Source organism: Arachis hypogaea, chromosome 7 (genome assembly GCF_003086295.3).
Source record: "Arachis hypogaea cultivar Tifrunner chromosome 7, arahy.Tifrunner.gnm2.J5K5, whole genome shotgun sequence".
In the NCBI taxonomy this organism is placed as follows: Eukaryota; Viridiplantae; Streptophyta; class Magnoliopsida; order Fabales; family Fabaceae; genus Arachis; species Arachis hypogaea.
Window position 1 is genome coordinate 3,580,347 of NC_092042.1, and position 72,089 is coordinate 3,652,435.

General features: G+C 29.6%; 7 protein-coding genes and 1 long non-coding RNA gene across 14 annotated transcripts; 4 read left to right on the top strand and 4 right to left on the bottom strand.

The window, feature by feature from the left end:
* Positions 1-12,874: 12,874 nt before the first annotated feature.
* Positions 12,875-16,507, bottom strand: LOC112702041 (glucan endo-1,3-beta-glucosidase 12). Of its 5 annotated transcripts, none has more exons than XM_025752901.3 (5): positions 16,224-16,423; positions 15,890-16,019; positions 14,632-15,129; positions 13,306-13,336; positions 12,875-13,213 (listed from the first exon to the last, which is right to left on the bottom strand). In XM_025752901.3, the coding sequence occupies exons 2-5, from the start codon at positions 15,948-15,950 to the stop codon at positions 13,051-13,053; spliced, it is 753 nt and encodes a 250-aa protein (XP_025608686.1). In that variant the 5' UTR covers positions 15,951-16,019; positions 16,224-16,423; the 3' UTR covers positions 12,875-13,050. The 5 variants fall into 5 exon arrangements, with proteins under 5 accessions (XP_025608686.1, XP_025608687.1, XP_025608688.1 ...); XM_025752902.3 differs by having other exon boundaries at positions 14,632-15,134; positions 16,224-16,406; XM_025752903.3 differs by adding an exon at positions 15,253-15,382 and having other exon boundaries at positions 15,890-16,403.
* A 5,638-nt stretch (positions 16,508-22,145) lies between these two features.
* On the top strand, positions 22,146-24,176 carry LOC112702042 (pentatricopeptide repeat-containing protein At2g42920, chloroplastic-like). Its single transcript, XM_025752904.2, has one exon. The coding sequence runs from the start codon at positions 22,314-22,316 to the stop codon at positions 23,919-23,921; it is 1,608 nt and encodes a 535-aa protein (XP_025608689.1). The 5' UTR covers positions 22,146-22,313; the 3' UTR covers positions 23,922-24,176.
* On the bottom strand, positions 22,886-25,257 carry LOC112702043 (AT-hook motif nuclear-localized protein 16-like). Its single transcript, XM_025752905.3, has one exon. It carries the CDS (start codon positions 25,255-25,257, stop codon positions 24,466-24,468), a length of 792 nt encoding a protein of 263 aa, XP_025608690.2. The 3' UTR covers positions 22,886-24,465.
* Positions 25,258-32,084: 6,827 nt separating this feature from the next.
* LOC112702046 (uncharacterized) lies at positions 32,085-36,460 on the top strand. Of its 2 annotated transcripts, none has more exons than XM_025752906.3 (9): positions 32,085-32,410; positions 32,719-33,543; positions 33,684-33,872; positions 34,018-34,109; positions 34,327-34,386; positions 34,490-34,559; positions 35,076-35,279; positions 35,445-35,836; positions 36,319-36,460. In XM_025752906.3, exons 2-9 carry the CDS (start codon positions 32,863-32,865, stop codon positions 36,374-36,376), a joined length of 1,746 nt encoding a protein of 581 aa, XP_025608691.1. In that variant the 5' UTR covers positions 32,085-32,410; positions 32,719-32,862; the 3' UTR covers positions 36,377-36,460. The 2 variants fall into 2 exon arrangements, with proteins under 2 accessions (XP_025608691.1, XP_025608692.1); XM_025752907.3 differs by having other exon boundaries at positions 32,088-32,410; positions 32,801-33,543.
* On the bottom strand, positions 36,152-37,139 carry LOC140174439 (uncharacterized). The gene is made up of 2 exons (XR_011863595.1): positions 37,000-37,139; positions 36,152-36,926 (listed from the first exon to the last, which is right to left on the bottom strand). It is a non-coding gene; the product is annotated as an uncharacterized lncRNA (long non-coding RNA).
* LOC112702047 (two-pore potassium channel 3-like) lies at positions 36,565-38,223 on the top strand. Its single transcript, XM_072198997.1, has 2 exons — positions 36,565-37,379; positions 37,773-38,223. Exons 1-2 carry the CDS (start codon positions 36,565-36,567, stop codon positions 37,915-37,917), a joined length of 960 nt encoding a protein of 319 aa, XP_072055098.1. The 3' UTR covers positions 37,918-38,223.
* A 182-nt stretch (positions 38,224-38,405) lies between these two features.
* On the bottom strand, positions 38,406-41,369 carry LOC112702048 (uncharacterized). Of its 2 annotated transcripts, none has more exons than XM_025752912.2 (6): positions 41,047-41,369; positions 39,868-40,067; positions 39,225-39,667; positions 38,983-39,064; positions 38,704-38,803; positions 38,406-38,601 (listed from the first exon to the last, which is right to left on the bottom strand). In XM_025752912.2, exons 1-4 carry the CDS (start codon positions 41,246-41,248, stop codon positions 39,028-39,030), a joined length of 882 nt encoding a protein of 293 aa, XP_025608697.1. In that variant the 5' UTR covers positions 41,249-41,369; the 3' UTR covers positions 38,406-38,601; positions 38,704-38,803; positions 38,983-39,027. The 2 variants fall into 2 exon arrangements, with proteins under 2 accessions (XP_025608697.1, XP_072055100.1); XM_072198999.1 differs by having other exon boundaries at positions 38,704-38,912; positions 41,047-41,359.
* Positions 41,370-67,294: 25,925 nt separating this feature from the next.
* Positions 67,295-70,240, top strand: LOC112702049 (uncharacterized). The gene is made up of 3 exons (XM_025752913.3): positions 67,295-67,977; positions 68,528-68,677; positions 69,569-70,240. Exons 1-3 carry the CDS (start codon positions 67,511-67,513, stop codon positions 70,023-70,025), a joined length of 1,074 nt encoding a protein of 357 aa, XP_025608698.1. The 5' UTR covers positions 67,295-67,510; the 3' UTR covers positions 70,026-70,240.
* The last annotated feature ends 1,849 nt before the right edge of the window (positions 70,241-72,089 follow it).

The window sequence follows — 72,089 nt, forward strand, 5'->3', positions numbered from 1 at the left end:
CTCTTGTCAAAGTTGGCCAGCACAAAACCGGGAGAAGGCAACCGGTCTCTAATCCAAGGAAAGTTGAAAGAGCCGGCAGTCACATTACACCTCTCAAAGCTAAGCCCCTCCTGGTTGGATCCCATTATCAACTTCTTAGAAAGCAGCAAGCTCCCTGACGACCAAAAAGATGCCAAAAAGCTAAGAAGGGAAGCCGCCAGATATGCCATCATCCAGGGTCAACTTTTCAGGGATTCAATCATCCCCTACTGAAGTGTTTGCACCCCGACCAGACGGACTACGTCCTCAGGGAAGTCCATGAAGGGTGCTGCGGCCACCATATAGGAGGCAAAGCCCTAGCAAGGAAGTTAATCCGAGCTGGATATTACTGGCCATCGATGATGGCTGACTCCAAGGAGTTCGTTAAGAAATGTGTCAAGTGCCAAGAAAACGCCAACTTCCATCGAGCACCCACCTCTGAGCTCAACTTGCTAACGGCCTCTCGACCATTCTCGCAGTGGGGAGTCGACCTCTTAGGACCTTTTCCCATCGGCCCGGGACAAGTTAAGTACCTCATAGTCGCTATCGACTATTACACAAAATGGATAGAGGCTGAACCGCTGGCCAGCATATCCTCGTCCAATTGCAGGAAATTCATGTGGAGACAAGTAATAACACGGTTCGGTATCCCGGAGGTCGTCATCTCGGACAACGGGACACAATTCACCGACAAAAAGTTCACAGAATTCCTCACCGGCCTGGGCATAAAGCAGTAGAGCACCCACAGACAAACGGGCAGGTCGAGTCCGCAAATAAGGTCATCCTGCAAGGGCTCAAGAAGAGGTTGGATAGCAAGAAAGGCTCTTGGGCCGACGAGTTAGCCTCAGTCCTATGGTCCTACCGAACAACCGAACAATCCTCTACCAAAGAGACACCCTTCCGACTAACCTACGGGTCAGATGCAGTGATACCCGTAGAGATCGGAGAGCCGAGTCCACGATTACTCCTGAAGGGAGTAGACGAAGCCGTCGAGAAAGACCTGATAGAAGAAACCAGGGAAATGGCCCATCTGGCAGAAGCAGCGCTAAAACAAAGAATGGCCTTACGCTACAACGCCAAAGCACTCAAAAGGAAGTTCGAAGAAAACGACCTCGTCCTGAGGCGTAACGACATCGGCCCGTCCACCCCGGGAGAAGGCAAACTAGCGGCGAACTGGGAAGGACCATATCGAATCAAAAAGGTAATCGGAAGAGGAGCATACAAGCTAGAAAGACTCAATGGCAAGGAGGTCCCGAGAACATGGAATGCCGATAACTTAAGGAGGTTTTATTCATAAGCCATCTACTTCGTAATAGCACTTCAGTATCTTTGATATAATGATTGGACCCTCCTAACTTTCTACATTCTATATTTGCCTATGTTATTTTTGCCTATGTTATTCTCTATATTTGCCAATGTTATTTTCCAAATTTTAACTCTCTGAGCGACCACTATAAGAACGATGATACGAGGCCTCAGGACTGATCACCCCGGGAGCCCCTCAGTTCAAAAAATACGGTGAACGACCACAAGAACACACGCCATAAACGGCCAACACGAGTAAACGGAAACGCAAAGTAATTCGACGACGAATAAAACAAGGAGTCAAATTTACGGGCAAACAAGCCCACAAACCCACTAACGGGCACCAAAGTTGTAATAACAAAAGTTCAACAAAAAGTTCAAATAATACAAACATCACTTTTTCGGCATATCGACAACTTTGCCATCCTTGATGGTCTTGAAAACTCCGATCGCCGACACATCGAAATCCGGGGAAACGATCTTCACCTGAGCTTTGAGGGCCTCTTCAGTCATGAAAATCGCATTCTTGCCCTGCTCCTTGACTTCCTTGTGCTTTCGTTTGAACGACTCAGCCTCCTCCCGGGCAGCCTTGGCAGCTGCCTCCGCCTCGTCCCGCTCTTTCTCCAGAGCGGACAGCCGACCCTGCGCAGCGCTTAGCTGGCTTTTCAAGGTAAGCTCCTGCTCCGTCAAACGGGACACGGAGGCGTCGGCAATCTTCAATTTCTCCTCGGCTAAAGCAACCTTTTTCTGGGAGGCGTCAAGCTTGTTCCCCGCTTCAACTAACTGATCTTGAAGCATTTTCACTTGGGTTTTGTATTTATTATTGGCATCAACCGCAGACTCAAGCTTCCGACGAAGCGAGGCCATACCAGAAAGCTCAAACTCAGCCTTTCGGGCAATGGCCGCGCCACGAAGAAGAGTACGGTACATTCACCGAGCCTGCCCCGAGAGGTCGGTGCCATGGAAATGATCCTCCGTGCCCGGAAGCAGCTGGGCATCTATGAAGGTCCCGGCATCAAAGTTCCTTTCCATGACAGTCAAAACCCCCTCGGGACTAGACTGCGACCTTTGTCTCTTGGGGGTGGGGATGACAGACAATTCTTCTTCTTCCTCCCGACGAGAAGAGGATGAGTGCCCGGGAATTGGAACCTCGGCAGGAATTGGGGTTTCGGAAGTAGGAGTAACAACTTTGGCAGATGTGTCGACTTCAGGAGGAGGCACTTCCGGAGGGACCGTCTCCTGTTGTCCTCCGGTCTCCTCGCCTTCGTCATCCTGAAGAAAAGTTTGGTACAAGTTATCCATGCCGGTCACTTCGGCAGAAAGCCCCACTACAGAACAAATTGAAAAATAAACAAGTTAATGGAAGTAGCAAAGAAATAAACAAGTAATGGAAGCAGCAAAGAAAAGTTCAAACAAGCGACTACACGACAAGAGTACTCACAGATATAATCTCGGGCGGCCTCCCGGTTACCCATGAGGAGATGAGGGTTCACATTATTCCTCCCAAGGACCGCCCACAAAATGTCGGCTATTCGCCGATCCACAGTCGACATCCCTTTGTAAGTAACTTTGATAAAAGGATTAGACCCCGCCCCGAAACTCCAATACGTCGGGATGAGGCGCTCCTTTTCCAAAGATAACCAAAAAGGGTGACGACCCTTAACCGGGCGGACCTTAAAGTACTTGTCCTTGAACCCATGGTAGGAGTCCTCGAACAAGCCAAAGATTCTCCGACCCTGGGCAGACCGGAAGGACATAAACCCTTTTTTGTTCCCCTCCTTTGAAGGGTTAGTTAGATTAAAGAAAAATAGGAAGACGTCAACAGAGATCGGTAGCTCTAAGTACTCGCACACCATCTCAAAGCAGCGAATGGACGCCCAGCTGTTCGGGTGCAATTGAGACGGTGCCACGGAAATCCGATTTAGGAGGCTCATTTGAAAGGGGGAAAAGGGGATGCGAACCCCGACCTGAGTGAACATGGCCTTGTAAAACCAGATCCAATCGGCAACCCGGGGGGCATTAAAATTAATTTCATAAAGCCGATCGTGAGGGGCGGGGACATAAACATCATAGTTCGCCTCCTCGTCGGTGCCCCCACAGAGATATTCGGCCTGGCGAAATTCCGTTAGCTCCTCCTCACCCATCTGATTGGGAGAGTTCCTGAGGTCGGAAACCACCCACGCATACGGGTCATAACCCGCGGCGGAGCTTGAAGCTCGGCTAACGACACGAGGCATACCTATAGTGGGGGCACCGCGCGGTTAGTCCGAGAGGCCGGAATCCGGGAAAAACCCAAAGAAACCCCTCGTGCCGTGACCACAAGGGGGACCAAACAAGCCAAGACCAAAACAAAAACATATACCCCCCATAACACACCACAGTCAACAAAAGAAGAAGAAAGTGTATCCATAAAATGCGCCCATAAACAACAAGAAAATGAGCAAGCATAGAAAAAAAAATGATCATGGCAGACACGCAGACAGTCATTGGAGTAAAAGGAAAAAGAGTAGTTACCTGGATGAATTGGGAAAATTCGAATGAGGACGAAGCACACTAAGAGCTATAGAAACAGCCTTTGTGTGATGAGAGCGCAGGAAGGACGAATGGGCAGTATGATCAGGAAATCAAAGTAAATGGAAGAATAACAGAAGCATAAAACTGTTCAAAACTGCTCTAGTGGAAGCGCGAAAGACTTGGGGGCAGAATTGTCTTTGCACACACGGGATTTCTCAACCTTTTATGGGCATTTAATGCCCCGCGCGAAAAACGAGGCGACAAAGGAATGCCCCGAACCACGAACGGGCACGCATGCGGGCAGCGCGTCACCCACACGAACGGCCGACCAAACGACAACGATGACAGAAGACTCGCCGCCAACAGCCTATACGGCTGATTATCGGCGCGTGGGAGCACTGTTACGATCTGGCCCAAGCCACGTACGGGTCGGCCCGACCCATTGAGGACCCGACCCGAGCGGTCGAGCTCTCAGCGTTCGCCACGACACCTGGACACGCGTCCTCGCCATTCCCCTAACACAGCTGGAGGGAATCTTCGTGGAAAGTGGGCTCGTCCCCTCTGGGTCCACCTCTGACACAGTATAAATAGGGAAGGACCTGTCCTTCCCCGAGGTACGTCATTCCCTTCCATTTAACCACCTTCCCGCCTGCACATTGCTGACAAGAGCGTCGGAGTGTCTTTTGCAGGTGGCACCCCCCATTCACCTTCTACAACGAGTACCCGGCTACTCGGCAAGACCAGCTTCAGCGCGATCGTAGAGGCCTTCCCACCATCTCACCTAATTACCCGACCTGTCCGGAAACCGACTACCGAACAGATATGTTTGGTTGGAAAGTAAAATTAATGCAAAACTTTTCATGAATGAGTTCGATATGTAATTTTACACATGAGAAAGTCTAAGGGGTTAGCAATTTTTGTGTTTTGTGGTTAGTACTTAATCATTAAAAAAATCTTTTATTATTGAATGTAATCTCACACTATTAAAAATATTATTAATAACGAATTAATAATTACAAAATATAAAAATTGTTGACTCCTAACACTCCTCGTTACACATTAAAATCATCCATTAAAGTCTCCATTTTATCCCCCAAACACCCTTAACATGTATAATAATCAATAGGAGAAGTCTCAAAGTGAGAATAGAGATATCCTTGAAAGATATCCTGCCATTATAGCATTGTACATGGCAGTAGATCCGCTGTATGATGGAATAGATCCGGTAAAGAAATAATTTTTATACTTAATTTCATAAATTATGATAATTTTATTGATATAGTATGTTAATTATTTTTCTCAAATTACATATTAGAAATTAAAATGTAAATTTAATCAGGCTATTTTGATTTATATATGGATACTATCCTAATAAATCTAAACAGTCTATTTAGATTAACTAGGATGGTATGCATGCATGCATAAATTGAAATAGACTGATTATGATTAGATTTACTTTGACAATATACAAATATATATAAAATTATAAATCGAATCAGACTGTTTTAATTTGTATAAAAAGCTAAATCTAATCATCTGTTTCGATTTATATAAAAATATGATTGAGGTGATTCACGTTACATTTTTCATTTAGGTGATATGTATAATATTAGATAAATATTGATTTATTTATGTGAATTATCCTAATATTTATCTTAAAATATAACTTTAATACTAAATTAAAAAACACCAAAAGAATTTGTAGAGAAAGGAATGTAAATATATAAATAGAATGCAAACAAATAAAAAAATAGCATCACAAAAACTCCAAGCTGATGAAGGCAACACATATGAAATCATTAGCACTTAGCAAAATGCAAAAGCATGATATTTTTTCCCCACTGAATGCAGAATAGGAAGATAAATGCCTTCTAATCAAAATTTTATTATCTTGCCATCCATGATGTAATGTTCTAAAATCAGAGTGACTACAAGCAGAATAATGTGCTAGATTCTTAATTAACTAATCTAACAATCCACATTAAGCATAATGAAATCTCAATATCTGAGCTTCTCTCTAGTAATTTGTTAGCTTTCGAGCAATGCCATTGTATCAGTCAATCCTATCTTTTTCTTGGATTTTCTTATGATGTAGATTTGCTGATTAAGAAAGGAATAATTGAGAATTGCTTAGGCTACCATGTTCTTCGATCCTTAATAGCTTGATGTTAACACATATTCCACTTAATTTAATTCATGATGGATTATTATTTAATTAGTTGTCAACCAAAGAGAAATATACATTACTATTTTTAATTAGGTCTCAACTCTTAAGCGAATTTGTTTCATTCATCGGATACACACTTTCAATTTAATGGAATATTTTTCTACAATATATACATTGAATGACGAAATAAGGTGGAAAGTGTGTGTAATCCAATACATCAAAATATTCATGGATTAAAATGTTATAAAATAAAATTATGTTCATACTGAATGGTAAAAAAGCAAACCAAACAAAAATTGACTCCAATAAATGAAACAAAACATAAAACATAGAGCAGGAACATTATCATGAATAAATATTCTGCACCAAAACATTATCTCCCATGATAATATCCTTCAATCGAATGAGAGACGGAACATGGTGAACTATTTGAAAATGGTCATCATACCAAGGAGTAGTCAACAAAATCCTAAACTCTTGATTTTCAGGATCATGGTAGGCAATGCAACCATGTAATTGAGATGTAGAACTTGCAGAATGCTGGAAAATAGGAGTCCAAGATTCTCCAACTCCATATCTTTCCATCCTCCACATTGTGCCAAGCAGCTCATTAGAATATAACAAGCAAAGAGAATCCCTGAATTCAAATAAGATGACTTTTGTATCTGGATCCATGGGCGCCACAGAAAAGGTTTGAAACTTCTCCGTGTCAAAATTGAAGCCCCATATCAAGACATTTCCATCAACATCTACACCAATCCAATGAAGTGCCCCATTTAAATAAGTACCAGTCTCATACAATTATCAAATTCTTGGGATAATCTATCTCAATATTTATTCATGCCGATGTTCCAACTGTGTGCATTTCAACAATGATCGTGTTTCTGTATTCTCACTAGCTTGTATTGGTTTGTTTTTGGGTGGAAACCAAAACCCCAATGTATTTGCTTGCAGTGTTTCAGGAGTGGAGGGATTTTTGGAAGTCTGATGAACTCACCTGTTATTGGGTTGCAAACAAGTGAAATGTTTCTATATTCTGGACCACTCAAGTAAAAAAGACCATTACAAGGAAGTACTTCAATATAAAGTTCTCTACCCTTTAATGATTTAGGACCAGGTAAAGGAATCTCAAATTTAGGATCAAGTTTTATGCTGCTACTACTATGATTCAGGACGTCAAACACCCTGCAGCAGCATGGATTGTTTCTCCGTTCATGCCATTCAATTGGATCATATTCAACAAGGCGAAAGATTCTGGAACGAAAGGGTCGGATCATGGTAGCAGGAAGTGTACGAGTAAAGAGTAATTTGGCAAAATTTAGATCAGAAAATAATATGTTCCAATCCTTACAAACACATCTACAAATCAGAACAGATTTCATGGGAAGTCTAACAAAAATATGGATAATTATATCGACCGTAAGGCTGGCAAAAAGACATGGTTGAAGCAAGTGAAGTTGATGCTTCTAATGGTGAAGTTTGCTGATATTTACAGGCATGCTACCGGATGTGAAATCAGTTACCAAAAGAATAAAATTGTATTTGGTGTGAATCTTTATCTTTATCTTTATTGAATTTAGGAATTATTTGTTTAGGTATCTTTATTAGAAATTTTTAAAATTTTATTTATAAATTATAAATTAAATTATTTATTTAGCTGGTTGTTTTTTAAATTTTTTAATTTAAGTTGTTAGACATTTAGTTTCTAAAATTGTTGAATTAATTTTAAAAAATCATTTTATTTGGTTGCTGCTAGTGTTAGTCAGTTTTAAAAGGGAGCACACTGTTTAAAGGGTTGGTTTCACTTTTTATATTTGGCACAATCCCTCTTCTGCATGTGCTACATCAGTTCTTCTTTTACTTGCTGAAATTCACAAGGTAATGTGATCATATTATTTGACACACTTTTGGTTTGTGTATTCTCTGTAAGTTTTGTATGGAGCAAAATATTCTAAGCCAGTAGAATTGGGGAGAAAAGAAAAGTCAAGTAAGGAAATGCTTGTCTGTGTTTGTATATAGGCAAAAATTTGTCATGAGTCGTGATTATTGATGCATATCTTTTATGGCTTTTTTATTTAAATGCGCATAGAAAATTCTTTAATTTCCAAAATGTACATGTGAAAATGTTTCTTAAAATGCGCAGGGCCATTTTTAGAATAGCAGATACGAAATGAATTTTCACACCATTCCTGACATGATGACCACGAAATGAGAGGACCATTTTACTTAGTGCAGGCACGAAATGGAAAACCCATTTCAAGCGTGGCAGAAGCGAAATAGATAGACCAAATCAGGGACAACAAACACGAATTGGAGGTACGGCAGTGGTGATGCATCTCATCAATGTCAATGAATAAACAAAAATACACAACAAAGCACACAATGTAAGCAGCCTACCTGTTCCTGCAACTCAATAAGCTGCCTGTCTTTTTCTTGAATATGTTCTTGAAGATCATGTATTTGTTTCATATGCTGAACACTTAGTGTGTGTTTGGATTTCAGTTTGCAAACTAGAGTTTGCATAGAAGTGATTTTGCAAACTTACTTTTGATGAAAAGTAAGTTTGTGTTAACGTAATTTATATTTGGCAATCTTTATATCAAAATTGATTATAGTAAAATAAATGTTGTTTGGGTTATACTATTCAAAATCACTTTTAGATGAAAAATTACTAAAAGAGACATCAATTAAAATAATTTTTTATATTATTCTATTATTTTACTTTAAATATTTGAATAGATCTTATTAATTCATTTTATAATAAAACTAATATTTACTTATTAAATTAAAGTAACATATAAAAATTGACAAAATATATTTTAATACATAAAAACACTAATAAATATTAAATTAAAAGATAAAAAATTAATGAAAATACATAAAAATAATATCATATACAAAATTAGTACATAAGAACACTATTATTTCTACTGCATGTAATTAATAATTTGATCTCTAATCGAGTCTCGAACACGATCCATTTCTGCAGAAGAGCTAATGGTTAAAGTTTGATCTGAGCTTTCACCAACATAACTATTATCTTCTCCATCAAGAATGTTTGCATGTTCATATTGATTAAACTCAGTATCTGTTTCAGAATGTCTTCTAATAAAATTATGAATAGCCATTGTTGCACACACTATCTGCACTTGAGTTTCAATTTTGAACTTGGGCATGTGTCGCAAGATAGCAAATCTATTTTTTCACACTCCAAAAGTTCTTTCTATTGTGTATCTTAAGCTTGAGTGATAATAATTAAACACTTCATTATGATTTGTAAATCCAGAAGAACGCCTAAAATCTGCAAGATGATAGCGTTCACATTTATATGGACCAATATATTCTTTAGGTGTTGGATAACCAGCATCTACCAAATAATATTTACCTAATGAGGAATAAAATTAGTTACATGATAATCAAGTAAATATAGTTTATTTGTAGAAAATGATAAAAATTAACCTGGAGGAGGATGCGGAAAATTCATGGTAGGAGCTGTAATAGCATTATCAAATACACGAGCATCATGCGCAGTGCCTTCCCATCCAGGTAAAGCAAAAATAAAGCACATGTCCCAATCACATACAGCCATTATATTCTGTGTTGGATATCCCTTTCTTCCAATAAATTTGGGTTGATCACTTGGGCTAACCACACATGGGATATGAGTACCATCAATTGCTCCTATAGCATCTTTAAAAAATGGCCAATCTCGTTGGTCATTTTTTATTTTGCTATGAACATTTTGAAACTTAGGATCCGATGGCTTAATATATTTAATAGATAATCTCAAGCAAGCAACCAATACCTTATAAAAATGTCTACTTACTGTCTCTCCAGAATGTTGAAACTTTTCTTGTATCATCCTATTACCCACTCCATGACCAACCGTATTTAAGAACATAGCAACCATTTCCTGAACTCCCATTTGTCTTGTAGGTTTTAATCCTTGTTCAATTAATTCATCACAAAATTGAAAAAAAAAAACATATTTTTTCATCCGAAATATTTCATAACAACGAATGTCATGACCACCTAAAATTTCTTGCACCCATAAATAACCTGTTTATTCACTAGTTCTGCATGGTTTTTTGCACAAATAATTGACTGCATATTGACCAATTAATGCAGAAATATTTTCAATTTCATCTGTTTTGATTCTTCATGTTGTTGTTTTTCATATTCTTCAAGTAAATACTCCATGTTCATTCCAAATTAATTAACAAAAAATAAGTCCTACATAAAAATATAAAAAAATTAATAACAATAATTAAACTAAGAAGTAAATTATATATAATAAGAATAATAATTAAGTACCACAAACATTATATTATAAAATGCTAAATAAGCAACACATAAAATTTTTAATTGTCTTATCCTAGCATAACAAAAAATTCATGGACAAATTAAAATGGAGTACAATAATAACTAAATTAGTTTTGCATGAAAATCAGAAGAAAAAAAAATTAATTTTGCATGAATGGTAGTGGATTGTATGCTGACATTTCTCTAGCAGGTTTAAACATCATTAGTTGACAACAACGACTATGAAAATCGGGATTACTAGTGATCATTTCTATCTTTTGCATATAAAAAATTAATATAAAAATACCATAAAAAATTAATAACATACTTGAGAGATGAGAGATTACAACACTGAAAAATAATATAAAAAAGGTCAATGATAAAAATAAGTAAAAAATAAAAAAGAACAAAGTCAAATAAAAATAAAAAAGAGACCTTACATATTAAACATAAAGAGTAAAGGATAAAAAAAATTCATATGAACTAAAAAATAATAAGAAAAAAAATACAAAAGAGAGTACTATACATTGTATAATGTTAAACAAAAAGAAAAGATTTTATAATTTATTTTAGTTCCGTGAGTACTCTTTAATTTAATATATTTTGGACTGTAAATTTTTATTATTTATGACTCTTTTTTAATTTTCTATTGTTAATTTTTATTGTATTTTTTATTTATACGACAACTATTGTTGATATAAATTTTATTTTTGTTAATTTTTATCATTTTTTTATATAAATTATTTTTTTCTATCTTTTATTGTACTATATTTATGTTATGTATAAAATTTTTTATTTTTTTATTTGATTTTATTCATATAAATTTTATTTACTTTTTATTATAATTTTTTTTGTTCATATGATATATATTGTAATTATTATATACTATGTTTGTATGATTTTTTTTGTTTTTGTTTTTTATTTTTATTATATTTTTTAATGTACTTTATTTTTGTTTTTATTTTTTATTTTTATTGTATTTTTTATTGTACTTTATTTTTGTTTTTATTATATATTAATTATATGTAACAAAAAAGTCATAAATAATAAAAATTTATAGTTCAAAATATACTAAATTAAAGAGTACTCACGAAACTAAAATAAATTATAAAATTTATAAGCTAATAAAAAAAATAAATATTGATCAAAATAAAAAGAATGATACTTTTAAATTCCGAGGAAAAATGAAATTTATGTTAAACTATTGGCAATGTAAAACATTTTGTATTGTAAAGAAGCCCTTGAATAATACATAAAAATTGAAAACATGATTACAGCAAAGTATCTCCACTGCATTAAGTTCGTCCATTTTATGTGCTTCATAAACGAATTCTAGCATTTCGTGTGTGTCATAGACGAGGTCACCCATTTCATGCCTGTTGCAGAAGATGTGGCCCGTGTCAAATTTAATGTACCATTTCGTACTCATCATTCTTGACTTTTTGTCTAGAACTATTTCGTAGCTGACCCAAGTAAAATAGCCGTTCGTATTTAAGGAGGAAGATTAAACCGTGTGTATATTAGGAATTAAAGAATTTTTTATGCGCATTTCAGTAAAAAAAGCCTATCTTTTATATTCTTCAATTTTTACTAGCTTATGATATATTTTTTTTATTGTGTATACTTTTTATGTGAGATATTGAAACAACCTAAATGATTGACTACATTATGCCAGTCTGTTCTCTACTTTAAATCCGGAAACGCAGTTCTAAGTCTACCATATGCATATGATAGGATTATTATTATTAATGTATTAACTAAATTTTAATATTTATTATTTATGTATTTAAAAATTATATTTAAAATTAATTTATTTAGTTTTATAATAAATAATATTTTTAAATTTAAATAATTTATTAATTAATTTGTATTTATTATACTATATATTTAATAATTTATTGAAAAATAAATATTAATATAATAAATAAAAAAATCTAAGAAATATTGTTTAAAAAATTATAAGGACAAATAAATTCTTAACTAATTTAAATTTAGAGATAATTAGACTCTTCTCCATTTCTGAACCTGACACTTCAGCATTTTCCGTTCAGAATTGACGAAAAATACCTACAGAAACCGCTTTGTGTGATGGAATGAGAGAACAGAAGTAGATCGATTTTATTTTGAGTGATCGCGTTGTCATTATTGAAAATGGACAGGACCGGGTTGGTACTTCACTCATTTTTTTAACCATTTTAATACCAAAAGCTGATTTATATTCTTTCAGTCTTTGACAATTACAAGATTGTGTTAGATTCATTGAGACATGCATATGATGAACTCCAACTTCTGGAGGTAAGCAAACTTATGCAATCTTGTGTATTAGAGAAAAGGGAAGAGGCTGCAGCTTCATTCCAGAAACATATCTTGGCTCTCCAAAATAATAAAAATGAGGATGATCCTCTTGTAGGTGTATTATGAAGATGTATATAGTTATATAGCCTACTAAATTGTATACATATATTTAATCATAACCATATATTTAATCACTACTCTGGTTTAGGGATATGTAATGATAGAGACTAATGCAGCCTAACAAAATACTATTATTCTAACAATACAAAGACGTTAAACGGAAAACATATATACTGCATCAACTTTAAATCTCTATGAATGTCCATCATACAATTTATTTTTCTACACTGTATCTACCATGTATGTCCTATGAATGATCTTGTTGTAGCAAGGGGCAAAAATTTTATAAATAAAACTCATATCCTATCTAATAATAAATAAATGATATATTAGCATAGAATAAAAATACTCATCCAAAGTGTGACACAAATTTTAGCATAGCTATGTGATGTGTCAGCAGCTGCAGAGGGAGAAGGATTTGTGGGCACTGGAACTGAACCAAACACATTTGCACCGATTGAATTTGTGGTGTTCAATACTGATGAACTAGTACTGCAATTTCAATTTCAATTTCAATTTTAGACCCCAAATTATTCTATTTTTTAAGGGAAAAAAAAGTAGGTATATTGGCAAACGTGGTTCACCTTGTTGATGGATACTGACATGTAGTAGTGCCTGAAAAACAGGTAAGTACATTAATTAATTAAATTGTCTTAAAATAAAAAAATTAAATAAATAAATAAAATAGAATGATTATTTGAACAAAATAATTCCAATAAATGTGATACATACAATACAACACTTTTTTATTCATATGTTACTTTTTTCTTATGTCTCATTTATACGTAGTATTCACTTTGGTCATTTTTGTATAATGAAAAAATTAAAATGATGAACAAAAATACTTCTAGATACCAGTGACAAATTGACAAAACAATTTTGAAATGAAGTAGCTTTTTGAGAAGCAGCTTCCTAAAAGGTAGAAAGAAAAAAAAAAGTTTGACTTTTTTGCATCATTCATTTGGCACTTTAATTTGTATCTCCTATGTATCCACATCCCACAAGACCACAAGCCATTCTTAGTCAAAAGCTTATGATAAAAAAATTCAGTACAAATTTCTTTTTTCTATACTCTGTTCAGAATTTGATCCCATGACCCACCTAATTGCACATGACTTTGGTGGTGGTTAGTCAAAATTAAAACCCAAGAATCATCCATAGATAAGAGTAGTGCTAGATTTCCGGGATCCTTTACTATTTTTTTCTATATATATCTTGATTAAAAACAAATAATACTTTAAATTTTACAATGGAGAAAAAAATTTAATAATGAGACCATAAAATTTCAAATCTTTTTATAATATTTGTCACTTTAAATTTAATACATTTATCATTGAACCAGAGAATTAGAGATTCAAAAATTTAAGAATTTATAAGAGGTTTAACTGGAGTTAAATTGATTATAATAAAATAATATATATTTTTAAAAAAATTATATTTTATAATTTTAAATTGATTAACGGTTAAAAATTAAACTGATTTAATCGATGAATCAATTTTTGATCGGATTTTTTTTTTTTTACCATAGTCAACTGATCTTTTCTTCAACTAGACTTGTAATTTCTAGTTAAACTGGTTGAACTAACTAGTTCGGTCCAATTCTTATAACAGTCCCATAAATTGCATCTATTTGCGTGTATCAAATATATACTAGTTTGGTCTAGAATGAAAGCATGATTGTGAATTAATGCAGGGGCGGAGCAACCTATAAATAACGGGACAATCGTCTTCTCTAATTTTAATTTTTTACATGTAAAGTATATGTTCAGTTTAGTCTTTTCTTAAAATTTTATTTTAATCTTATTTTATTGTGTAAATATTTTTTGCCCTTCTCTAATATTTTATCTAGTTCCGCCCCTGAATTAATGCATTGAGATTGAGCGTGATTGTAAGATTAAGAAGAGGCTTACTTGGATTAGTGTTAGTAATGAGAGCAGCTCCACCAAAATTGCAGCTATTAGGAACAGGATTCTTGAGATAATACTTATTGAATGCATAAGAAGCATGTTGTTGAATAGTATTTGGAATGTAACATATTCCACCAGGTTGAATTGCTGAGCAATCATCACCACCATAGCCACAAGCATAGTCCAATGCAACTTGCAATGAAGTTTGTGAGGCACTAGGGCTTGCAATGCACCAGCTTGCACCTGAAGAAACTGGTGATGAATTCACTGTGGTAGGTGGAGTAGTAATTGGGATTGTTGATGCTGGAGAAACACTAGTACTATCAGGGTTTGAATTAGGGTTTATGAATGGAGATGTTGAAAAAGTTGGTGTGGTTGGAACCAAGTTTGGAATTGTTGCAATTGGAGTGGTGATATCTTTTTGTGTGGTGAAAATTTGAGCATCATTTAATAGTACATTCACATGTCTACTTTCTTCCTTCATTGTCCTATATGAACAACCTGTGCTTCAAAATTGAAATTACCATATGAATCTCAAGATATTACTAATTATTAATCATTATGTATTTTTTTTATAATGAAGATTACTAATTAGTTTTAAATGAAGATAAGTAAGTAGGGTACCCTATGAAGAGAGGGCATATGTAATGAGTCAAAGTAGTTGGGTTGGGGCCCCTTGTTATTGTATCTTTTCAAGAATTGGTGGAACCATAGAAAGGTGTTGTTACAAGTTACAACCTTATGTGAATGAAACCTTAGAAAACATGAGCAAGAAAAGAACCTTGTTCAAATTTCTGTTGTGGAAATTTGTTCTATGATTGCTTTAAGGAACTGATTAATCATCCAAACAAGGCATAGTAAAAGTAATGATTAACTGAGCAATAGACGAGACAACATTTTGAACTAAACAAGAAGAGAAAAAGGTGCTTAGTTAGTTAACTAAATTCCAATTAGAAAGAACACAAAATAATAAAGAAGGACAAAGCAATTTGTTGTTTCAAAAAAAACTTAAAATAAAACCAATCAGTCAAAGAGAGAGCAGAGAATATATTCAAAAGATAAAGTATGCAAAGGAAAGCAACTGAATACATTAAACCAAAAAAAAAGAAGGAAACAGAAGTGAGGATTAAGAAAAAAACAAACAGTATCTTCAAATTTAAGCAACAAATGTCAGAACAGAACAGAACATAACTGAACTGAACTGAAGAAGCTAAATAAATAAAAGAAAAAAGAAAAAAAAAAGAAGAAGAAGGAAAATTACCTGAACATAGGAACTGACTCAGTAGAAGAAACATTACATAGTAGTTTACACATCTTTCCATGATTAATCTTTTACTTCTTCAACTTGGTACTTCACCACTTATATATATGTATATATATACTTGTTCTTCCTATGAATCAATGAAAGAGAAAAGAAGATATCATTAACTAGAGAAGCAAAGAAGGTATAAATATAGATAGATAGATAGATAGATAGATAGAAGAGAAGGAGGAAAAAGGAGGGAAGAAGGGTTGAAAAGAAAAACAAAGTGAAAGGAATTGAAGAAGAATTTGGTTTTGGTGTGATGATTGTAATGATGGCTGCTGATGTGTACATTTTCTGCCTTTTTCTCTTTTCTTCTCTCTATTCACTGTTCTGCAACACTTCTCTTCTTCTTCTTCTTTTTTAGAACCATACACATTATTATATTATAAGACTCATAGCCATGAAAATGTTCTGGAATCTGTGTACTAAATGGCACATGCTTCCCCTAGGATATGATATTATATTTTTCTGTGTCTCTTTCTCTATATGGCTATATAGTTATGCTTAGACAGCAAGGGAAAAAAATATATATGAATATTCTTTTTTACTTGACACTGACATATAAACGAAGTTAGTGTTTATAAGTCACTTAATAATTTATAATTTAAAGGGTAGAAAATAAGAGATTAGATGTTAACACATAATAGATTATTTCATTCCCTAGTGAACTTGGATCATGTCATCCATAGAACAAGAACTACAACTTGCCATTATTAGTAAATGTGACTATAAATTATGACTTCCAAATTTTATTACTAAAAATGTAGTAATCAAATGTTAAGAATGAGAATCAAGTTGGATTGGTTTAGTAGTTAGTTCGTTAATCTGCTTAAGCAAGTGTCGGGAGTTTGAATATCGTTTTATGCATGTAATAATTCATCGGCCAACAACAAACTCTTAAATAAAACTTCGATCCGTGATAGATTAGTTTTTGACTTGATAATTTGAAAGATACCATGAAAAACAAAAAAAAATGTTAAGAAAGATATTTAACAAACACTGTTTTTTTTTTCAATTTTAAAGCTCAAACCTAATCTTTTCTATTAATAAATTAAACTAGCTACTGCATTAACCAATTTCACATTATTAGCATAGAATTATAGCAGTTCATGTGGGTGGACCTAGTCATGATCAACATTTAGTTAGAAACCAAATTGATTTGAGTTGTTGGGTGAAACAAACTTTAGTTCAATGGCCCAGAGTTCACCTCCGAAAGCTCTATAATTTATATCCTAATGTCTTCACTTTAGATCATAGGGTATAATATAATCAAGATTCAAGGGCCCAATTACACTTCTTAATTAATAAACACACTTTTTAAACAACCAATTTGGTCCTTGACGAAGGAAAAAAAAATCAATTTAGTCGATTGGATAACTTACTCGTTCACTTAAATAATTGTTAGAGTTTAATCAACAACAACAACAACAACAAAGCCTTATCCCACTAAGTGGGGTCGGCTACATGAATCAAACGACGCCATTGTGCTCTGTCATGTATCATGTCTACAGAGAGACCGTTTACATGTAGATCTCGTTTGACCACCTCATGGATGGTCTTCTTAGGTCTTCCTCTGCCTTTCGCCCTTTGTCCATCTTCCATCTCATCCACCCTCCTGACTGGATGTTCTATCGGTCTTCTTCTCACATGTCCAAACCACCTGAGACGCGATTCAACCATCTTTTCCACAATGGGTGCTACTCCAACTCTCTCCCTTATATCTTCATTCCTTATTTTATCCAATCGCGTGTGACCACTCATCCATCTCAACATCTTCATCTCTGCCACACTCAGCTTATGTTCGTGCTCTCCTTTAGCCGCCCAACACTCCGTACCATACAGCATAGCCGGTCTTATAGCGGTGCGATAGAATTTACCTTTAAGTTTTAAAGGCACTTTTTTGTCGCATATAAAACCAGATGCACTCCGCCATTTTGACCAACCTGCTTGGATCCTATGATTTACATCATGTTCAATCTCTCCATTATCCTGTATGATGCACCCAAGATACTTAAAACTTTTAACTTTTCGTAAGGTGTTCTCTCCAATTTTCACCTCTATATTGGAGTTTTCCCTTCTCAGACTGAACTTACATTCCATATATTCCGTCTTGCTACGGCTTATGCACAGACCATACACTTCTAGAGCTTCTCTCCATAACTCCAACTTCTTATTTAGGTCTTCCCTTGACTCTCCCATAAGGACGATATCATCGGCAAAAAGCATGCACCATGGCACAGACTCTTGGATGTGCTCTGTGAGTACTTCCAAGACTAATGTGAAAAGGTATGGACTTAAGGATGATCCCTGGTGTAATCCTATACCAATAGGGAATTCCTCTGTCACACCACCTTGAGTCTTCACACTAGTTGTGGCCCCATCATACATGTCTTTAATTGCCCGAATATATGCGATCCTTACTCTCCTCTTTTCTAAAACCTTCCATAAGACCTCCCTTGGTACCCTATCATACGCTTTTTCCAAATCAATAAACACCATGTGTAGATCCCTTTTATTACTACGATACCTCTCCATCATCCTTCTTAATAGGTATATCGCTTCAGTGGTAGATCTGCCTGGCATAAATCCAAATTGGTTCTCTGTTACTTGTGTCTCTTTTCTCAACCTCCGTTCTATCACCCTTTCCCATAACTTCATAGTATGACTCATAAGCTTAATCCCTCTATAATTTCCGCAACTTTGTATATCCCCCTTATTCTTGTAGATAGGTACCAAGGTGCTCTTTCTCCACTCATCAGGCATCTTCTTTGACCTTAAAATCTCATTAAAAAGCTTGGTTAACCAGTTGATGCCTTTTCCTCCAAGACCCTTCCAAACCTCAATCGGGATATTATCAGGTCCTACTGCCCTGCCATTTTTCATCTGCTTTAGAGCCTTTTTTACCTCGAAGTCTCGAATCCTTCGATAGTAGTCAAAGTTTTGATCTTCTTCCCTTGTGCATAATCGACCAAGGCTCGGAAGAGTCTTCTGTCCCTCATTAAATAACTCGTAGAAGTAGCTCTTCCACCTTTCATTAATCTTCTCCTCTTGAGCCAACACCTCTCCATCCTTATCCTTTATGCACTTAACCTGATCCAAATCTCTCGTTCTTCTTTCCCGGCTCTTTGCAATTCTATATATACCTTTTTCTTCTTCTTTCGTGTCCAAAGACTGGTAGAGACCCTCATATACTCTTGTTCTTGCTTCACTTACAGCCACTTTTGTCTCTTTCTTAGCCGCCTTATATTTTTCCCAGTTATCTGCATTGCGGCATAAAGACCACTCTTTAGAGTTTAATCACACAAAAAAAAAATAATTATTAGAATTTAAATAAGTATCATAAATTTAAATTTCAGTTTATATATGTAACAGTGATAAATTTACACATAATTCTTGACATGTTAGATTGAAAATACAAAAAAAATATTGTTCCAAATAATAAATTAACTGATTAAACTATTATTTAATTTACAAATCCTCCATTTTAATGCATATGTATAAATTATAAAGTTATTCTTGTCCAAAAAAAAGGTTTATATATGTATGAATCTTAGAAGATGAAATGAATTTTTAAAATAAATGTAAAAAAAATGGGTACATTAAATAATGCAATTTGACCATAAGAAATTGATATAAACGAAAGTAATTAATACTCTGGCTACTTTAATTAATTTAATCAAATTCGTAAAATAATTGCACATATTATTTCGATGCGACACAATGGAAAAATAATTATGTAAACAAAGTTTGTGGGATGTGACATATTTTTACTTTATGTGTAAATAGACCCACATTCAGAAACAAATAAATTAAAAATCTGTGCCACAATGAACATTGATTATAAAGAGACAGTCCTAATTAAATAATCTGTATGTGAAGACAAATAATTTCAGTTAGTCACGTGTGAATCTGTTTGGAAGGACCAACAGAAAAATCGTACTGGCAAAAATTAAATATAAATAATTGTGCATTTGATATTAGGGTCAATAATATCACAATGCATAGTGCCATAATTTAGGTCTTAAAAAATAGATATTATACATATATTATTATAAAATAATGCTAATCATATAGTATGTGTTTCTTAATTATATCCACAAGTTTCAAAATATCACAAATTCACAATTATTCATAAAATAAAACTGAGATTCTACATTTAATCTTATCATAAGGTTTGTTCACGTGACAAATTCATGGTGCCTGGGTCATATTGATAATTCTGATGCCTATAATCGTAGTGTTACTTAAAGGAGCCCTCACATGCATTTCATGAAGTTATATATCAATATATAAATAAATTGAATCATTTATGAGTTCACATTATCAAGCAAACGAGAAAAAGATGACAGCACAGCCAAACTAATAACAATGATGATAGTATTAAGAGGTAGTGACTTCTGCATTTATTATAGAAAGTTAATTAACACCATATTTTATGTAATAAAAACTCATCCACAGTTAATTTTATATAAAATTAATAATTAAGAGTGATTAAATAATTTGATTAAATTATTATTTAATAATTTTTAATTATTATTTTTTTTTTTGGGTGAAACAAAGGGGGTTCAAGGATCCCAATAAGAAAAAAACAACAGAACAAAATAGTAATAAACTAATAATAGTTTTTTAAGTTGACTTTCATGAGAAAAATAGAAGGTTTAGTTTTTGTTCACTCAGTCATAGATATAGTAAAATTTCGCCTTAGATAATTTAAATATATAAAAAAAATCGATAGAATATCTAAGAGAATAAATTAGATAAAAAAAAATAGATAAATGACAAAAAATATAAAAAGACTTAAGAATACCATATATTACATAATTAAAAAAATATAGAACTTTGTTAGATAGTTAATAATTTTTGTGAATAATGTAAATAGAGAAATTCTTGGCATACAAGCGATTAATGTTTGTAAGTCTTACAAGTCCAATTAAAACTAACGCTGAAAACGCTTCGAACTGTTCTTCTTCCTCTTCGTCTTCTCCTTCTTCTTTTCTTTTTTTTTCTTGCCTTCTCTTTCTCTTTCTTCCTTTTGCTGCACATTCTTCTTCTTCTTACTTTTCTTCTTCTCCTTTTCTTTCGTTTCTGCACATTCTTCTTCCTCGTCTTCCTCTTCTTCTTCTTCATTTACGTGCTCTTCTCTCTGTTTTCTCATTTTTTTTCGATTTTTCATGGTAAAATCTTTATGGAAGAAGAAGAAGCAGCAGAAGATGAGGAGGAGAAAGAGAAAGAGTTCTGAATTATGCATAAGATGTACTTCAACGAATTTTGGGTGTATTTTTTAAATTCTTTGGGTGTATTTTCGTAATCCTTTGGGTGTATTTCTGTAATCCTTTAGGTGTATTTCTGTAATCGTTTGAGTGTATTTTTGTAATTGTTTGGGTGTATTTCTGAAATTCCATTATCTTCAAAAGGATTACAGAAATACACCCAAAGGATTACGAAAATACACCCAAAGAATTTAAAAAATACACCCAAAATTCGTTGCATAATTCAGAACTCTTTCTCTTTCTCCTCCTCATCTTTTGCTACTTCTTCTTATTCAAAACGATTTCAAAACTTGATTTCAAAAACCATGAAATCGAAAAAAAACGAAGAAGAAGAAGAGGAGGAAGAGGAAGAGGAAGAAGAAGAGGAAAAACTTGATTTCAGAAACCATGAAAATCGAAAAGAAGAAGAAGAAGAACCGTTCATAATACAGTATAGCGCTTTGAAAACAGGAAATGGATGAATAACGCATTAAAAGGTCCGTTAGCAACTTGTAAGACTTGTAAATAAAAAAGACTTATATGTGTAGCAAGCCTCATGTAAATAATAAACTCTAAAATTAACCCAATAAAATAATAATCTTAATATTTTTATTATCTATCTATATCTTCTAAAAAATATTTGTAAATGATCTTATTATAAAATTGGATATAATAATATACATTCGTCCGTCATCACTAACTATATTTATGATATAAAACCAAATTATTTGTACAATTATATATTTATAAAAATATTATGTATATATTAAAAATTAATTATCAAATTAGTTGTAATATTTTTTATATAAATATATGTATTATTTAATATATATTTTTATATTTTAATATATATTTTATATCAATATTAAATTTAATAATTGATTTTTTGTACACACTTAACATAATTGTCTATTTGTATATGATTACATATAGATGGTCCTTTCAATCATACACAAATTCTAAGAAAATAAGAATTAACAGAAGAGTTTATATTTTTATCACATGCTTTATCCACTCAGTAACATGTATGTATAGATAGATACCTAATCTACTTCACTGATTCTGTTTCAATTCCTAAGCCCTGTTCTGTTCTTCCCACATATGACATAGGACCACACAAACACAAAGCAATGGCAAGTGTTTGTTATTGTGTACTTGCTCCATCATCATCACCCTCCATATCCAAGTTCATCTCTGACCATCCATGCCTAACCATGCTCCAAAACCACTGTTCCACCATGAAAGACCTCAAAAAGCTCCATGCTCACATGATCAAAACTGGTCTTGTTCTTGACCCCATTGCTGCCAGCAAAGTCCTCACCTTTTGTGCTTCCCCACATGGTGACACCAACTATGCACACATGGTGTTCACCAGAATGCCTAAACCAACTCTCTATTCTTGGAACACCATCATAAGGTGCTTCTCTAGAAGCTCAACCCCACATCTTGCTGTATCAATTTTTATTGACATGTTGTGTTCTGATGATGATTATGTTCAGCCGCAAAGCTTGACTTATCCTTCTGTTTTCAAGGCTTTTGCTCAACTTGGTGATGTCCATGGTGGTGCTCAGCTTCATGGGAGGGTTGTGAAATTGGGTCTTGAAGATGATGAGTTCATTTGTAATACTATCATATATATGTATGCTAATAGTGGCTTGTTGAGAGAGGCTAGAAGAGTGTTTGATAAGAAAGTTGAACTTGATGTTGTTGCTTGGAACTCAATGATTATGGGGCTTGCAAAATATGGGGAAATTGATGAGTCTAGGAGGATGTTTGATGCAATGCCTGAAAGAACCCCAGTTACTTGGAATTCCATGATCAGTGGTTATGTTAGGAATGGGAAGCTTATGGAGGCGTTGGAGCTTTTTCGCGAGATGCAAGAAGAAGATGTTGAGACCAGTGAATTCACAATGGTGAGCTTGTTGAATGCTTGTGCTCACTTAGGAGCTCTTGAACATGGAAAATGGGTTCATAATTACATAAAAAAGAGTGGTTTCGAGTTTAATCTTATTGTCACTACGGCAATAATTGACATGTATTGCAAGTGTGGATCTATTGAAAATGCTATTGAAGTGTTTGATGCATCATCCACAAGAGGGTTATCAAGCTGGAACTCAATTATAATAGGCTTAGCCATGAATGGACAGGAGAGAGAAGCAATTCAGTACTTCTCTAAGCTTAAATGTTCAAGTCTAAAGCCAGATAGTGTCAGTTTCATTGGTGTTCTAACTGCTTGTAAATATTTAGGAGCAACTGATAGAGCAAAGGACTACTTTGCACAAATGATGAATGAGTATGAGATTGAACCTTCAATAAAACACTACACTTGCATGGTTGAAGTGTTAGGCCAAGCGGCATTGCTAGAAGAGGCAGAAGAACTGATAAGAGATATGCCTATAGAACCAGATGCTATTATCTGGGGATCTCTACTCTCATCTTGTGCGAAGCATGGGAATGTAGAGATGGCGAAAAGGGCTGCAGAAAGAGTTTGCAAGTTGAACCCGAGTGATGCAAGTGGTTATGTACTTATGTCTAATGTTCAGGCTGCGTCAAAACAGTTTGAAGAGGCAATTGAGCACAGGCTTTTGATGAAGAGGTTGACCGAGAAAGAACCAGGTTGTAGTTCAATTGAACTAGATGGAGAAGTTCATGAATTTCTAGCTGGAGGGAGGTTGCATCCTAAAACTCAAGAAATTTACTACTTACTTAATGACTCAAGTTTTACACCTGAAGATTGAGTATCTCTGAAGTTATGAACTCATGGAACTTAAAATCCCATTTTGTATATAGAGGAATTGGCTTCAATATAATGAATTATTCCAATAAGATAAAAATCCATATTTGATTCTCAATACTCAATAGTGTTAAATAACAGCATGACAGTGTCCAAATTTAAGAAAAAGGAAAGTGTACATGTCATCTTGTGAATGTTTTTTTAGATCAAGTGATTACCATTTACCACAAGGCTTATGCAACTTTATTTCTTTGTAGTTTCTCATAATTCAATTAATGCTTTATATTTTACTCATTCTAGTAACATTTGGATAGTGAAGGCCCTTAGCTTCTAAGCTGCATGCATATTTTGCTTCTGTGCTGCATGCATCTATGAACTGAAATAGTGAAATATAGAATAGTCTTTAGACTCTAATGTATTCAAATCATAGAACTCATTGATTTGTTGAAACAATTAATAATACAACAGAATTAAGCATATCATATTGTTTAGCCATAGTGTATATTGTTTGGATATGAGACAATTACTGAGTAATAGTATACTAAGTCTCAGCTTTTTGACAAGTTCCTCCCTGGTGCCCAAGAATATATCTCTGGTGCCATTGTTCCATTGGTGAGAAGGTTCTGTGGCATTGCATACAAGTCTGAGATATCGAGATGATGCGTGGTGCGTCCGTTTTGGTAATGCTGATTCTGCATTGCAGCCGTGAGTTCTTCATCTTCCAATGGCAGGCGATCGAAGGTAGCATGCATGAATGATGCAGCCATGATCACAACAGGTCCTGAAGCAATCAAGGCACCAACAACAGCACCTCCTACAACTTGCCCCTGAGCACCAGCCAAGTAAATGGTGAGGCCAGTGATTCCTGGTGGTGCTGGTGGGGGAAGGATTGACCCCAGCAATGAGAGGATCTCGAATCGGCCGTGAAGAGTCACAATGGCGCCGGATGAGGCCGGTTGGCGCAGAGTTACATTTGTCACACAGCCAGTTCCACTTAGTATGCAGAGGCCTCTCTGCTTCCTCCTTGCAAAGTTCAACAAGCTCTCATTCACATCACAGCCAGAGCTTACTTCCATAGCATGAGCTTTGAGTGCATTAGCACTGTCCCTTGTCACAATTATTGGTGGCTTCGGCTTGTTCTTGGAGCCGGCAGGCCTGCCACGCGGCCGCCTTAAGGCTTCCCCCTCAGCAGCAGAGGAAACCGGTGAAACTGCTTTTGGAACTTTGGTGGTGGCAGATATTAGAGTAACATCAATGCCAGACTTATTATTATTATTATTATTATTGTTATTATTATTATTATTCAGGTTACCTTTTTCTTGTTCTTGCTTTCTATCCATTTCACCAAACATTAAGAATGTCTTTGAGATTTTGTTGGCAAAATGTGAAGTGAGTAAGAAGAGCAAATCGCTCTCTTATGCTACATTGAAGCTTAAGTAGTTGCTTTATGACATTAAAATTTTATAGGACCCCAAAAGAATGATTGTGTATTAGGATGGAGTTAAGTAACACCAACCTCATAAAACAAATGTTTGTTTTTTTCATCACTCTATGCCTAACTCCTACTAACTTTTTGCCTCATCTCAATTGCCTTCCCCAACAGATATCTCATGCCATATAATAATAATTAAAATTGTTTGGCTTTATTTTACTAACCTTGTGCACAATATTAGCCAACTACCACATTTTTCACCATATAAGAATGCTTTATATTTAGCATAGAATTTGCACATATATGTTCTTAATATGAGAATGTTCCTGCATGTCAGAAGAATTGTATTGCTCTTGTTCTAATGGAAATATTGCAATAAAATTCCAAAATGAAAAATCTTGGTGATTTCTCTGTTTAATGCATCTACAATTGAATTAATCCTGATGCATCTAAATGGTAATAATAATACTGTAATTCACCTTCCAGATACAATAATCCTACCTCATGATAAGAAAATAGAGACTGTTTAAAACAGTAGATACCATCAAGAATATGAAGATTGGATCTAGACAAGATTTGAACCTTTAACACTTGTTTGATTAAATGAATGTGCTAACTATTCGATCAATTCAAGTTGGTTGTATGTTTCTAAATTTAAAACAAAATTAGTTTATCTAAGTGGACAGATCATAAGTTACAAGATGTTTTATACTTTAACCAAACTTCATTCTTTTTAAATTGAATACCAACAACTTTTAAATAACTACAAGTCATTAAAAAAATAAAAATAACAAATGAAAATAGTAACTGATAGTGTTACTTATTATAAAATGTAAATTGATATAAAATACATATTTATCTAATGTAAAATATATTTATAGCCAACCATATTCTATTTATAATGTTTACAAAAATAAATAAAATATAGCTGTAAATTTTTTTAAAAGACGTGTTTGACCCAAAATATTTGATTGTTAATAGTCATTTGCTTCTCTAATATCTTTATTCAGATATGTTTTAAATATTTAATAATAAGACTAAGAGACTCGTTTAATGAAAAATAATAATAAAAAAAAGTGGTCGTTAATTAAGTGATTGAAAAGTGAAAAGGGATTAAGTTAGTTAATTACTTGTATAAATAGTAATTAGCAAAGGAGCCAAGAGAAGCCAAGTCAAAAATCAAAATTGAAACCAAAGAAGGAAAATAGTAGTTGAATCTGTTTATTTTCGTAGAGAGAGAAAAAGCGCACCAAAAATTCATTCGTGGACAATTAGAATATTATCTGAAATGAGTCTACTTTTGAGAAACTCACTCTGATTTGGGCTTATAATTTTATTCATAATAATACCTTGTAAAATAATTTTATACATAACTGAAAACAAACTGATTGGTCGTACCTGAGCTATGTCATTGGCATCTGGCACCTTTGGAATCAAACAAATTTGAGTATGATTGAAACTTTTTAGAATTCTGCCATTGTAAAAGAAACTTCTCACTGCCTTAAAAATGTCACCTCCAACTATATCTCAGAAAAAATGAAAAAACTTAGCTGTAAACCGTCATCACCAGAAGCACTTTGAGCATGAATACTAAATGTACCTCTTTTGACCTCGTCCATAGTTACTGGTCTTTGGAGCCTACGATTCATGGAAGCTGTAACCTTAGGCTCCAAATCCTCTAAGTATGGATTCGGATCAGCCGAACAAGAAGAAGTAAAAATATCGCAAAAGTAGTCTTCAGCTACCTTTGCAATATCCTCCGATTTCGATGCAATCTCATTGTCCCTCCCCACTAATCTCCAAATTATGTTCCTTCGCATGCTTGATTGAAATTTTTGGTGAAAGAATCTAGTGTTCTGATCTCCTTCTTTTAGCCACTTGACTCTAGATTTTTTTCGCCAATAGCTCTCTTCTTTCAAATATGCCAGCTCCAACTTCTCCTCCAAACTGATAACCTCCTCTCCCCCATTGATTTCAGCCACCCGCAACTCCTCTAGTTTAGCTTGAAGGTCCTCAATTTCTTTCCGGGAGTTTGCTTTGTGAGTTTTCTGCCATTAAATTAGTCTATGTCTACAAACTTTCAACTTTTAGACCAAAGAGAACATAGCCGAGCGTACAACTTCCATTCTCCACACTTCACTGACAATTCTCTTGACATCCTCTTCTCCACACCAATGTTCCTGGTATTTAAACCGCCATTTACTATGCTAGGATTGAGGTTCGGTTTCCATCAAAATTGGAGCATGATCCGAGCCTGACTCTGTGAGCCTGTGCACCACTGCATTCGGAAACTTCAACTTTCATTTCATCCCAACTAAATAGCGGCCAGGCCTCTCCTTCACCAAATCATCTCCTTGTCTTCGATTTGTCCACGTGAAAGGGCACCCCACCATTCCAATATCTACTAATTCGTTACTGTCAATAAAATTAGTGAATATTGCAATGGTGGTTGCTGATTTTTTGCCTCCACCCTACTTTTCCACTTGACTTGTTATAGCATTAAAATCGCCTGCTATTACCACTTTTTCTTCCAGGTGTTGGCTCATTGTTGTAAGCTCCTCAAACTGTAAGGATCAAATTTGTTTCGAACAACTCAAATGGACACCAATGAACGCCCATACCTCATTGCTTCCGACGTCCTTAATTTCGGCTGCCACAAAAAATTCTCCACTACTAATAATTTGAACACTGATGCTGTCCTTCCAAGCTAGCACAAGTCCTCCTGTCACTCCTGCCGGGTTAACAATATGCCAGTTTTTGTAGCTGCATACCCGAAGTTTTGCTTCCACCTGTCGAGATTGGTTCTTTGTTTCACTTATAAACACAATCTCGGGGGAGTGGAATTTATAGATCCCTTTTAAGGTGTGAATTGTCAGGGGGTCTCCCCAAATTCCGACAATTCTAAACTATAGTTCTCATGGCGCCTTGGGTGCCATTTGTAGGCTGGCACCCTCCACCATCTGTTCAACTGCATTTTCATCATTTGTTCTTACTTTCTTTGTAGATCCTTCAGCTATACCACTCATCAACCTTCTTTTGGGTTCACTTTTAGTATCTGACTCTGTAGTACCTTGTCTTGCTAACCTTTTTCAATTTCTACCTTTCTCTGTAGTGAGACACTACCCAATAGCGAATTGCATAAGCTGCTCTTCATCCTCCTTGGTATTGGACTGACCAGCTATGATAACCTCCATGCATTTTGTTCTAGAATTGACTGATTGAGGTGACTCAGGTGCTGCCCTGTTACCAGTGTCTTGTGGTTTCACACTTTGTTTCCCTTCTTGCATTGACATTCTTGCAAATTCTTCCAATAAGCAGTTTAAGACAGGTTTTTTCTTACGTTGAGTGGCCTTATTCTGATTTTGGGTTGAGTTGTTGAATGTTCTTTCTCCTTCTGAGTAGATTTGCGTTTCCACTTGGCTGGTTTTAACCCATTCGCCAATGTCATCCTCTTTTACCATATCACTCTCTGTGTCCTTCAGTAGATCATGGCAGTTTTTCACCTCGTGCCCCAATTTTATGCAATAGGTATAGAACTTTTCAAGTCTCTCATAGCGCAGTGCCACTTCTACCTCCTTTTTATTAGGTTCTGCCACTATTAACTGATCTCTCACTTGCCTGTCAGCATCAATATTGGTTTTGGCCTTCACAATTCTAGTTTCTCTACCTCGCATATGAAATTTACCTACCTCCAACATTGTACCCAGTTTCTCTTCCAATTTACGTCCAACTTCGAGGGTTTTAAATGATTCTGGCAAACCCCAAAATTGAACCCAAACTGAAAAATTGGAAATAATCTCTTCATCACAGTTCTGATCTTCCTTCCATCTCTTGACATGGAGCACATAATCTTTGAATAGCCATGGAAAACCACGTTTAACACGCAAGACATCCACTTCTTTATTAAAATAGAATTGAAAGGAATTATCCCCTTTGTCACTCACGCTAAATCTTTCTTGGTTTTCCCATAAGCATTCCCCATGGTTTTAACTGAGAAGGTTTTGGAAGCAAAGAATCTGCCATAGAGACTATTGGAGCAAGCGTTAATACTTTTTGATATGTCTGCCTCTTCCAATAGAATCACATTTCTACGTCCTTTCCGGTTGTTTTCCTCGGTCCAATCTTCATCCCTCGTTGTCTGCCATACAGATTACGTAGACTTGTATTCAGATTTAATTGACGTTGACAATTTAACCTTGATGGCAGTAAGAATTCCGTTAAAAAATCCTAACAAAATACTAAAAAATTCTAGCAGAACAATTTAAAAGAGTACATACTCCTAATAATATCTCTCAATTATAGAACTTTAAAACTCCAAACATATACTTTTATATTGTATTTTATTTTTGGAGCATTGAAACTCCGTACAAGTTGGGAGTATCAAATTGAGCGCTTAATAACTACATGTATAAATAGCAATTAGTAAAGGAGTAAAGAGAAACCAAGTCAAAAAAAAGAAAATGGTCGTTGAATCTGTTTGTTTTTGTAGAGAGAAAAAAAGTGAGCCAAAATTGAATTTTTTCTGGACTTTCACTGCAACTGCATGTAATGGAGTAAGGTCTTTCTCTTCTTTCTGCAATTGCAATGAACAAGATAGTTTTCTTGATAACGCTACCGATTGAGTTTGTAAATGTGTAAAAATTGCAGAAACTCATGAACAATCTAAGAGTAAATGTGAAAAAATGAAAAAAAGTTGATTCTTTTGTTTGATTAACTCTCAACACCTTATTGTTCATTGTGTGTTGATGTTACTGTAGTTAAGTTTGTAATATTTTAAAATTGTAGAAGAAATTATTAAACCTAATCAACCAGCTCAGTATTAGAATATATCATAATTAAGGAACAAAATTAGGAAAATATTAAAGAGGATTGGAAAAAAATCAATGTAATTCATTAGGATATTATTTCATAACAAGCGTATTTTTAGCGTATTCTTATTAGGGTATCTTGTCTATATATTGGTAAAAATTTTGTAATCACAGATAAAAAATATGAATAATAAAAAAATATTTTTTAAATAATTCTTCCTTTCTTTTCTAAATTTTTTATACAATGATAATACTCAAAACAAAAAAAAGAAACAAGAAAAAGCAGGTATTATGTTCTTCATTGTTCTTTGTTCGTCTAAGTTTTTATTTCAATTAAGATTTTGGTAATTAAGTAAGAAATCATGCTACCATTATAGAATAAATATCTATTTTTTATCTTTTAATTTCAGAAAAGGAGTAATTGGCTTACAAAGTTAAATAAAAGGCCTGTAAATCCTAGAAAACCATATAGAGACATACCTAAAAGTCTCAAGTATGAATAAAGGAGAAAGATATATGTCATCGTTATTCTTTTTCAGTCTTGGATTCTTTCTTAATTAATGTGACTGAAAATGGTATCTTCTTTTTATGTAATTTGGAGAGGTTTACTTCTTGTTTGGGAGAGTAGATTTCGTGAAGTTATTTGTGAAATAGACTATTTAAAAGTTCCTTTCTTGATAAACAAAAAATGATTGGTAAAGATATTTCGGAATAGAATTTGGCAAAGCATATACAGGGGGTTATTCTTTTAATTCAGAAGAATGCAAATAGTGTTGCTATGGCTAAAGCAGTTGCTTCTGGCGCGGACATTCACTCGAATTGGAGCCAACCATAGAGTGAGCTTCAATATCTAATAGATTTAGATATGAATCTAGCCAATTAATTTGGCTTTGTCTCTATTTTTTTATTTTTTTTTTTTCTTTTCTATTTAGTCACAAAAAAAAACTACTCTTCCACTTTAACTCATGACAAATCTTCTAACCCACAAATTTAATCCAACACACACAAAAACTAAGTTACTAGTTAACAAGATGGCTCCCTTATCTTTGTTAATAGCGATCCTCTTTGTTGCCCTAATCCTCACTCCCCAAGGGTTTGCAGATTATTACAAACCCCTTTATAAGCATGATGAGCCTCCTAAATACAAGCACCCAATTAAAAAATCACCGGTTTACAAGCCTCCGGTTTACAAACCTTCGGTCTATAAGCTACCGGTTTATAAGCCACCCGTGCACAAACTACCGGTTTATAACCCACCCGTGCACAAGCCGCTGGTTTACAACAAGCCACCATACCACCATGACAAGCCTCCTCATGGCAAGTACCCTCCACAACATGACTAAGGAAAAGCACATATATGTGCAAATTTAAACGAGGCATGTTATTAGTTATCGTATGCTTTAAATAAGACATATGCTTCGTTTCTTTACTATCTTGTTGGTTCACAACTTTATTAGTCATATCTACATATATAAGGAGTGTTCCTTATGCATTGAGTAGTTTAATTTCATTTCATTCCTTTTGTATATGATGCTATGAGCATCTATTATATGTGTTGTGTGTTTGTGTAATCCATAATATTAAAAAAAATATTATTGTTGCTTTATTAATAAAAACTAAAATTATAATTGAATTTATGTATTTTATTGGATTGAATTTGTGGACCACCAAATTTTTTTATTGTTGTCATGGACTAAAATGAAAAAATAGTTTAACAAAAAATATTCAACAATAAATATAAGTTCAAAACATTTACTTAAAATGAAAAAAATTAATAAAATAAAAAAATAAAAAATCTAATCATCTTTAAATTAAGATTGTGAAATTCATACTTCATAAAAACAAAATTTTCTATTTTGGGAATTTTCCCTTCACTTTCACTTTGACTCCTTCCTACTAATAATACTGCTAATGTAAAGATTCCTTTGTTAAAAAGATTCATAAAAATGAAAAAATCTTATATTCCTACAACTACAAGTCCTCACTGAAAAATTTGTACTTTACTCTTTGATGTTCAAAATATACGCTTTATCCTCCTAAATTTTAGAAAATTCTGCAAATTAACCTTTGAAGATTGAAATTTTCAATTTTCCTACTATATTATAAGATTTTGATAGTAGCAAATGTTAAATTGAGAGAAACCCAAACTATATGAAAAAGGTTTCATTTTGTTCGAAAAATGTGCATGAGAATCTGCTAAGCTTCTTCAGCGTGTCACCATTCACCACGTGCGCGCCACCGTAGTTCCTAGCGGTTCTCCTCTGTCTTCTTCTTCTTCTTCTTCCATATATGATTACGATAACTGCTTTTCGTTTTGTTCTGTTGTGTTTGGTGTGAATTGTCGATAGTATCCTCAACTTCTTCTTCTGTAACTTAAAATGATTAATCATACCTTATACGCCATTTGCATATGTTCTGTGTTTACCATTTCTTTTCCTCTCCACATATTTTTTCTTTTAATAAAAGGGTAAAAAGATAATTCTTTTTTTTTTTAAATGATCTTTTTAAGAAGCTTCTTGCCGTTAGATTTTGATTTTGATTTTGTTTTTGGTTTTGTTTAGTATCTTAGGTTTTCTACTACTATGAATTATGGATTGTTATGCTCAATTTTTGAGAGTGTTCGTTTGGTGTGATCATGCATAGTGATGAATTGATGATCATGGCTGTTAAGTAGGTGAGAGTTGAGACACTCTCCCCACAAATCAATGGTAGTAGAGGCTCAAGTTCCTCTACTTGAGTGTGTAATGAACGTTGTGAATGAAGGTTATCCAGGTTCAGTAGTTGATGAACATTGTGAAATGAAGAAGCAGTGGAATCAGAAACTCCAATCTCCCTCAGGGGACAACTTGGTATCAGTAGGGGAACTTTGGACTGATGGACTAATCTGTGCCTTTGAGTTCATCAAGGGAGTTAGAGATGTGGCAAAGAAAAGATTTGAAGGAAGAAAGTTTAGTAGGAATGGCTGTGTTGATTCACCCCCAACTTTGCTAGATCAATCTGGAACTGGGGGTCTTGATGATGGTTTAGATGATTATCACCAATCACCTCATCAATTCATTGGCAAAGAGGGTCTTCCTAGAAGTTACTGGAGGCCAATTGGTTGGTCTAGGATCTCCGAACTTGTGCAGGCAGTGCGAACCGATGATGGTTGGGCCTCACAGCTGCTTGATTTCACAGATGATGAGATTGATGTTGCTGTTGCTGATGTTGCAACTCCTTACTGGGAAAGGCCTGTTGGTCCAACATGGTGGTGTCATTTGGATGCAAGCCATCCATTTGTTGTTACATGGTTGGGTAATTCTCATTGGTTACATCCTGCTATTAGCATAGCTTTGAAAGATGAAAGTAGATTAATAAGTGAACGAATGAAGCACCTTTTATATGAGGTAATGAACTAGTGGAATTTGCTATTATCTTTTTCGAATACGTTTCCTTGTGTCCTGCATTGTATCCTATTGTTTTTCTTTTCGCCATTTCCTAGGATTAGTGTTCAAATGAAATCAGTCTAAAATGCTTATTTTGACAGGTTCCAGTCCGAGTCGCTGGCGGTCTGCTATTTGAACTTCTGGGGCAGTCAGCTGGTGATCCTTTAGCAGAGGAAGATGACATACCTGTTGTACTACGATCATGGCAGGCGCAAAACTTTTTAGTTACAGCCATGCATGTAAAGGGTTCTGCATCAAACATAAATGTATTAGGCATTCTTGAAGTTCAGGTTTGTCAAGTGACTTGAGCCTTTATCCCACCAAGTAATCTGACAGTAGTTTTGCCTAAGGCATACTTCTTTAATTGTTTATATGATTTTATCTAAAGTTGTCTTAAACTAAGTACTTAAATCTCCAATGCTGCAATTCATGCAGGAGCTGCTGGCTGCTGGAGGTGCTAACATTCCGCGCACCATTCATGAAGTTGTAGCGCACTTAGCTTGCCATCTTGCACGATGGGACGATAGGTTAATATTATTTCCAATAATCTATGTTTCTTTGCCTTTTAATTCTGTTTATGACCTTTGTGTAAGAGATAAATGAAATCTTGAATACAGCCGAATTATGGATCAAAAGGTGTTGCTTTCAGACAATAACTTTTATTTTGTTTAGTGTAGAATGGTCATGATTCTAATACTTTGATGTTCATTTAAAAACATTGAGTTTCTCCATTGGATGTCATAGGTTGTGGCGTAAACACATCTTTGGGGCTGCAGATGAAGTTGAGTTGATGTTTATGAACAGGTGATTGCATTTTCTTTAGATCATTATACATAAAACGTTTTACTTCAGTGGCTGATCTACCTTTTCCGATGCATTATACAATAACTTTTTTGGTTCTTGACAGGAGAAACCATGAGGATTTACATCTATTCACAATAATATTGAACCAGGAAATTAGAAGATTATCGACCCAGGTAAAACTATGCAGAATGACATATACTGTACTTTATTTATAGAAAATCAGTTATAAATTATAACATTGTTTTGGGAATTATATTGTTGCTGATTATGTTGGAGAATTTCATTCGTATAACTTCTCTAACTTTAATTGGCCAGAGTGTAGTGTTTTTTAAACTTTTTTTGGTTAATTAATAATGACATGATTATGGTGCTTTGGTAACTTAGCTTATATGTTCTATATCAGTCAAGTCCTTCTGAAATACTAGTGTTCATGTTTACCTTATTTGAACATGGAAGGAAGGAGTAAACAAATGTATGCAAAAACTAACTAGTCCATTTTTCTATCGGCTTCTCTTTTCAAATATCTATATATTTTGTCAGGCATATAGGAAATTCTGCAGAAATCTGATGGATTTCTCTAATCTCTACTCATTTCAAATGGCAGTCTACTATGAACACAAGTAATATATGTGTAACTTGTGTACATAGAAATTTATACATTTATCTATGTTCGTTGTATGGCCTAGCAGGTTATAAGAGTGAAATGGTCGCTCCACGCGCGAGAGGAAATTGTTTTTGAACTTCTTCAACAGTTGAGAGGGAATACAACAAGAGCCTTGCTGGAAGGAGTAAGAAAGAGTACTAGGCAAATGATTGAGGAGCAAGAAGCAGTTCGAGGACGGTTGTTCACCATACAAGATGTCCTGCAAAGCACAGTCCGTGCATGGTTGCAGGTTTCCGAAATCATAACAGATTACTGAACTATATCAATATATTTATGATTCGTTAATGTTTTATTCAATTATGCATAATACCTCAAAATTTGTTCCTAACAACAAATTAGTCTCTAATAGTAAGGGTATCTTTGCATAGTCTTACACTCTTGCTACTTATTTTAGGATAAAAGCCTCACGGTTACACATAACCTTGGAATATTTGGGGGTTGTGGCCTTGTTCTTTCCATCATCACTGGACTATTTGGTATAAACGTTGACGGAATACCTGGAGCCGAAGGAGCTCCTTATGCGTTTGGCCTATTCTCTGCCGTCTTGTTTGTGTTGGGAGCTATACTTATTGGAATCGGATTGGTTTATCTCGGTTTGAAGAAACCCATAATGCAAGAAAATGTTGCAGTGAGAAAGCTGGAGCTTGAAGAGCTGGTCAGGATGTTTCAACATGAAGCAGAAACTCATGCTCAAGTGCGAAAAACGGGTCCTCGTATGGATGTTCCACCAACTGCAGAAGTTAGGGGAGCACCAAGTGGTGCAAATAATCGCTCTGTTTTCTCAAGGTTTTTCAATTTATAGATATTTGTACTTTTGTATGGTATAAGATCTTTAGATTTTTTGTGTATCATTGTGATTATTCTCTAATAAAAAGGTTGTTCCAATGGAAAAATGAATTCCCTTGAAGTTGAATCTAAAAATTGATTTGTCTCCTAAAATCTGGGTTCAATTTGCAGAATAACTTTTGTACCTAGTACTTATACTTTGTCCTGTTTTGTACACACGGGATTTAGTCGAGGCCAAAATGTATTTCTCAATGGCAACCTAACCAAATTCAGGTTTATGTGAATGTTACACTTAAATTTGAATAATCAAATATAAAGTTTTAAAACTCAATTGATATTAGCCTATTAAACATCAAAACAATAGTTTAGTAGGGTCATTTATGAATAGTTCTTTATAACATGTTGCAATTTAGAGCCATATGACTTTTAGGTGAATAGCTAAATTCAGAACCAACACTTCATTCTTCTGGTTTGACTTGTAGTTGGATGAACATTGCTTCTTGCTTGCTAATGCTAGCATTAGTCTCCAACTGTATCTGAATGCACCATGTTGTCTTCACTATGCATGAGCCCCTTCTCCAGCAAAGGAGAAGAAGCACATTCACCACCAAGCACAAACATCACACCATGAACTGTGTCTCCATGATCATGTTCTTGCTGCTCCATCACTGAGCCAATCCACATCTCCTTATATAAACCTCTTAGAAAACTTGAGCATCTCAAAAAGGATGACTGCACATGTCTCACGTTCTGCACCGGCCGTACTATTCACTGACACTGGCATAGACTTTCATGAGCCCTCTGAACCTAGACCTATACAAAATTCATCAACCTTAATGGTAAGGGTATCTTTCATCTCTGTATTCTTGTATTTGGCAATTGGTGTTGCAGTGTACATGATAAATGGGAGCTTCAAGGGTACCACCACACTTAAGCTTATAGATGCTATTTACTTCACAGTAGTTCTAAGCACAATTGGATTTGGAGATATTGTTCCTGATGCAACATCTACCAAGATCTTTACCTGTGGTTTCATTTTGGTTGGTTTTGGACTTACTGGTTTTCTCCTCAGCGGCTTGGTTGAATACATCTGTGATACTCAAGAAGCATTCACATTGAGCATGATGGATGAGAATAGATATAAGAGAATTCTCTGGACTTACATAGTTGATGAAGAGAAAGGAAGAATGCGAATTCGGACAAAAGTTTCTTTAGCTTTGGTTGTTGTCATTGGCTGCATCGCAACAGGAGCAGTCACAGCTCACTTTCTAGAGGGTATGGATTGGATAGACAGTTTCTATCTCTCCATTACGTCTGTTACGACAGTTGGTTATGGCGATTATGCTTTCAAAACTGTAACTGGAAGATGCTTCGCGATTATCTGGCTTTTGGTAAGTACATTGGCAGTTGCTAGGGCCTTTCTGTACCTAACTGATTATAGCATGCACAAGAGGAAACGTAAGGTGGCGAAATTGGTTCTTCATAAGAAGATAACTATGTCAGATTTAGTAGCTGCAGACCTTGATAATGATGGATCAATAAGGTATGTTGAGTTTGGTATTTCTTATTACATGTATCCTTGTCCTTTTTCACAATATGCAGAAGAATAGAATCATTCAATGCATTAAAGTTACAAAAGCAGAAATGGACACAACATTGGCCAAAATTTGTAGCTTAAGCTAGTTTTAGTCGCTTGAAAATTGAAATGACAAAAATTATAGGATAAACTAGGTGTAGTTACATAATAGCATTTCAATGCATGATGAGACAGAAATGAAAGAACCATCATCATCAAGATCAACATTAATAACTGATATCCAATCCAATAACAGTATATTTGCAAACACCATTTTCTCCACCCTCAAGGAAGGAATAAATGAGTAATAACATATTTCACTCTTCTCAATCCTCTAACCTTTCGCATTTGTTCTTGCAGCAAGTCCGAATTTCTTATCTACAAGCTCAAGCAAATGGGAAAAATAACTGAGACTGACATTCTGCAAATAAGCAAACAATTTGATTCCTTGGATTGTGGCATCTATGGCAAGATTAGTGTTGCTGACCTTATGGTAAATGTCTAATTCAAATATCTACTTGGGTTGTTAGGCATTATGAACCATTTATTACCATTTGCAATAACCATGGAATATGGATGCACTAGGAGGTGGGAGCACTACCCTTTTGGTCTTGCACAAATATTTCAAAAGTGAAAGGTATCTTATCATGGTTGTCAGTAATGTTCTTAGTGCAAGTTCCATTTGTTTGATGGTGTGATGTCATACACCAATGTGAACAGAATACACAATTTGGATTGCTGTTGTACTCTTTTAACTGAATAAAAATCACGCTCTTTCATATAAATAGTTTGATCCCATTTTTGCACAAAATAATATCCATTGCTTGCTTCATATCATATATAATGAATGTGCTAATATATTCATTAATGTAATTATAGTTACTTATTCTAATGAGTGTTTTAAAAAGTTTTGAAACAATTGTAATCATAATTCCATCTTTTTCTACTTACAAAATAAATAAATAATAACAACGGCAAAAAAAATAGCAATAATACCGGGAAAAAAATGGTTTCATTAGTCAGCGATCTAAGTAATGATTAAACAGAATATTAACTATTGTCATTGGAATTTCATCCATAGTTGCAAAGCCTCCCAATATGACTGGATTTTGTGGTATTGAATGGAACAAAATAGTATAAAAGGTGAATCTTGTAAGCCATATTTACAAACTCCACACCTTGTAGCTACCTGATACATATCAGATGTATGATTTAACATAGTAGTTCTTCATGAAAATTATAAAACCACTAAGGGATAACACAATGGTTAATTCTAAGGATGCTCCATTACCTTAAGCAGAAAGCACAATGGAAGTTTTAGGCATTGACAAGCTACTTCACTGAATTATCCTATCCTTAGTCCTTAGGCAATTTGTTCCAATCTGCTACTTCTGTAATGGGATCAGACAAAGAAAGTTGGAAGGACTAGCGGTATTTGAAAAAAAATCAACAATGCAATTTGTTGTAATAATAGCCATATCCCATGTGCCTTTCTTGTTCCTACATTGAGTTAATAAGGGCCATAAGAACATTGTGGCAAACTTTTCTTACAAGGGAAGGTAGTGTTCACCTGGCGGCAGAAGATGAGTTGGGCAACACAAAATTGATCAGATCCTCAGTTTTGACTCTGTGATAGATTGATACTTGCAATTCTGTGAGTTTGAAATTTCGAAAGTTTTAGATTACTCTGGTCTTTTTTCTTCATATATTATTCTCATTTCTCAACAATACTTAAAACCCAAAAACAAATTGTATTTAAATTTTAAAAGAAGAAAATAAGAATTTATGCTTGTATAGATTGAAAAGTGATACCTCTGTCTTATTGTGCGGATGCTCTCGAGAAGTTCTGTTGTTTGTTGCAACCTGGAATTTTTTGGTCTCTCTTCACTGTCCAGAACCAACGTTGAGACATTCAAAACAGTAACTAGTTCAGCTTCAATTTCGTCAAGCTTTTTATCTATATTTTCCAGGAATTCGTCATAAGCAGATGTAAATGACAAGAAGCTAACAGCATTGTCTTCATTCCAACTGTCATTGCTAAGTGATCCCTGAATATTCACAGCCTCCTCATCATCTAGTCGGTTCCCTTGAAAATCACTGAAATTCACTGTGTTTGGTTCTGAGTCATCCTCGGAGAAATCTTCTTGAACCTCCTCCGTTGGTGCAACAATTCGAATGGGACTTGAAGCATCTTCTATTGTGTCTTCCATGTTCATTGTGGACCCAATGAGCTGACTTTCTTTCAAAGATATTGCCTGAAACCACAAGAAGTTTCCATTATAATAGTTCTAAGGAGATTCCCTGCCCTGCTTTTGGGTTTAAGCCATTATTAATTTATAGAAAAAAAAGTTCTAGAGACAAAATCAGTTCTTAAATAAAGTTATAAAGGGTTTACAAACTTCAAAGGGTATATTTTCCAAATGAAACTCTGAGAGTACGAATGCATTCCCTTTACCTCACTTAGCTTTGTGGATAGCTCATCAAGCAACTCAATGCGGCTTTTAGACTTTTCCAGAGCTTGCAACACCTTCTTCCTCTGGAAAAGCATTTCCCTTGCACCATTTTCATCTCCCCTCTGAATGCTTATAGCTGCTTGTTTTTGGAGCTTCTCTGCAGCTTCTGACAGCCGCAGGAGCCTCATTCTAGCATTATTTGCTGCACCAAACACCCCCACATAAATTTTTATATAATTTCCATGATAAAAGCAATGATAACAACCGAGCCATTAGCCACTAGGTAGATTTCCAACAATGGTTAGATTCAAATAGATAAAGAAAATCATAACATAGTTTCAAAAGGCAGAACTTTGAACTTTGTCAGGGAACTCACAATAGTATTATTTACCGCAACATTAAACTAGACCTAATGCACACACCATTTGACAATTGCACCATTTGTAAAGTAGTATCTGCATTGAAAATCATATGTCTAGGACGCAGGACCTCTCAATTTTTATTTTTTTTTCTGTTTTTCTCATTGTTCTTTTCTCTCCTGGTGAAATGATACAAGTTCAAATTCACATAGTCTGAAAAGAGTTCTTTTGGTGTTTGGATTTTGTTTTTTCTACTTGAACAGTAACCTACAGGATTCTTGAAATGGCAATTACTTATAGTAATATTATAAGGACCAATTGGATCATGGATAATATTAACTATTTGACATCATTCAGTTGCAAGGCACTATCTCCTTTCTTGAGCAGCTTCCAAGGTCAACAAACAATGCCCCTTTTGCAAATATGGTCAGGTTAAAATTTCTGCTCTAATATATAGGTGATACCCTTTTTTTGTCTAGTGTAAGAAAGCAGCATTTGCATGTGAAAATGATTACCTTAGAAATTTCTGTTCTCACTCATTACTATCAACCCCCACTTTGATAAAAGAACCCTCAATTAGTAAATCTAATAATTGCAAAGGGATATTGGGAAGGAAAAAAAAACAACATTTTCCTAATTCTCATGAATAGTTAATAGTTAATTAGTTATAGGTAACGTAACTAGGTTCCCATGTGACATAATTCACTAGGTTAGGGTTAGCAGCTAAATTTTTTATTTTTCCTTTACTCTAATAAAGTTATCTAATTAAGAAGGAAATTGAGTGTATGAAGAAGTAAAATTGAAGAGGAAGATAGAGAATACCCTTGGTAGTGGTGGTGTTCGCTTCAGCATGAAGATGATCGAGCTGAGAACGAAGGTGTTCAGAACTGTTGATATTTGATGAAGTTGAAGAAGAAGCAGAGCACTTGATGATGATGTTGATGGGCCTCAGTGAAGGTCTGTGGCTATGGCTGCTGGGAACAGCAATGGCAATGGGAATGGGGGAGGCACACTTCGCTATCATCTGTTCTCTCTCTCTCTCTCTCTCTGAAGGACACTCTGCAACAGAAAACGATTTTTTAATAAAAGCAAAAATATTTGAATTTTTTTTTCTTATTTTAAAAATAAAAATATTCAAAATAACAGAAAATGGAAGTTATATTATTTGCCATAAAACGGACCATAAGACTAACACTATGTTTGGATGTTTGATGGAAAATGAGAGAAAAAAAATGAGAAAAAAAAATAAATTTTTTGTATGTTGTTTAGATAAAAAAAAATAAAAAAAAAAAGAAAATAAAAAAAAAATATAGATGAAGAAAAAATTACTTTATTACCTTTATATATATTAATTCCACATAATGAGTTAAAAATCTTGCTTTTTGTTGTCAAAAGAGTAAATATGAAATTAATAATCCTTGGCTTTCTCTCTTCAATTTTCTTCACAGCTCTCTTCAGTTTTCTTTGCAGTATTAAGAGGGAAACAATTATATGGACCCATGCTAACCTTTTGATTTTTCACCCATTTTTTCTTATATTTCAAATAATAAAAAATTGATTTTTCCACCCATTTTTTTTTCTTTTATTTTCCTTCCTTTCAAAATCATTGAAACCAAACGAGATGTGTTAAAGAGGGTTCAAATTGGACGCTTCGAATTTTATTAAAATAAAATTAATTTTTTTTTAATATATAAATTATAAAAATATTTAAATTTAAATCGATCTGCTCATTTAATATAATTAAAAAAATCGATCAAAATTATAATAATTTAAATTTTATTGGATTCTAATTATACAAGATCGCATAAATTTGATCGGATAATTCAAACTATATAATATAATATAATATTATTATTTTATTATTATATTTATATTTTACTTGTAATATTTTTAATTTATTATATATTTGTATCTTATTCATATATTATTATTATTATTATTATTATTATTATTTAGTGGATATTTTACAAATTTAAAATTTATTTATTATTATTATTATTATTATTATTATTATGTTATTATTAATTTTTTAAGATACAATTTAAATTTGTTATATCATTATTAATTATTTAAAATATAATATTGAGATTTATTATATATTATTTATTTTTTAATTTATAAAACTACAAATCTAATTCAATCCAAACTATTAGAAATTGAATCAAATTGAATCGAATTATCTAAAAAAAAAATATTTAACTTTTTACTCGAACCCTTAGTAAATTGGACTTTCTCGATTTTTAACGTGATGAATTTAACAAATTTAAAAAATGCAAATCGGATGGTAAGATTTGCTTCCACTCCATTTTTTTTTTTTTTTGAAACTCCTTTCTAACCCAATGTATCTATTATTTTCTCCTCTCGATGTCATAAGCAAAAAAATTAACCTAACAATATCTTTATGTAAAATTAATTTTTGAGATATCAATATATATTATATCAAATAATTTAATAAATTATATTAATTATCTAATTTTTTTAAATTATTATTTTTACACTAGTTTATGTAAATAATCACTTGTATAAAAAAAGACAGTAACTGAAAGATCGATGAGAGTCAAATAAAAAATTCTAAAGTTGAACTAGTTGCCAAATAAATAACATCAATTTGCATAATAATTTTGATGGCCAAGGTACTTGAATCCATCATTTATTTATTTATTTTTTGCATATTTATACGAATTTGAAGTATTATATATTCTTTTTCTAAGTATTTCTAAGAGCAACTTTTAATTTTGTTACATTTGCCAAATAGAGAAAAGTTAAAAATTTCCAAAGGTATTTATTTCTCTTGTTTTAGTGGAATGTAGCATATCACAAATTAATATCAAGTATAACAATACTAATTTCTTTTGAAACCCTAAGGTGGGTAGAGAAATTAACATATATTATAGGAAGCTGTTCACGTGTTCCGCTGTACGAACACGGAACATTTTGTTCCTCAATTTTAAACCTTTAAGATATAATTTAAAAAATGTAAACGATCTAGATTTAAAAAAAATAACTTCTGTGGACAGTATGTAAAAGAAGTCCACCTTAGTCATACAACCAGTTTATCAGTTTGCCCGTTTGTGAGAATTGGAGTTCCTTGTTTGCCCAAGCTAGTTAGAAGGTGGCTAGATTTGTGTTGGAATTTACTAAAAGTAGCCTATAAGTTAGCTGAATTGGTATAAGTTAAGTCATCTAGATAGATTTATTTTTTATTTCAGTCTCTCTTTAACATTTGTTTTTATTTAGTTTATTACTTTATTATATATTTTTATGTTGTTATTATTTTTAATAGGTGTAAATTAAATTATAAAACTATTTTATTTTACTCATTTTTACTATTTATCTTTTTATTCCAAAATTATAATAAAATTCAAACATACTCAAAATCAAAGTTATCAAATTCGAACTGAAATTCGGTCATTAGTTCGAATTGGATTATTATTTGAATTAGTCAAATAATTAATCCGGTCAAACTTAGTTAAATATAATAAAATTCAGTCAAATTTATTTAAAATTGGTTAAACTGATTCGGTCAAACTTGATCAAGCTCAATTAAACTAAAAAAATATTATTTTTTATACATAATTTTTTTATTAGATGTTTTATGTAAATAAAATTAAATTATATTTATAAATTTAAAAATAATATTTTATTAACTATAATATATTTTCTATTTCTATGATTGTTATTTTTTTCTATAAATATTTAAATAGTATAATAAATATAAATTTATAAATACTTGAAGAGTTATAATAAATATAAACTAATTGATGAGTTACTAAAATTTAAAATTAATAATTAATTGAATATAAAATAAAATTACTAAAAAAGATATTTATTATGAAAATAAAAAAATTAAATTAAATTTTATATAATTATTTAGTTATGAATGGATTAATCGGTTCAACTTGTAATCTATTAGTTGAATCAATAATTTGGTAGCAGTATGACCAATTCGATTACCGATTTGATTTTGATAACTATGCTCCTAACATTTAAATTATCCTAATATTGATACTACAACCCAAATAGTGGTGCACATGGGTCGGGTTCAACATGGTTCAATTAGATTTGGATCTCTAATATCTCACTGAATTTATTTTAACCCGACCTTAAATTGATCTAAAATAAATCAAATTAAATTGGATTGACCAGATATAAAATTAGAAGGTACAAATTTATAAATTTTATATAATATATTAATACAAATTTAACTTTTAAAATTAAATTTAATAAATGTTAAATCATATTTATACCAAAATAAATTATTTTAAAGTTAAAACAATATCATATGATATAAAAAGTGTAACATCTTACCATACAGAATTTTACGTTTAAGTTCATAAATTAAAGGTGGTGAGATATTAGGGTCTTTAAAAATAAGACTGCATACATATGCATATATGAAAAGAAATTTAACTAAGATCCGTAAAAAAAAATTAAACAAAACAATCAGAACTCGCATTACACACGAATCGCAAGAAAGCGAAACATAAAAAAGAAGTGAACACAGCTTTAGTTGTGTGAGGACTAAACTAGTAGTTAACTCCATATTAAACAAATGACTAAATTTATATACACAGAGACATCGTTAAAAAATTTAAAAATGTCATTTTTAGTAATTTAAATTTAATTATGTATTAAAAAATAAATTTATTAGTATGTTATGGTGGAAAAATTATTGAAATCCATGATGGACATGAATCATATTTAGCAACAATTGTGTTAGCAAATTATATTTAATGAATTTTGTGTACAATTTTAAAAATTTACTATTCTGTCATTATTTATGTATTAAAGAATACTATTAAATTTACAAGTAAACAGTGATAAGATATATCATGATTTGTGTATTTTTGTAAAATAATTATCCTCTCATAATTTACGTATTAAAATATAGTATAAAATTCTTAATAAATCATGGTAGAGTAACAAGATTTAGGAATAAAAATATTATTATCTATATATAAATTATTAAAGAGAAGGTATAAATAATGAATTTTGAGTTACGATAATTTGATAATTATAATCTTTTTTAATATTAAAATAGTCAAATATATTTTTTTTGGACACAATAGAATAAAAAAAATCTAATATCATTAGATACTAAATTTAAATCTTCATATAAGTATCAAAGCAATGAATTAATTTTTTTCTTTTTTTTTGTAAACCTAAAGTTAAAAATATATGGATTGAAATCAATTCAAAGTTTATAAATTAGATTCAGTGAAGCCATTAAAAAAATAAATATTTTTTTTGTTATTAAATCTATTAGACGTACATTTTTCGTTCGAATTTTGTGTTTTTAAAAAATTAGATATCGAACAAGTATTTTAAAATATTTAAATAAAAATGTTATCAAAGTTGTATTTTTAAGATTTTCAAAAGACAAATTAAAAGTAAAAGAGTTGATTTTGAAGAAAAATTAGCAAAAAGAGTTCAATATTTTAATTGTAATGTTAATATTTGAAAATTAAATTTCATTTTGATATATATTATTTACTTATTTTATATAATATTATTTTTACTAAGGTAGCTGCTGAATATATTTATAATTTTTTACTAAAAAACTGAATAATTTGTTAATAAATATAAAACTAAATGTGCTAGGATATGTTGCTAATGGTGTGTATTTTAAGAATGGCATAAAAATTTAATTCTCAATGTAACAAATAGTGGCTTACGCTCCATTGCTAGCCAACCCAGGAATTTAGAAACTCAACTATTGACAAATAGGTTATTTAGTTTTGCTTCAAAGGATAAAATTGTCTTTAAGTTCTTCACTACAAGACAAATACATAATGAAAACCGGATAGTACAAAAGAATATGATATTCCATGATAGTACGATGGAACATGTGATAATTTTCCTATATTATAACTATACTGAATTACTAATTACTAATTTAGTAATTTTATATACAAAATTTTGACTGTTGACTTGTGAATTCTGGATAGAAAGAGAAGTAGTGTGACCTACATATGCTTATTTATAGGAAAGTGGATCCTCTTTTTTTTATTATTATAATTTTTTTATTATTTAATATTTTTTTATATATTTCTTTTAACCTCACTTAAAAAAATAAAAAATAAAAAATTATACTTTACTAAATAATTTAAAAAATTTAAGAGGATCCATTCTATAATCTTAATTTTCATAAACAGCTAGAGATAGGTATTATTTATTATTAACAAGCTGCTTTACAAAGTTTAATTAGGATGATAATTAATGTATTAATAATTAATGATGAACAGATAAGCAAATAAAGGGCTTGATTTGACATTGTGTAAGTAAAGGCCTTTTTAAATTTCAACGATAAGAGTAAGTATAGAAAAATTTTAATTTTTTTAGCTGTGGGACATTTCGATTTTAATTCTAAGATAATAGTGATTTTACTTGAATTATTTCTTAAAAAATGTGTTTTGCAATCAATAATATTGTTGACATTTTATTAACTTGGATATTTCCATTATATTAAATGAATTAGAAGATGCCATAAAATACATATATAAAATCATTTAATTTTTTTAGAACATAAAATTATTATATTTTACGATCATTTTTTTAGAATATAATATTTAAACCGTTATATTGATAATTTTATATTTTAATATATTCTCCCATGTTATGGATTTTATATTTACTTTCTTAACATAGTAATATATTCTCTCATATTTTAAATTGTTACATGAATAATTTACACGAAACACTTAGCTTCTAATTTTAGATTAAACATGTTGGCATAAATATATTACTATTCTTCTAATAGTAATATAATTTCTTTTTCTTTTTCGCTTGTCAAATCACTATAGTTTATTATTCAAAATTTTTACAATAATCTATACCAATATATAAAGCTAATATCAGAGTTTGGTGTCCAATTTTTATAGACACCATTTACCCTCAAATAATTTATTTTACAAATCAAATTTATGGACAAAATAGTAATAATACATTTTTGTTTATAATTAACAAAAAAAGTCATTAACCCATTAAATAACTGCTGCAATCGTGAGGAAATTAAATAACTGCTCCACTTATAAATATTCCTTACTGTTGTCGATCCTTTTTTATGCATCTTGCTATCTTTTGGTTCTGACATGCATTTACTAAGAAAGGGACACCTGTAAATCATTGTGAGAGGATTTGACAAGGAAGTTGATACAATTTCTATGCCAATTCCATTACCCAATACAGGTGCCTTTTGAAAAATAATAATAGACGTCATGATAATACAAGTGGTTGGTATTTTATATTTACGGTTTATTTTATTTTTGAGTACTAATTTTTAATTTAAAAAAAATTCAAATGACAAGTACTCTTTATCTTATTCCATTTTTTCATCTAAAGTTTGTATTTTTTTGTATAATTATAGACCGAGCACTACTACTCAAATATATTCTATAGTACTAAAATTTATCTATAAATATATTCTATATTTATTAAAATTTATCAATATTTTTTTGTATTGTTTGATACGTATTATCAAAGTCTATGTTTATTAATTGATACGTATTATTAAAGTCTATGTTTATAATTTCCTAAACTATCTAAACTATTAATTATGTAAAGTATTGAATTTGACATTTATTTATAAAGAATACTAAAATTGACATTACTAATTTTTTAAATTATTGCAAAAAGATTAATTAATTTAATATTATTCATTTGTCATACGATTGGCATATAAAAGATGTAAAAAAATTTATACTTACCAATGGTAGAATGAAAAATCTCTAAGTATATTTTGTTAATTTTTTTCTTTATTTTTAATATGTTCTATATTAAAAAATATTATTTTTTATTAATTATTAGATTGACATATAACACAATAAATATAATAAATATAGTAAAATACGAACTTTGTTAATTGATTTTTTAAATAATCTAGCAACTTAAGATAAGAACTTTGTTAATTGATTTTGTTACTCTCTTTCTTATTTTTAATCTATTTTATATTGGATAATATTATTTTTTATTAATTATTAGATTGACATATAACATTTAAATGTGTTAAGATAAGAATTGTGTTATATATTTTTCGTTATTTCAACTTTCATGATTATTTTGTTCTCTTTATTTTTCTGTCATAGGTCAAGTAAGTTTTAATTTATTATTTTTCTTATATATATTCTATTTTAAAAATTATTTTATTTTTTTAGGTTTTCTAATATGTTTTATTGTATTTTTCTTTTACTTTAAAAATTTTATGGTCTGAAGAACTTCTGTTAAACGATTCTAACCATATGATCAAGGAAGAAGTTTAAGATAATAAGCTTGAATTTTGATAATTTATTGAGTCTAATTGAAATAAACACATTGAAATATAATAAACAGAATCATTAATGCAACATTTATTAATGAATAATTACTAAAAAAAATATTATCTACACCAATATATAATGGGATATGGAATTGTGGTATCCAATTTTTTCTTCTTATTTTACTCCTATTTTCTTTTTATTAAAAATTGGCTTTATCCTATGACAGGACTTAAAAATAGATTTCAATAAAAAAACTGCTACTAGGTACTCAATTCTTTTTATTTTATTTTATTTTTTCGAAAACTGGCTTTAACCCACGACAAATTTAAAACTGATTCACTTTCAACCCCACAGAATTTAAAGTTGATTCACTTTCAATAAAAAAACTATTAATACGTACTCAATTTAAATACCGATTCACTTTCAGTAACAAAAATTTCTGCGTCTTCAATCGTACTTTACTCAAGAGAGTTAAATATCTGTTTCACTTTCAATCGTGCTCTTGCAATCATTTTTCTTCTTTGTGTCTTGCTACCTTATGTTCTGACAAATATAATTAGAAAATTCAACGAATCAACAATCATATTATATCAACTAATATAATTTCTATTCCAAATCCATTGTCAAGTACAGAATTAACTACAATTAGACAAATGGTAAGAGCCACCCATCAACATCATCATCATTTTGTTTCAGGTAACATAAAACTTAACATGTATCATGATAATTTAATTTTTTCGGCTATAAATTCAATTTTTGCTTAACATCTGTATTCTACTCTTTAAAAGATCTATAATTGAAAGCGCGTGATAATGGAGTTGGTCCATTAAAAAATTGGTTGGTATTCTATAACAAAATTAATTAAATTAATATACACTATTTATATATTTCTGATGCTTATTATTTAACTTAAAAAAATTACATATATAACAGAGCACTCTTTAATAAAAAATACAAAAAGTTACTAGAATTTGGTGTCCAATTTTTTTTAGACTTCGTATATCCTTACATAATTTATTTCATAAAATAAATTTAGTAGACAAAATAATAATTTTTTTAATATTTCATCTTTATCATATAGTATATAAATAATTAAAAAATTAAAATAAACAATGTATTCATAAAACTAATAATAACAAATAGAATAAAGAGAAAAAATATTATCATATCGCTTATTTTTTGTCATGTGTATTTTTTAATTTGAGTGATTAAATATATTTTACAAAGTAATAACTATAAAATAAAAATAAATTTATTGCTCTAAATTATTAAAAGAAGTATTGAGTACTCTTTAACTAAAATTTTTATTATAAATTTATTACAAAAAAATATTTATCTATACCAATATATAAAGCCAATACCAGAGTTTGGTGTCCAATTTTTATAGACACCATTTACCCTCAAATAATTTATTTTACAAATCAAATTTATGGACAAAATAATAATAATACATTTTTGTTTATAATTAACAAAAAAAGTCATTAACCCATTAAATAACTGCTGCAATCGTGAGGAAATTAAATAACTGCTCCACTTATAAATATTCCTCACTGTTGTCGATCCTTTTTTCTGCATCTTGCTATCTTTTGGTTCTGACATGCATTTACTAAGAAAGGGACACCTGCAAATCATTGTGAGAGAATTTGACAAGGAAGTTGATACAATTTCTATGCCAATTCCATTACCAAATACAGGTGCCTTTTGAAAAATAATAATATGATAATACAAGTGGTTGGTATTTTATATTTACGGTTTATTTTATTCTTGAGTACTAATTTTTAATTTTTAAAAGAAATTCAAAGGACAAGTACTCTTTATCTTATTCCATTTTTTCATCTAAAGTTTGTATTTTTTTTGTATAATTATAGATCGAGCACTACTACTCAAATATATTCTATAGTACTAAAATTTATCTATAAATATATTCTATATTTATTAACATTTATCAATATTTTTTTTGTATTGTTTGATACGTATTATCAAAGTCTATGTTTATTAATTGATACGTATTATTAAAGTCTATGTTTATAATTTCTTAAACTATCCAAACTATTAATTATGTAAAGTATTGAATTTGACATTTATTTATAAAGAGTACTAAAATTGACATTACTAATTTTTTAAATTATTGCAAAAAGATTAATTAATTTAATATTATTCATCTGTCATACAATTGGCATATAAAAGATGTAAAAAAATTTATACTTACCAATGGTAGAATGAAAAATCTCTAAGTATATTTTGTTAATTTTTTTCTTTATTTTTAATATGTTCTATATTAAAAAATATTATTTTTTATTAATTATTAGATTGACATATAACACAATAAATATAATAAATATAGTAAAATACGAACTTTGTTAATTGATTTTTTAAATAATCTGGCAACTTAAGATAAGAACTTTGTTAATTGATTTTGTTAATCTCTTTCTTTTTTTTAATTTATTTTACATTGGATAATATTATTTTTTATTAATTATTAGATTGACATATAACATTTAAATGTGTTAAGATAAGAATTGTGTTATATATTTTTCGTTATTTCAACTTTCATGATTATTTCGTTCTCTTTATTTTTCTGTCATAGGTCAAGTAAGTTTTAATTTATTATTTTTCTTATATATATTCTATTTTAAAAATTATTTTATTTTTTTAGGTTTTCTAATATGTTTTATTGTATTTTTCTTTTACTTTAAAAATTTTATGGTCTGAAGAACTTCTGTTAAACGATTCTAACCATATGATCAAGGAAGAAGTTTAAGATAATAAGCTTGAATTTTGGTAATTTATTGAGTCTAATTGAAATAAACACATTGAAATATAATAAACAGAATCATTAATGCAACATTTATTAATGAATAATTACTAAAAAAATATTATCTATACAAATATATAATGGGATATGGAATTGTGGTATCCAATTTTTTCTTCTTATTTTACCCTGTTTTCGTTTTATTAAAAATTGGCTTTATCCTATGACAGGACTTAAAAATAGATTTCAATAAAAAAAACTGCTACTAGCTACTCAATTCTTTTTATTTTATTTTATTTTTTCGAAAACTGACTTTAACCCACGACAAATTTAAAACTGATTCACTTTCAACCCCACAGAATTTAAAGTTGATTCACTTTCAATAAAAAAACTATTAATACGTATTCAATTTAAATACAGATTCACTCTCAGTAACAAAAATTTATGCATCTTCAATCGTACTTTACTCAAGAGAGTTAAATATCTGTTTCACTTTCAATCGTGCTCTTGTAATCATTTTTTTTCTTTGTGTCTTGCTACCTTATGTTCTGACAAATATAATTAGAAAATTCAACGAATCAACAATCATATTATATCAACTAATATAATTTCTATTCCAAATCCATTGTCAAGTACAGAATTCACTACAATTAGACAAATGGTAACAGCCACCCATCATCATCATCATTTTGTTTCAGGTAACATAAAACTTAACATGTATTATGATAATTTAATTTTTTCGGCTATAAATTCAATTTTTGCTTAATATCTGTATTCTACTCTTTAAAAAATCTAGAATGGAAAGCGCGTGATAATGGAGTTGGTCCAAATAACAGACATTGTAGTAACATAACTGGTTGGTATTCTATAACAAAATTAATTAAATTAATATACACTATTTATATATTTCTGATGCTTATTAATTAACTTAAAAAAAATTACATATATAACAGAGCACTCTTTAATAAAAAATACAAAAAGTTACTAAAATTTGGTGTCCAATTTTTTTTAGACTTCGTATATCCTTACATAATTTATTTCATAAAATAAATTTAGTAGACAAAATAATAATTTTTTTAATATTTCATCTTTACCATATAGTATATAAATAATTAAAAAATTAAAATAAACAATGTATTCATAAAACTAATAATAACAAATAGAATAAAGAGAAAAAATATTATCATATCGCTTATTTTTTGTCATGTGTATTTTTTAATTTGAGTGATTAAATATATTTTACAAAGTAATAACTATAAAATAAAAATAAATTTATTGCTCTAAATTATTAAAAGAAGTATTGAGTACTCTTTAACTAAAATTTTTATTATAAATTTATTACAAAAAAATATTTATATTTTAAATTAATGTAGATGATTGGGATAAAATATTAAAAATAAAAAAATATGCATTTGCATTCTCATATTAAAAAAATAAATAAAGTCATTTTAAACAAAAAAATATTACGTTATAAGATAATTATAAAAAGTTGTCAAACATAATAATTTTATTATCAAAATAATATTTATATATTGTGTTAAATTAATGTAACATAATGATTTTTAATATATTTTAATTTAATTTTTTTAGTTTCTATTTTAATTTATATATTTTCATATTTTAAAATTTTGGTAATAATATATATTTTTTATAATTTTAAAATAAAACCAGGAGAATTCTGACTTAAATACAAACATAATGATAGAAGAAGAATACAATAATATTGATATTTCATCTCATGTATTTAAATACATGGCATAAATAAAAATTAATCCTTCTTATTATAAAATTATTTTCCATTTAAAAATTTAACAAATGCCAAAATTTGATCACGGTAAAATGGGTCATAATTTTATAAAAAATCTAAATACTATATTAAATATTACAAATAGTGATTGGATATATAATTTTCAAATTCTAAAATTAAAAACATAGATAACGCTTTACATATTTATATGAGTTACTGAATCAATTTTTATTGAATAACTATCTTAAATATCAATTATAAAAAAATACTACTATATCAGCCAATAATAATAATAATCATGAGACACGTAACATTATTTATTATTAAAAAATATATTAATTTAATAATATTAAATATGTAATAAATTCCTAATGTGAAATGTTAAAATATAAATACAAAAAATAAAGATAAATTAGAGTATAACAAATAAACTATTTTTTAAAAAATATTTCTGCAATCTTAACGAACAAAATACTCATCATATTGTTAATTTATCATAATAAATTAAAAAAATAAATTTAAAAATGTCACAAATTAATGGACGATATTCAAACTTTAAAAAAAATCAATGAAAAAAATATAATAGAAGAATATTATTTTTAAAATATTCTCTGTTTCAGAATAAAATTAAACAAATTTAAAATAATTAAAATCACCTTTATACGCGACATAAAAGTTAACTTTAATCATGATAACTAATTTTAATCTTATGAATTCAAATTATGCTTATTATCTGTATTGCTCTTTAAAAATATAGGTCTGGAATCACATTATAATGAAGTTGTTCAAGTAAAAAATGTGGTGATGTCCTAACTGGTTAGTACCCTATATATTCAAAACATGTAATAACGTCGTTTTAAGTCATTTTGCCTATACATTAAATATTAATATAGAAGATCAACAAAATTAATTAACTTAATTTACGCGATTTGATTTGGTTTCTGAGAACTAATTTTTAATTCTTTTAAGATAATCTAAAACATATTAAGTTTGTATTTTTTTTTTGTATTAGTGTAGGTCGAGACATACACCACTGCTACTAAATAATGCCTCAATCAATCTCTTATAATGAATCAGATACAAACAATACTAAAAGCCATGCAAATATGAAGTTAGTACTCACTTGCTCTACTTGTATTTTTAATATTTTATCTTCATCGCATAATATTCATTTAAAATATTTTTTGTATTGAATAAATTAAGAGGTTTGATATTGTGCACTACTATATAAAATGCCTTCTGTTAAACAAAATTATGAATTCTATAATAAAAAAAATAAAACAAATAATTAACAAATATTATAAATTTTAAATAGGCAATACATTCATAAGACTAATAATAACAATAACTTTGTAATAAAATTTTGGTAACAACATATATCTTTTAAAATTAAATAGTAAAATTAGAAAAGATCTACCTTAAACACAAAATAACAACTATTGTAAAATAGTACAAAAATATATCTTATTTTATCTCATGTATTTATTAATGTATTGTATAAATTATATGGATCCTTTTTATTATAGAATCTTTACCCAATTAAAAATTTACATAGATAGTAAAATTTGGTCATGGCAAAATGTGTTCTAATTTTTTAAAAATATCAAAACACTATATTAAATATTATAAGTCAATAGGTAACTAAACTAAAAATTCTCAAATTAAAAATATAGATAACATTGTATATATTTTTATGAGTTACCGAATAAATTTTTGTTGAATAACTAATTTAAGTACAAACTAAAAAAATGCTACTACAAATATTATTTAATATTATTTAATGGCAATAACCATAATACACATAACATCATTTAGTGATGACAAATAAATCTTAATTAAATTACAGTAACTAAATAATAAGTCCTTGATGATAAAAAAATTATCAAATTAAAATTTAATAATGTATGGAATATAACATAAACGCCCAAAAAAAAAACAAAATAAAGTACAATGAATAAACTAATTTTTAAAAATATTTTCGCAATTTTAGCGGACAAAAACTTCATTATATCGTTATTTTGTCATAATAAATTTAAAAAATTAAATTAAAAATATTATAAATTAATAGACGGCATTCAAAATTTTTAAAAAAATACAATAGAAAGTCACCAAAAAAATGAAATACAATATAAGTATTATCATTCTGAAAATACTTTTTGTATATTTTAGAATAGTTGAGAATAAAAATTTATTCTATCGAATATTTCACCTCATATATTACCTAGAACTTTAAACTATGATGATTTTATATTACCTCTTTATTGTGTGGTTTTATAATTTAACATTTTAAAGTGTTTTATAGTAATTTTAATTTCAACAAAATATGATATAAATAAGATCACGTCAATATTAAAATAAAAAAATATTTATCTAATAAATTTGAAAAGTAAATAATATAATTTTAAATTCTTCGAAACAATAGAAAAGCGGCTGAACAGGCACGATAGTGCCTGTTGAGCCACTAGTCTTTATAATCGAGTTGATGTGTAAAATATTACTTACTATTTTTATTTTCCTATTCATTTATAAAATAATATTAGAAAACCAAAACTTTTTAGCCAACATTAAATAAATTTTTAAAATTATTTTATTTATTTTAAATTATAAATCTTAAATTATATATAATTTTTTAATCTTTAATATTGTACTCTAAATCATAAATCATAAATTTTAGTATTGACTAATATTAACTAACTAAAAAAAAAAAGATAAATAGATTCCTAACTTTTTAATTCGAAGACAAATAGATTTTTTATTAATTGAAAATACAAAAATATTCATAACCTTCTAAAATACGAAACATTTATGTCCTTCTATCCAAAATATATAAAGACAAATCGGTCTTTCACGATGTCTTGTATTTTAAAAAATAAGAGACGTTTTTGTATTTTTAATTAATAAAAAATTATTTATTTTCGAAATAAAAAAATACAGAAATTTATTTGTGGTTGACTCAAAAATTAATTCATACACTTTTTCTTATTTATATATTCATGCACTTTCTGTTATATATTTATATATTGATTTTTAGTTGGGATGTCCTTATTCATATAAGAAGAGATTCTTCGTACAGCACAAACCTAACAAACAACCTACCCAAGTTGACAAAATATATAATTGACAATCAATAATTAATATGAATTGATATATAACAATAATTATAAGTGATGTTCTTAATTATTATATCATACACAAACGACACACAAACATGTTAACAATTTCACGCTCCTCATATATTGATGGGGTTTTCGTTTCATAGCTAAGGACAATGATGATGATGATGAACACATGAAATATATCTTGGTTACCATCAATTATATTTCTTTTTCCATTTTTTCATGAATATATAGATGGCGAATGAAATATCATATCATCGAAAGTACACACAAATTTCGTAATTCGTTTTATTAGTTAAACTTCGAACCAATTATTGGAACATGTTGTACACTTTTATTTATTGATAAAATATAATAATATAAATTTCTTTAGACGCCAATAAAATTTGATGTGGTTTTATTTTACTTTGTTGTTTGAGCTTAATCCAAGTAGTTAAATTATTGTTGACTTTATTTATCCAATTACATCTTTTTACAATTCAATAATGGGTTTAACATCCTAACTGAAAATTTCTGTATATTTAGTATACAGATTATTTATCATTTTAAGATTGTGTTTATTTAATTTAAACGTACAAAATACTGGGATAGAAATATAAAAATATAAAATTGTATTTATTAAATAAGATATAAATAAAAAAATTATGTTTAAATACACTGAATTAATATATTTTATATTTATACTGATGAGAAAAATATAGATACATAATTTTTTTATTATTTTTATTAATTTTTTATAATTTAATTTTTATTATTATATTTTTCTTTTTAAAAATTTTTAATAAAAAAATGAGAATAAATTAAACTTTTATAATTTATTATAATTTATCATCAAACAAAATACAAGAACACTTTTATATCTCTGTGTCTTCTGTATCTTTTTTTCGATGTCTTATCTTATCATATTCTCAGCATCAAACGCAACTTAATATAACAAGAGATATATACTAGCCTGGTTAGAATTATTGTTGGGCCATTTTAGAGAATTCTTAATCACCAGAAAAATTCAAAAAAAAAAACGTTAAATTAACGAATTTCTTATTTAATAACTTTTTTTTTAATATAAAACTAATTCTTCATACTCCTCGTGTTTACCTTTTTTTTTAACTGTCATGACCTAAAAGTTAAAGTTTATTATATATAGTTCAGTTAGGTCTATAAAATTTATTATATATAAAGTTTATTATTTTATTAATTAAGCAGACATATATGATTGTGGTAATAAATGCCCTTTATGATATGGTTGAGTCAATCATGCATGTTATTCTTATTTGAGTTAATACATGTACCGTTTATATTAGTAGATGTGATTATAATTGAGCAAAAAAAAATGTTTATTCTATATAACTATAAGCATTTTAGAGTCAAATATAGTTATTTATAATTTACACTATATAAGTCATGCAATTTTAAAACCCGCTTTAATTTAGGTTATGTTTGGTTAGGGTACGGTAAAAATAGAGTAAATTCTTTAGTAAACTGTGTTTGGATAAAGAGAAATTACAAAATAGGCAAAAACTAATTAACTTCTCAAAATTCATTCTTCTTATTAGCTAAATAGATATGCAAACAAATTAAAAATTTAAAAATATTTTTTCAAGGGTTTTTTTTTTTAAGGTTCCCTTTTTGTTTTAACTCGTATATAAACAAAAGGGAGGAGGATTTGAATGATGCATGAAATATACAAAAAATATTTAAATAGTTATCAGAATTTATTATTTTTAGTTATTAATTTAATTTATTTATTTTAATAATTTAATAATATATTTTTAGTCTATACTTTTAAATATTAAGAAATAATTGCTGAAAAAAATAATACAATTTAACTGACTTTCTAATTTTTTTTATGTGTTTCCATCAAAGTCAAATCAAACTAAATTATGCTTTTATCTGCTTACTTCTTCCTTATTAATTTTCAGCTTTATTTTGTTTAGTGGGGGCCATTTTATTTGAATGTGATATGATCATTTAACCAGTGGTGCTCTTTGTTGGATTTGCACCCACCTATAAAAAAAGTCTTCGGTTAATTATACCAACTTCTCATAACTATGATATATGTACCAATATTAGAGGCAATCCTTCAATGAAGAAGTAGACATTATAAGTGCCCTATCTATTAAGGGATAATTTTTTTAAAAAAATGTCCCCATTTGTAGAAAAGAGTTGGCTTCTTTAAAAAAAGAAAAAAGAAAAAATATATATAGGTGGTCTATTATCTATGTATGTAATAATAATTATAGTAGTATATCAAGCAGCTTGAGAATTAGGGATTGTTATATTGTTTGTTATAATTAATGGGGTGTTCTCATAAAGACGCGTAAAATATTTTTTTTTGTAAAGATGCTTATGTATCGCATTATTATTGAACGTATTAATGAATTGGTTATTTTTTTAATTTCTTAACAAATTAGAATAAAATCGATTTTTTTTATAATAATAACAATAAACTTAATTTTTAGGGATCTAATTATATTTTTTAATTTTTAGGGATTTAAATGTCTACAAAATAAGAAATTAGAAATATATTTATCTTTTATCAAAAAATTTAAGGATATTCGGTTTAAATTGTGTATTTCGATCGGATTAAATCGAGTCTAATAATTATAATGTAGACAATTAGGTTTATTATTATTACTATAATAAATCAATTTTGTTCTGATTTGTTAAAAAATAAATTATTAATCAATTTAATAAAAATGTCTAATAATAATATTACATATATAAATGTTTTTAAAAAAAAATATTTTTAGTATCTTTATTAAAGTGGTTTCATTAATATAATCGTGCATGTGAGGATTGAGATATTTGTTTTCAGCAATAATATTACTATATATATACGCGAAATAATATGTGAAAACAAAAATTATATTTTCAAATATGTGTGTGTGTTTTTTTTTTTTAATAAGTAATGTGATGGTTAAACTCGTTTTTTCTTGGGGTAAATTATCGTATCTTAATCATTAATTTTCAATTTCTATACAAAATGTTGCCGTGCTCATATATTTAACCCTAGCTAATAAAAACAGGTTTAAATAATTAAGGTAAAAAAATTCAAAATAATAGTATTTATATATTGAAAAGGTTATCATATTTTTATTAAATAAAAAATGTTATATATATTATTTGTTGACTAAGGGGGAAAATGTGCAATGTGCATGCCATGTTTTAAATTTATTTTAAGCCAGTGATTAATTAACGATAAAAATGCGCGTGCTATCTTCTATCTTCTTCTGTATTATTAGTGTAGTCTTGGTCAAATGCCTGATAATTAATGTTAATTAATCAATAATTTGACCTGCATGCATATTAGTTTGTTTTTCTCTTTTTTTTTTAAGAAATAACATTATTAACATTATTATTGGACCACCGATTAATAAGTACGTGTAGTCTTTATATATTATTTGTGAATAATTTCGGGAGACATTTAATAAAGGACCAATATCTCTCTATCGAAAATTACGTGAGTTTTGCTTATTAATAGTTTAATACATATATAATAATATATATATCATTATTATAATATTTTATTTTTGTTATGACCATTAACATTCCAAACAAAGTTGCCCTAAAGTTCATAATAATATATAAAGACACCATATTAGAAAATAACATACTAGAATCTATGAAGCACGGATTTTCTCATGGTGCTAGCGTATCTGTATCGGACACGAATCCAACACCGATATCCGGTGGATACTTCAAATGAGCGTATCGACGGCGTGTCTTTTTGCGGTACAAAATTTTGGTAGAGCGGTCACGAATCTGAACGAATCCGACCCGAATCTTGGTGGAGCGGCCACGAATCCGAACGAGTCCAACCCGATTCAGATGTTCATGAGACAGATCTTTCTACTGGACTGCAAATCTTCGATTGATTTTGTGATTTTATGGCCCGATTAACCAATTTTTTCTTTATAATTGATTCATGATGGACTTGGAGGAGAAAAAATTGATACATTTTCTGTTAGCGAGATGACAAGAGTAGATTAAAATTTTTTTTTTAATAATTACATAATTTTAAGACTTTTTTATACAATTATATTTACTCTTATATTTACAATATGATATTTTATTAATTTAATATATTATTTAAATTTTAATTCACAACGTATCCTAAATGTGTCGTATCCAATTTTTTATAAAAAGAACGTGTCGGCGTATTCGTGTCATGTCGTGTCCGTATCGCGTGTCGTATCGGTACTTCCTAGACTAGAATACATTAAAATGAGGCAATGCACACACAAACCAAAACCTACTAAATAATATATAATATGAGATTATTGATTACCATAATAGATGTTGATTAAATTTCTTTGATTTAAATTTTAGAAATAACCTTTTTGTTCATTGAAAAACTCTCATTCCCCTTTTAGAACGAATATATAGAAAACAATAATCGAATTAATCAAATTATTAATAATAATTATATTACGTATATACTAAAAGTTAATTATTAAATTAATTATTTTAATTATTTATATAAAATATATATTAAAATATAAAATATACATTAAAAATATATAGAATAATATATATTTATACACAAATACCTAATAACTAATTCAGTAATTTAGTGTGCATATAATATTTTTAAAATTCTTAATAATAAAATGTAAATATAATTATTTGAGCAAGACCAAAATATAAATAAATAGAACGATCAAATAAAAATAATTCAGCAGCATATGTACTAGCTAACAATGATAATAAAGAAAATTAAAACACTTGTCAATTAAATGACGTGGTTAAAATTTGATTAATGAAAAAGTGTAATGTAATAGAGCGGTAATTAGAATGAAGTTTGTTAGAAAGGGAGAAGAGTGGGTGAATGGGTGAGTTTGACCATCTTCACAATTCGATTTTGTCTTTTGAATTTTGATTGTGATTTGATGTGAATGTGATATCATATATTATTATATACACTATAGTGTGACACCATATGATATGGCACAATTAGGGAATGCAAAATGAACAAAATATGTGCCACAAAGTTCGGGCACCAATGTAAGTAACTAAATTAAAATTAAAAAAAAAGAACAAAAAGATCAGATAAAGAAAGAATATAAGGTGACGTCATAACCCACTCAGCAACTACCCATAGACATAGGCGTGGTGAGTAACAGTTACAATTTGACATTTTTAGATTCTTAAATTTCTTATTATGCTGCATTGGAAAAAATAAAAAAATAACTACTAACTAATCCCAATTCCCAAGCCACTAGTTAAGAAATACTTCGTATTATTGGAAAATTAATAATACGTTTTACTGTTTTAGATCATTTTTATAAGTATTTAGATATTATTTGAAACTTTTAATTTTAGAATTAAGTTGGATTCATTAATTTAAAAACAATATAATACTTTATTCTATATTTGTTAGTTAAGTTACTTTTTGATATGTTCAATTTTATACATAAAAAATATAATATTAAAAGTCTAATATCCTACGAAATACCAACATTTAATAGAGTTGTCATATTTGTATATTAAATACATTTTATACATAATGTTTATTATATTTTTTTAAAAGATAATAATAGTATTTTATTTAATAAAAAATAAATATAATATTCAAAAATAGTACCAAAAAAAAAGATTTTTAAATATTTATGACTTGGTAAAATTATAAGAAAAAAATAACATACAAAAGTAGATAGGAAAGAAATTTTAGAACATTATGTATAAGGCAAAATAGATAATTCCTGATTCAACTTAAATAATGTTGTTAACACTTTTTTCGAAAGTTTCTAAACATGCTCGAAAATTAGCCGACACATTTTCTTCTAAATATTCTAAACTATAATCAAAACTAATCGAGCTCTTTGAGGGCTTGTTTCTTGAGGTCCAGTTTGTAATACCGAATTCCTTCACCAATCGAAAAATAAGGAACATCTATGATCTGGAATGAGATAAGCCCAAGAACTTTTCTTCCACATTAGATTAGTATCTCTACAAAAAAAAAAAAAAATAGACAGTGCATGAGTGATTCTGAAGCTGACTTACAGATTAGACAAATTGCGGAAGTGGATGGAAACCGCTGGTGGATGAGAAGCAAAACAGAAAACTTACTATGGAGACAAAATCTTATGAAGTATTTTCAGCTTCCGTAAATGGCTCTAAACTGACCTCCATTGTATGAAGTTCAGACAAAACTTAATGAAGATATGGTAAAATTGGTAAGCAATCTTGTACCCTGATGTAGCCTTATATGTTTTTGCTCTGTTCATTACCCATTGAATTGTGTCTTCATCTTCTCCTAGGATTATGGAAAAGATTCATTGAGCAATTTCTAAAGAAAAAAAAATTTGAGATTAATACTTGGTTCCACTATTATATGGCATCACCAACTATTCGAAGTATACCTGTCTTCCTCCATTAGATAACAAACACCTTTTTCATCTTTGTGTCCTTTTGAAAACCTTATCTTTAATTGAGTTGAAAGTCAATTTTTTAGAGCGCGTTAATAAGAGAAAGTAGACCCAATTGTTTATCACGTGCACCTATGCGAGAAATATTCAAATGAATTGTTAGGGAGGTTCTAATAAGCTTTGAAGTGCTATTACTAATATAATAGATTTATTAAGATTAACTTTTTCTCTACTGAAACTCTTGTAAGATTCCAATAATTCTATAATAGAGGCACAACTATTTTTCGAGACTTTACCGAATAGAATTGAATCATCAGCGAATAGTAAGTAATTTATAGTTGAGTATCTTCTGTTTATCTGAATTTCCTAAATGACACTACTTTGCTCTGCTTTGTCTAGTAAAAAAAAAAAAAAATCTTTTTGCACATAATAAGAAAAGAAAATGAAGTAGACGATCACCTTGACGGATGCCTCTATTTAGTTTAAAAAAATCATAGGGTTAACCTCCCACAATAACAGAGTAAAAAACGATTGTCAACAATTCACAACTCCAGTTAATGAATCTCAATTCAAAGTCTATCTTCTTCATAATAAACCATAAAAAATGTCACTCCATCATGTCGTAAACTTTACTCATATCAAGCTTGAGTGCCATTTTGTATTTCAAGCCTTACTTCTTTTGTTTAAGGTAATGACTACAAGAATGTTATAAGAAATAAGTCTACTTTTCAAGAATACACTTTGAGTAGGGTTAATTATCTTGTACACTTTTGGAGTCTGTGGACCAGGACCTTCAAAGTGATTTTATAGATAATAGAAGACAAACTGATGGGCCTTATCTGAATCATATCGCTTGCATCTGGAACCTTTGGCACTAGACAGATATTGGTGTAGTTAAAACTTTTTAAAATTCTACCTCTAACAAAGAAATTCCTCATTAGCCTTTATACTGTCTTCTTTTGATATACTTTGAGGATGGATACTAAAAATAACTCTTTTTACCTCTTTTATAGAAATAGATCAATCTATGATTCATATTAACTCTAATCTTAAACTCTTTCTCAACTAGTCCAATTTTAATTTTAATTTATATTATTAAAATAAGTTTAATTTAAAAATAATATATATTATTTATTAAAACAAATAAAAAATTATTTTAAATATTTTATACAATTAAAATATCTATTAAAAATATTTAAAATAATTTATATTTAATATTAATAAAATATTAAAATATTATTATAATTTATTTAAAAAATATTTTATATTTTTATATATATTATATCTTTATATCTTATAATAAATTAAAATTTGTGTCATTATATATTTTATATATATCGTGTCCTATATCATCATCATCATCAGTATTGGTATTATTTAATAGTATATAAGCATAACTAAGATAGCTTATAAAAAGTAAGAAAATCTCCCTCACAGTAAATAAATTAATTTCACAAAAATAATGTTTAATTTGTACAGACTTATTGTATAGAAGATAAACAATATTCTGCGATTTTCATGTGCATACTCGTTGAAAAGGTTTGATTTTGTCCTTATGCTTATGAGATTATATATATATATATATATATATATATATATATATATATATATATATATATATATATATATATATATATATATATATATGTCTGTCCCGAATATCTTTGATAAACAATAAATTATTATTCCATGTTATTTGTTTATTTATTCATTATTATTTATATGAATGTCTATCTCGCCTAACCTGTATTACTTGTTTCGTATGTAATATAATGTAGGTCAAATAAAATTTTTAATGTTATAATGGAAGAGGAAAAAAAAGTTTGGCAATATGAGTTCGGTAATAAATAAGAGATAAATACAAATAAATTAACAAAAAAATATCTATATAGTATAATGAGTGGTGATATAGGTGAATAAATTATTGTTCAACCAAATCTTTAACTAAGTATTTCAAAAAAAATCGAAAAAGAAAAAGGCGCATCTCAAAATTTCAGTTGTCTTTTAAAATTTGAAAAAAAATTTAAAATTATCAAAATTTATTATTTTCTATCAATATTTTTAATTATTAATTTAATATTTTTTATTATTAATAAATTATAATTCAAATGATATAATTTTTTATATTTATTTAAAAATTATGAGTTCGAATTTCATTTTTAACTTTAGAAAAAAAAATTAATATTTTTTATTTAACAGTTTAATAACATATTTTAAATTCATAATTTTAAATATTGGTAATTAATTAATAGTAAAAATAATAAATTTTACTAATTTTATAATATTCTTCTAAAAAATTCTGTATCATTATAAAAAGAATTAGTAAACCAATAGTTTTGTTAAAAATAATTTTTTAAACACTTGATTAAAAAAAAAATTATTGATTCAATATTTAACAATGGTACAGTAGAAGAAGATATACAATAATGCACTCAACTTGTGACGTATTGTCAATTATATGACTACAATAATTCTCATCATATTCTCAACTTGTCACGTATTATTATCAACCTATTTTTCATCTATTTTTCTTATATCTGAATGGAACTCCAATAATCTTTTTTTTTATCTCTCTTTTTTCCCTTTTCCTTTTTTTTAATAATTTGAAATGAAAAAGAGAATGTGTGCCCTAAAAATGTTGAACAGAAAGAGCACGTGTGTCAGCACATAGAGGGGGAGTGTGTCGCACGTGCCAGCGTTACGGTCAAATGCCGGTGCCCAAACGTTTGACACGTGTCACCTTAATCTTCACAAAATTCCAAAATCCGTATAGTCGCAATTTTTGACTCACTCAATTCCTTTCTTCTTCACAAAACGTGATCACCACCATCCATATAATCATATAATATAATAAAGTTTTAGATCCTAAAATTTGAATTTTATTTTAGAGAATAAAGTGTGATCTCTCACTATTTATTTCATAAATGAAAGTAAGAATAAATATAAAAAAGAAAATATTCAAGAATAAAAAATTATATTTTATTTTTTAAAATAAAATTCAAACTTTAAAAAATCCAAATTCATATAATAATATCTTTAAAAAAATTTATATAAATATATCTAATTGAGTAATCACTCATCTATTTAAATAAGTATCGAAAATTTAAATTCTATTTTATACATATATAATAATTTATTAATCATAAAATTTAAATTTACGACGAATTAAATTTTGATCCATTAAATTGTAGAATGTGAATATCTAAAAATATATATAACAATTATTTAATTATTATTATTATTAACGTGTATATTTTTTATTTGAATATGATATATAGGAGAAGGAAACAACAAATTAAAGGATCTATTACTTTTAACGTATAATTAAATTGTTGTCATGTGATATACCTGTTGATGAAGGGCCCATGGTACAAATTATGCAGTTTGATTTCTTACGTTATGTTCTGAAGCTGACAATTTCAAATTATTATTATGGAATTAAAATATATTAAACTAGAACTTCTTCCAGATACTGAACGTCCCAAAGGATATGAATATATGATTCTCATTTGGTAATTAATTTATTCATTTATTTATATATTATTATATATACGTCAATTCACACACTGCATAGTGCGTACCATATGATCCATTCCAAACCTTTTACGTGGAGCTCATAGAATCACAAACATGCAATTTTGATGTTAATTAATTATTTTGATATTTTTGAATTCAGTAATTGTGATAATTCCTTTTTTCCAATGCAAAAACCTAAATAATTATATTTGTTAATTATTAATAAGAATGTTGGGTAATATTAGGTGATCATAAAATTACCTGGGTTTTAATATTAGAAAAATATTATTAAAAAATTAAATAAATTAAATAAACTACTTTGCTTGTTAACTAATGTAGATATATATAGCTAGAACTATTAATTAACATTAATTATCAATTTAACAAATAAAAAACTATCTTAGCATGCTTGCGTTACCGATCTTATTATATATCATAGCTAATTGATTATATTCAAAAGGACCAAATATATATATAATAATATAAATTAATATATAGTTCTATAATAATATAATTATCTCTGATGTCGTTATCAAGAGTTAAATAAGTAATTAATAAGTCATTCAACCAATTGACTATTAATCCTTGGACCAATTGGTTTTGAGGATATATATATACATATAGGGTGTGATAATACCTAATACATCAACAAGTCACGCCACAAGCATATATCACAATGATTCCCTTTTATTTCAAAATCAAATTGATTATTTTTTCTCATTCAAAAATTATTTAATAAATACATACCATATATATAATATATAAATATATACAAATATTTAATTGAACAACTAGATAAAAAATATTAGAGATATAATTATTCATTATATTTTTTTTGTGAAAACTCAAGTTCACTCGACTTCACGTGAAGTTGATAATTGAGAGTCGTTAGATGATTTGACTGATTTGACTAAATTTTCATCTAACGGCTTTCATTTATCAACTTCATGTGAAATCAATTGCACCTGAGTTTTCACCATTTTTTTTATCGATTTAATTTTTTAGAAGAAGTAATTTTATGATATAGTATCAAAATTATTATACTTGAATGATGTAAAGTTTGATTTTTATTATTGTCTAAAGAAAAAAAATAACACAAAAATATCTATACAAAAAATCAGATAAATCTAAAAAAAAAAATTAGAACGTGCTAGAAATATAATCATTCATATATTTTCTTTTACGTATCTGTTTAAATTTTTTTTTGAACAAGTGGTTTTGTGAAAAAAAAAAAAAAGAAACACACACTACTGCTGAATTACCTCCAAAGAGAAATTAAAAGAGATAAAAGGAGTGTAAAAAAGTAGGAAAAAGATATGAAACAAAGTTCCAAAACCAAAAGTTCCCTTTCCCATAACAAGCAACCCTCAAATTAAGTCTTAGCTGAAATTTCATTCTCAAATTAAAAGCTACCTTTATTAATATTTATTATTATTATTATTATTATTATTTATTTGTATTTCTCTTCCTTTGATCACTCTCTTCTCTTCTTCAATCTTCTCCTCTTCTCTTCTTTTCTTCTCTTCTTTTTCATGGCGAATAATGAAGATAAAGACCAATTTCACTTTGACCCTTTCTATTACAACAATCATGAACTCAACCAATCAAACTTTCCCTTGTTTAGAATGATTACTAATACTTCTTCTTCATCTCATCATCATCAAGAAGGGTTTATTGATAACAACACTACAAGTTTCACTGATTGTTTGTTACATGGTAATTCCATGGATTATAACACCCTCTCTAGAGCCTTTGACTTGTCTTGTTCTTCACCTGAAGTCATCTCATCATCCATTGATGAAAACAAGAATCAACTACCATCATCAAGTGTTGTTGGTGGAGACTCAACAACACTCAATTCCTCAGTTTCTTCTTCATCTAATGAAGCTGATGCTTCACTTACTGAAGAAGACTCATCATCCAAAAGTACCAAGAAACATGAGAAGCAACCAAAAGGGTGTCAACAAGAAGAAGAAGAAGATGCAAAGTCTAAGAAAGAGTAGGTTTTTTTTTTATTATTTTAATATTTTTTAATTAATTTTTTTATTTTAATAATTGTTTCTTGTAGATCCGTGGAGGGTAGTAAGAAATTAAGAATAGAAGAATTTTAATTAATTAGTTTAATGTCCTTATTAGCTTGATTCCTTCAATTGATGATGAATATAGGATCTCTGATTATATTATCTAATTAATTTTAATTTCTTTTTTTTTTCAAAAGAAAGTTTGAATTACTATACAATTGTATTATGTATGTATATCATGATTTTGTGTCTTTTCAACTATTTATGACTTTTATCATATGAAATGCAATTGGTCAATCTTTTCTCTACTCTATAGCTATGTCATCACATTTTGTATATACATGTGTGTGATTTGTTGTATATATATAAGTTTTTGGAATTTGTCTAAAATGGTGGAGACAAACATAGATATATACTACTTATTATTAACCCTAATGATAATATTCCTTGCTTTTGAGTTTGGTTATAGTGGGCTACATATATATCATGCTGTGAAATTTGACTAATGTATGTTTTGAAACATTTTAGGAATAATAAGAATAAGCCAAAGAAGAAAGAGAAAAAGCCAAGAGAGCCACGCTTTGCATTCATGACCAAAAGTGAGATTGATCACCTTGAAGATGGATATAGATGGAGAAAATATGGACAGAAAGCAGTAAAAAATAGTCCATATCCAAGGTTTATTTTATTTATTTCCAAATTTATTTCAATATTATTTCTATATATATGTTAAACCTTTCAAAGAAAAATTATATTATGATAGTCTTGTAGTATATCACCACCACCAAGAAAGAACAAAATGATGAATGGTTATGGAAATTCTGATGCCCAAAGTCATCAACAAAGTACATTGATATTGATGACATTCAAGGTCGTATTTTATTATTATTATTATTATTTGGGTTAGATAATTGCTAAATTTAGGTTTTGTAAATGTTTATATCTAATAAGTACTATACTTATAATTGAGTCTCTTTTTGTCATCAATTATATATATGTCTACTAATAATTATGGTAATAATGTAGATATGTTCATAAGCTCATATTACTTTTAAAAATATATATAATTGGAGACTCAGAAATTCAATAAGGATGTAAGTTAGATTAGTACATAGAGCAAAAGTACCATTAATACTACTACAAATCTGGAAACTAGAAAATTTTATGTAAAAATAGTATTTAACATTTAGTATTCAGTACTTTCACAATTGTAATACATAATTATTTTTATTATTGTAAATTTAATCATTTAATTTTAGGTGAAAACTCAGGTGCACTCGACTTTACGTGAAATTGATAAATGAGAGTCGTTAGATAATTTGACTGATTTGACTAAATTTTCATCTAACAGCTCTCAGCTATCAACTTTATATGACTGTACCTAAATTTTTACCTTAATTTTAAGACAGTTATTATCCTAAAAAAATTAATCACTAAATTATTAGTATCTTAAAATATAAAATATATATTAAAAATAAATTAAATAATATATATATAAGAACTAATTTGATAATTAATTTTTTATGTACAAATAATATTGGATAATAATGTTATATTACAAAAATGCAGGAGTTATTATAGATGCACTACTCAGAAGTGCAATGTGAAGAAGAGAGTGGAGAGGTCATACCAAGACCCATCAATTGTGATCACAACATATGAAGGGCAGCACAACCACCACTGCCCGGCGACGCTGCGCGGCAGCGCCGCCACCGTGTTTGCTTCTTCACCTTCCCTTTTTGCTTCCACATCCCTAATAAGGCCAACAAGTTTCCCCCAAGATTTCCTCTCTCAATTGCTTCCAACTTACACTACTAACAATAGTAACACCCATCAACCACTAATAAATAATAATAATCATCATCAAAACCCTATTTTCCAATTAAACCTTGGCCATAATCCTCATTATCCTCCTCCTCCACCGCCATCACAAGAGCATCAAGAACAACATCATCTTCAATTCCCTCATGACTATGGCTTGTTGCAAGACCTACTACCTTCATTCCCAGGCAAACAAGAACCTTAATTTTGAATTGCACTTCTCAAAATGCAATCTTGTTAGTAGGGTTTAATTATCACCGCTTTGATCCATCTTGCAACCGCACTTATGATCATGTTGTTATTATTATTATTATTATTATACATTTTTTCTGTAATTTTTATGTATCTTAATATATATAGCTGCAACCGTAATTATGAAATATTATTATATTTAGAAAAGAAAAATCATATTATACTCTCTCCGATTTCCATTATTAATGTATGGCATTGTGGGGCTTTATTTGTAGTGAATTACACTGTGCATATATATTTATTAAAGAGTAGATATATAAGAGATATACCTATTTACACGACTCTTCCTATATTAGTTTTATTTTTTTTTAGAAAAGTAGTTAATGATATAGTATAAGGTAAATTTTAGGTGAAAACTCAGGTGCAGTTGACTTCACGTAAAATTGATAATCGAGAGCTGTTAGATGATTTGACTGATTTGACTAAATTTTTATTTAACGGCTCTCGGCTATCAACTTCACTTAAAGTCGACTACAACTGAGTTTTCACTTGAATTTTATGATGTTTATATATTGGTATCTATAATTTGGTATTTAATTTTTGTCTAATTTATTATAGAGATATAACCATTTACATTACTTTCTTTTATTAATTTAAATTTTAAAAAAAAATGGTATCATAGTACTTATTTTTTTAACAAAATTTAAATATTTAAAAATAATTTATTTTTATATTTTTAAAATTAAATATTAATTTTTAACTTTTTTTAAGCCAATTAGACACATCACCTTTTAAATACCAGCCATGGTAATCACTTGTAATTTGTTATGACTTAAAAATTTAGAATTAGATTATTATAAATTCTAAAACAAAATTAGTATAAGATAAATTAAAAAAATATCTACGTAAAATTTATAAAATTTCAAAAGAAGTTTTTATTAGAGATGTACTTATTTATATACCCTCATTTTATATCAAGTTAAATTATTTGGAGAACTGGTTTTATGAAAATAATAATTTCACTTTTTATTTGATTACTTTCATCGTCCCTAAAGTGATGTATGTATATATGTATTAATATATATTAATGTGTATGGAAGACAGGCAGCATCAGTGGGGATATCTTAGTGAATTAAATAATTAGTATTTTTTTAGAATTGCTGGAGATGACATTGATCTTACTGCTTAAATATAGCTTTGGTAAATTTTGTCAAATTAAGTTATGTCTCATATTTAGAATGAATTGCGCGGTATGATTTCCGATTTCAAAATTCACATTAATTATTGAATATTATCTATATTATCAAATAATATCAAAAGTTATGTTTGTGAGTTTAATATTATATATAATATTGTGTTAACTTAGATCCGATTTTTCATTTTTTATTTATTTCATTATTTACAATGGAAGAAGGTTTGACAAGACAATTAGGTAGTATATATATATATATATATATATATATATATATATATATATATATATATATATATATTTGATTTGGACTTGATGATTTCTTGGATCACTAACTCACTTTAAAAGGAGGTGCAAAATTAAAGTATAAAACTACAGAAAAGGGGAGCGTTTTATTTTATGTGGCAGAAATGCAACATCAACTAGGAATATTTGCAAATTAACATCTCTAATAATATAAATTATTCGTTTAATTTATTTAAGTAAGTAGTGTAAAGAATTTAAGTTTATTTTCTATATATATATCATAATTCATTGATCAATAAAAAATCTTTAATTAAGTGAAGTTTAAAGTTCACTACAGATCAGTCTTACCATGTGAAAAAGAAAATTAGGAGGTGAAAATTTGCGCGCAATTGTCTTCGTCATGTGAAGTTAATATTTGAAAATCGTTGAATAATTTAATAAGTTTGACTAAATTATCATCTAATCTAACGATTCTCAACTATAAACTTTAAATAAAGACAACTACGACATGTTTACCAAATTAGAAATATTATATCAATTTAAGTGATATTTAATTTATTGGTGTATATATAATATATAGTTAATTATACATTTAATTTACAATTTTTTTTAGAAATTCAAATTTCCGTGGGAGGGTTA

Excerpts from the sequence above, each read along its gene's own strand:
- LOC112702048 (XM_025752912.2), bottom strand. The coding sequence starts at position 41,248 with ATGATAGCGAAGTGTGCCTCCCCCATTCCCATTGCCATTGCTGTTCCC. Across the intron at positions 39,668-39,867 it reads TATCCACAAAGCTAAGTGAG|GCAATATCTTTGAAAGAAAG; the intron begins GTAAAGGGAATG and ends TTGTGGTTTCAG. Across the intron at positions 39,065-39,224 it reads ATCCGCACAATAAGACAGAG|AATTGCAAGTATCAATCTAT; the intron begins GTATCACTTTTC and ends TCAAACTCACAG.
- LOC112702043 (XM_025752905.3), bottom strand. The coding sequence starts at position 25,257 with ATGGATAGAAAGCAAGAACAAGAAAAAGGTAACCTGAATAATAATAAT.
- LOC112702041 (XM_025752900.3), bottom strand. The coding sequence starts at position 15,950 with ATGGAAAGATGTGTAAACTACTATGTAATGTTTCTTCTACTGAGTCAG. Across the intron at positions 13,337-14,631 it reads CATTACTAACACTAATCCAA|GCACTACTACATGTCAGTAT; the intron begins GTAAGCCTCTTC and ends CCTGTTTTTCAG. Across the intron at positions 13,214-13,305 it reads TGTCAGTATCCATCAACAAG|TACTAGTTCATCAGTATTGA; the intron begins GTGAACCACGTT and ends TTGAAATTGCAG.
- LOC112702047 (XM_072198997.1), top strand. The coding sequence starts at position 36,565 with ATGACTGCACATGTCTCACGTTCTGCACCGGCCGTACTATTCACTGAC. Across the intron at positions 37,380-37,772 it reads GATAATGATGGATCAATAAG|CAAGTCCGAATTTCTTATCT; the intron begins GTATGTTGAGTT and ends TTGTTCTTGCAG.
- LOC112702046 (XM_025752906.3), top strand. The coding sequence starts at position 32,863 with ATGGTAGTAGAGGCTCAAGTTCCTCTACTTGAGTGTGTAATGAACGTT. Across the intron at positions 34,387-34,489 it reads GAGTTGATGTTTATGAACAG|GAGAAACCATGAGGATTTAC; the intron begins GTGATTGCATTT and ends GGTTCTTGACAG. Across the intron at positions 34,560-35,075 it reads TTAGAAGATTATCGACCCAG|GTTATAAGAGTGAAATGGTC; the intron begins GTAAAACTATGC and ends ATGGCCTAGCAG.
- LOC112702042 (XM_025752904.2), top strand. The coding sequence starts at position 22,314 with ATGGCAAGTGTTTGTTATTGTGTACTTGCTCCATCATCATCACCCTCC.
- LOC112702049 (XM_025752913.3), top strand. The coding sequence starts at position 67,511 with ATGGCGAATAATGAAGATAAAGACCAATTTCACTTTGACCCTTTCTAT. Across the intron at positions 67,978-68,527 it reads GATGCAAAGTCTAAGAAAGA|GAATAATAAGAATAAGCCAA; the intron begins GTAGGTTTTTTT and ends GAAACATTTTAG. Across the intron at positions 68,678-69,568 it reads AAAAATAGTCCATATCCAAG|GAGTTATTATAGATGCACTA; the intron begins GTTTATTTTATT and ends ACAAAAATGCAG.